Source organism: Ixodes scapularis, unplaced genomic scaffold (assembly GCF_016920785.2).
Source record: "Ixodes scapularis isolate PalLabHiFi unplaced genomic scaffold, ASM1692078v2 PGA_scaffold1__304_contigs__length_218370807, whole genome shotgun sequence".
NCBI lineage: Eukaryota > Metazoa > Arthropoda > Arachnida > Ixodida > Ixodidae > Ixodes > Ixodes scapularis.
Genome location: NW_024609846.1, coordinates 78,210,850 through 78,282,938, shown reverse-complemented (window position 1 = coordinate 78,282,938; position 72,089 = coordinate 78,210,850). Strand labels below are relative to the sequence as shown.

The following is a 72,089-nucleotide window of genomic DNA, read 5'->3' as shown; positions in this document are numbered from 1 at the left end:
AGTGATGTTTGATAATGCTTTTTTATTGTTACCGATGCATATGTCAGAGCGCAGTGCTGTTATGCACTAGGGTTCACTTATATACCAAAAGCTGTGTCTTGCTACGTCAAACCAGCGAATGCATTGCACTTAGAAAAAAAAGATAAAAAAAAAAAGATAATGGCTTGTCTTCAACGATAGCGAAGGGATCGCCTTGGTCTTGTACTTGCAGTAGACTTGCCTGAAGTAAAAAATTTTCATCGCTGAGATCATTGTGGTGAAAACCCAGAGCTCTTTTTTAGGATTCTCGGTGGTTTGTACGTGGTGTGGTTAATTACCTACAATGAAGTTTTATAGTTCTAGTACAAGTCTCAGTTCAGCCGGTGATGCCGTTTACAGACGCAGTGACACTGAAAGACAGATGATTTTTCAGTAACCTGAGGTATTAATAAAATACGTTTATACGACAGACTGCGTTCCCTTTCTCTTTTTGCTGCGCGAGTAAGCTGGCACACTAAGCTGGCATATACTATGCATGAAACAAAGTAGAGGGTGTCCACGAAAGATATTTGCAATGTTATTTTCACCACAAAAAAAAATATATTTATATATATATAAGCCCAGTCTCCGCTCCAATGTAGTGCTAGCAGTCCGGACCAGATGCCAAAGTTTCTTTAGAGCCTAGTGCCACAAGAGCGACCGACATCAACAACTAACAGCGACCAACGTGAACGAGCAACAAACAACACCGACAGACTCCCTGTTTGTCGGAGTCCCCCATCCCACCCGACAGACATGGCGCAAACGACACACAGACAGGGCAACTGCTTTGCCGGTGGGACCGAGGTTGGTGACAAAACACGACGAAATACGCCGACAATCCGAGTCCGGGGACGCGGACACGGCAAACCCCTGATTTCGTTTCTTATGTTCCGTTAAAGGGGCACGGAAACCAAATTCTGGAGCTCATCTCTTTGCTTAAACACGAAGCGGGTTGAACTAGGTCTTCACCAATACCAATATTTCGTAGGCTAGCGCGAGGAAACGTATTTTAAACTGAATAAAACGATAACCAAGAAACCACCTCGTGGATGTCTGTGAAGCTTCGATGGAATGCCGTGTCGACAACATGTTAGTAAGAGCAGCGCCAAGACGGGAAGTACGTTCCCTCATAGAGATTTCTTAGGTCTGAAAGTAGTTTTGAGACGCTTTGGGAAAGGAAGTGACTAGCAGAGTTGGCCACCAATAGTTTGAATATCGAATGTTTTTTCGGGCAACGCTTGAATGGGGCGGTTTGAGGATCGTGTACGAGCGATGTAATGTCGACGCTACAAAATGTCTATTTAAACGGGCCCGAGTGCCCACCTCTCCTGGTGGCGGGATAGCCGCCTTCGTCTACTGCAACGAACTCGATCGCTACGGCAATGAGTTCAAGGAGGAAACTGCGGTATTCGAACCACAGGCATTGCGGTGATTCGCGTTTGCAGAATGTCGTTTGTATGATGATTGAGCAGTGTGGACCCCGGCTTAAGATGCTAAGAAAAGGGACATATTGGCAAATTCGCGAATAATGAAGCCATCGAATTGTGCTTGACTACCGTTTCAATACTGTTCATGTAATTTTTATTATGAATATAAGGACAATCACTAAAAATAAAACAAGCTTGTTGCAAGTATTCCCAAACATTGTAATAATGTCACTAGAATTAATCGTACATGAACACACCTTTCGCGAGTTGCCTCCAAATGAGACGTTCTGTATACGTATAGAAATAAAAAAAAAGTAAGGGCAGGTACAATCTAGTGAATGCAAATCACAGTGATTAGCACCCCGAGACATAAGTCAACCCGAGACCGTTTTAATTCCGAACAATGAGGGACATGGCCCACTTACGCCATCTAGCTCTGGACGCCGGTACCCCGTAAAAACTACAATGCGAAAATTCGTATTCTCGTCATAAAATAAAAATTAGGGCACAGTTACCAAAGCGACTGCAGACGCTGGTTCTTGATAGGCGTTTCCATCGCTTCGACACAAAGAGAGAGGCTAAAGATGTTCAGCCTTTCCACTCTCGTGAAGAAGGAAGACCAGTGGAGCTTTACTAGATACACTGCCGCAACGCGCACGCGCCCGTTTCCCGCTTCTTCTCGTCCGACACACCGCCGATCGTGGATACGTCTTCGGCGACCCAGAGTCGGTCGCACACGGCGCACGTGACGACAAACGGGTTCTCCACGAACTCCCTCCGGAACCTCGCCGTCGCACCCGGGAACTGTTCAGCCGGCGTGGAGCGCAGTCGTCGCCGGGCCTCGCGCTTGCGCTTGGCCTCCGTGGCACGATCGTCGCCCATGGCGTTGGCCCACTGGCGCCCTTTACGTCGCTGGTTCTGTTCTCGGTTGCGGCTTTCCAGACGAGCGATGTGCTCTTCTTTGGCGAGGGAATCTGCAGCGCTCGACGCAGTGGAGGTCAAGGCGACGGCGGCTTTGCGGCGGTTACGGAGCCATTCGCGCTGCTGCGTACGCCGCCGCTCCTTCCGCAGCCAGTCTTCTTTCCCCGAAAGGGCGCGCGGACAACCCATCCTAAGTCCAAACCGAAACTGATAAGAGCATAGGAAACAGCGCGCAAAACAGACGAGGACGAAGAAACACACGTGACGAGCGCTGCGTCGTTACGTGTGCTTCTTTGTCGTCGTCTATTTTTCGCGCTGTTTCCTATGATGAAATCCCACCAACGCGCCACCCAACTATCCATTCTTCTATGATAGCTGCAGAGCTGTTTATACTGAAGTTTGGCCTATGGGTGGAGCTTGTTGCCCGCTAGAACCAGAAGATTTCGCGATAACACAAAATGGCGTTACTTCTTTGTCTTCTTTATTCCTGAGAAATCGCATAGAGATTCTATGAGTCAGAGCCCCGAAATGGCGGACGGAAGTAGTCATCTCCCGGTTGTCAGACTACGCTGCTGTGGTTGCCAGGCTGTCAAAATCTTCTTAAGAAGGCCAAACTCTCTCAGTATAGATGGCTCTGGATAGCTGCAGAGCCGTTTATACTGAGAGAGTTTGGCCGATGGGCGGAGCTTGTTGGCCGCTAGAACAAGCGGATTTCGCGATAACACAATATGGCGTTACTTCTTTGTCTTGTTCATTCCTGAGAAATCGCGTAGAGTTCCTATGAGTCAGATCCACAATATGGCGGACGGAAGTAGTCATCCCCCGGTTGTCAGACTACGCTGCTGTGGTTGTCAGACTGTCTAAATCTCCTTAAGAAGGCCAAACTCTCTCAGTATAAACGGCTCTGGATAGCTGGAAAGGTTGGCGCCATCTACGAGTGACAGCGGCAACCATACTGGTTGTGTGCTTGCCACCGTCGCTTATAGATGGCGGTAGCTGTCCAGAGGCAATTTTGTCGACAAGTGTTTTGTACTTGACACGATTCTCGGGAACCTAGCCCTTAAGGCTGCGGTCCCACGGCAGCCATCTTGAACAAGGCGTTAGTTCAACCAATAGATGGCGACACGCACCCGTGGGGTGGCCGAAACATTGGTTCACAGTGGGATGACTCGAGCACCATCACGTTCCTCTCGTGGCCTTGCTCGCGCCGCTGCCAGCTGTGCTCAGCTAGCTCAAGTAGCGTGGCCTAGAGCCACTAAATGAGCTGCGCTTAAAGTATCGGCACTCTGTTTCCCAACATTGTTGTGGGCGCCGCCATTTTGGCTCGTATGCAGAGCAGACGCAACTGCCGATCGCCGTGATTCAAAAGTGCGACTTCCTCAGCACTAGATTCGCTGTTAAGAAGCTCGTGTAATATTGATTTGCTCTGTCGCGAACTGTTTAAACATTTGTAGAGGACAGAAAAGCGTTTCCTGTTATTTCAGATATAGCGTCAGATAACTGGCAACCATGCTTTTAAGACACAATATGGCCAAGTGTCGTTACTCTGAAGCGTAGCTTATTTAGTGGCACTAGCGTGGCCCAGCAATCGGATGTATGCGGAGATGCGGTTGGGCGGTTGTAATGGGCTTTCGCAACAAATCTTACCAAGAAGGAATCAAATGTTGATTGACGTGTCAATATTCTATCAATGAAAATTTCATCTGCAGGAATGCACGCTCAGCAGACTCAATCTTCCAAGACACCAGTAAAAGCGGACGGGAAGTCGCGATTTACGGTGCTTACCTCACCATTTTAACGACGACTAAAATAACGTCACGAAATATTGTGTTTCACGGGGTCCGGAAGATGTCGTAAAGGTTGTTACATTATAGTTCCCAGAAAACAAACGCCGTTTCAATATTTTCGGAAGTACCGACACACATAATGTTGTAAGTATAACTTAGGAGGAATATGATAAAAACCATCAGAAGAAATAGGAAGACGTTTATTTGCAATGATGACGCTATGAATGAACGGCGTTTAGCGACGGCAAGTTATGAGCGTTCGGGAATTTATAAGTTCACGTGATTGCTAACTATGGACATGCGTTTTTGTCGGGAGATGGTTTCGCGGTGATGACCTGATATCGGACGACTCGTGGCAGACGAACAAGCAAGTTTTTTCTCAGCGAATGGTATGTGTCCAGTGTCAAGCACAACACGTGGCTACCGACGTTGTCGACGTTTCGAACACTTACCGCTTTCGACAAAAGTCCTGGCACCTGGGCTAACTTTCTGGAAAGACTCGAAGTCTTCCTTGAGTCCAACGCCATCATGAACAGTAACTGAAAACGATCCACTATTCAATCGGTGGGCGGCGAAACGTATCCGCATCTGCGGAGTCATGGACGATGCGTACTCTAAGTGGCTGGAAGTTTACACGATGCCTGCCACGACGTCCAAACACGTCATTGACGTTCTACGGTCTCTTGTACCTACTTTTGCTCTACCGAAAATACTTTTCTCTGATAACACGCCAAATTTTGCTTCAAACAAAATAAACAAGTTTTTGAAGAAAAAAAACCGGCATCAGGCATCACATTAGTGCACCATACCATCCTGCAACTAACGGGCATGCAGAACAGATGGTGTGCGAAACAAAACAAAAATCCCTTTTGAAGCTTACGAAAGAAGCAGTTCAGTGAAGTATCGCCAGGTTGTTGTTCCAGCAGCACGCGACGGTCTCATCTTACACGGTAAAAACACCCGCCGAAGCAATATTCAGCGGACGAAGAGCCACACCCCTCGATCTCATGATACCATGGCTTACGAACGAAGATCGAGAGATTCCCAGATCGGGAGTAATTGCAGTTTATTCGGTCGGACAACTCGTCTACTTAAGGAATTTAAGCGGAAGTCGGGCCTTCCATGTAAAACTTGAGTAGAAAAGGCTCTATGTTGGTTGACCAGAAGGTGTCATCTCTCTGAATACGTTGGATATCAGTACCCTTGAGTGTAAATATAACTGCATGGTGCATGGTCTAGCGCACACCAGCTCCGAGCATTTGGAGCGAAAGCTCGCGCTGCAGAAGCCACCCCGCCCCTGCCCGTTTCGATCTGGAAGAGCAGCGTACCGGCGTGCGGTCGTGTGTATCACTACTGCACGTTAAGGACCCCAGGTTTACGGTTGTACCGCACTGGCTAAATTGCTCATCTACAGCTGAGAGTCAGACGCCCACTAAGGCGGACTAACTTCCGGCTGTATAAACATACACACAACAATTTGCAATTAGACGCATAATAACAAAGAGCACAGCGTGCCGCCTCTTTTTTTTGGATGCCTCTTTTTAAACCAGCGCAAGCTCGCGCGTTCTCTCTTTTGAGACGGTTAGAACGGTCGCACATAAAACCCGCGTTTCTCCTACCCGGCCGCTTCCTCCTCTCATTATGTGTAGTTGGTTATAGCTAAATAAGTTATAATAATAGTGTATTATTCATATTTACTTTCAGTTTCAGTCAGGGAGAAGGAGTTTTGCGGGAACTAGAGCAAATAAATGAGCTGCGCTTGGAGTATCGGCACTCTCTTCCCCCTCAGTGTTGTGAACGCCGCCATTCTGGTGATTGTGGAGAGCAGGCGCAACTGCCGATCGTCATGATTTAAAAGTGAGACATCCTCAGCATTAGGAAGCTCATGTAATGTTGCTTTGCTTTGTCGCACACTGTATAAATTTGAGGACGGAAAAGCGTTTCTTGTGATTTCAGATAAAGCTTCAAATAACTGGCTACCACGATTTTAAGCCACAGTAAGGCCAAGTGTCGCTAGTCTGAAGCGTAGCTTATTTAATCACACTATTCATGCCCTTGTTCAAGACGCTTGTAATACCTGGAGGGGCCATGACGTAAGCCCCGTGGATTCCACAAGCCACTACCTTTTGACACCGGCCTCTTCCTCATTGTTCCCACTTGTGCCAGTAATACCCTTGTTACACGGGTGGATTTAACTGCAGTTACGCTAAACCAGAATTAGCTCACAATACTTGGCGACAACATTCTGCGGCGATGCAGTCAGAGCTATGGGCGAACGTGCGCTTGAGCATCTTGAGCACCCATCGAAGCAGTGCACGCGCTCTTTTCACTTCTTTTGAAATAGCTGTCCGAGGGTATAGTGCGGCATCTGTGCTGTCACGTAACCGCAGTTAAATCTGAGTTAACCGCGGTTAAGAGTGCCCGTGTAACAGGGGTATAACAGGGGTATAAATTAGCTACGGTTCAGAGTAACGACACTTGGCCATATTGTGGCTTAAAATCATGGTTGCCAGTTACCTGAAGCTTTATCTAAAATCACAGGAAACGCTTTTCCGTACCCCACAAATGTTTAAACAACCCGCGACACAGAATTGTAATATTGCATAAGCTTCCTAGCACTGCATCTAATGCTGAAGAAGTCGTACTTTTGGATCATGACGATCGGCAGTTGCGTTTGCTCTGAACAAGACCCAAAATGGCGGCGCCCAAAACAATTTTGGGGAACGAAATGCCTAGTGCCACTAAATAAGCTACGCTTCAGAGTAACGGCACTTGGCCATATTGTGTCTTAAAATCATGGTTGCCAGTTATCTGAAGATTTATCTGAAATCACAGGAAATGCTTTTCCGCCCTCCACAAATGTTTAAACCGTTCGCGACAGAGCAAAGCAATATTACATGACCTTCCTAACACCGAATCTAGTGCTGAGGAAGTCGCACTTTTGAATCATGACGATCGGCCGTTGCGTCTGTTCTGCATACGAGCCAAAAAGGCGGCGCCCACAACAATGTCGGGGAACGGAGTGCCGATACTCTAAGCGCAGCTTATTTAGTGGCTCTAGAAATGCCGATACTTTAAAGCTCATTTAGTGACTCTAGACATGAAGTGAACTCGGGTGTATTATTTTCCTCTTCGTCTTTATTGTTTATTGATTTCAATCATATCGAATAATGAACACATTATATTACGCTACACGTGTGTAATTATTTGTCTTAGATTTATTAATCGGACCCAGTACTTAAACCATTCATTTATCGATAGTAAATCTTCCAATATATTTTTTAAATGTGAAGGTAAAAAGACACGGAGATTGATGATGATACAGACGCCAACGCCGCCCTCGGAAATTTTTTGAAAACTAGATATCAGCAGTTTGTCTGCCATCCGCCAGGTAGCGCAACAAAACACCCAAACAGTTTTTAATTGTTTTTAAAATTATCTAAGCTCTACACCTATTAAGAAACCAACGCAAGATTATTGTGAAAATTTAATACATCGCAATGTATATCTACTCCTAACAACACTGCTATTGGATGCCAATAAATTTGTTTGATGTCCAAAAAAGATATGCATCAAAAACACGTAAGTTTGAAGGGCTCCTGGAGCGTTATGACTTCGAAAATGAAAAAAAGCCATCGTCCACCTCTTGGGCAACCATTGTAGCTCTAAATGTTATAAACGATTTTATCATAGCTTAATTATTTCCTCAGCGGCATTTGAAGTACCATGACTCGAAGCACAAAAAAGTGCTACGTTTGATATAAAATATCTAAACAAAAAAATTTTACACAGTATTAAATTGTTTTCTGCATATTACCAATTATAAGCACTATATCTGTAGCTAATTTAATTGCCCTAGCGCTTGTCGTTAAAAACATATTTGTGCTGAAAAATGTCAATTTTAGGGCAATATTTGGAGGGATGAAAAAAACAAAGTAGTGCAAATACCAAAAAAGTGTATCGTTACATTCTGCTCCGACATCATCTTAACAAAACTGCTATATTGGAAGCGTGCTATCTTTAATGGATCGTTCATAAAACATGAACTAGCGGAGCAAGTGAGGGTCCGCGCCGTCATATTCGCAACGCTACAAACGCGCAGGAACAGTAAAAACCAACACATGCATAATATCAAATGAAAGAGGATTGCATTGCCTTTCGAATGACATTAATCCCTCATAACAGTATTTAAAAGGGGTTGAGTAATGACCTGCCAAAAAGTACCTAAACTGCCACATTCAGTGGGACCGTGGCCTTAACAGCTCCGCTGTAAAAAAAAGTGGAAGTTGCTTCCCAAAGCTATTGCAATCCTGCTCAATTTGTATGGGAAATCTTGCAAGAGAGGCAAACTTTGCGGTATAAAACTCATCTAGGCAGACCCCTGAAAAAAAGTAAGCGTTGATTAAGAAGGCCGGGACTATGGCCGTTTCCTTTAGCGAGGTAGATTCACGGAAGCACCATTCAGAAAAATTCCTGTACCTATCTTGCGCGACATATTCTACAAGCCGCACCGAGCGACCGTACTCAGGGTCATAAGCAAGATTTATGCTATTCCCGTTGTCTGCGGTGTGGCGTAGCAGTTATCGCGTCGGGCTTGCATTCCGCTGTCATTATGAATGCGAAACCATCAACTGTCCCATGGAGCGAGCTGACGTCATCAGCTTTGAAGCCGCGCCAAACGGCATCCTAAATCCTTTCTCCAAATGAAGCCAGCTCCCAGCTATAATACCGCGCGAAAAGCCTAGCCAAACGGCACCCAGTTTCCCCGATCCCAAAGGAGCGGAGTAAAACTGATGAATTTCGGCTTCGGTCCCATTGGCTGGTGCACGTCGACAGAGCTCCCATTGGCCGCTGCGCGTCAGATTCAACGACCGCCACCCCATGGCGCTGCGTGTCCGCGAGCCAGCTGCTCCACCGCTCCGCGCCCCAGGTCAGCGCGCCGAGGACAGCGCGCTCGGTCGACCGTCGACGCAAGTACGCCGGAGACGAAAGAAGGGAGCGGAAGAGCGGCGTGTATGCTTTAGCATTCACAACTCATAAGAAGTGCTTAGGTGTACTTCGAGCCTTTTTTCTTATTTACACTACGAACATTATACAGTATTCAGATAATACGCAGAAACATAATGTTCCAGCTCACATGATATTTCTTGTTTTTCCCATTTTTGTTTTCACTTATACATGATATAGATATGAATGTCTAAAGGTCCGTCTCCGGCACCACTTTTAAGCGTTTCACCACCATGATACTCTATTTCATTATTTCCACACAAATGACATAAGCCCAAAGTGGCGGGAAAGCATTAAAATACATTAGAATATTTAAATTTTTTTTGAAGTAGCGCAGGTTTTTTAGTAGCATGAAACAAAACATTGTCGGCGTAATATTTATTAGCTAGGTTATCGCGCAATAGCGTCATGCCAACAGATTACTAGGTTAGTACCTAGCTTCCGTGGACTTGCTTCCAGTGCCCGGTACTATTTAAAGGGACCATGAAATGACCTTTTTACTTTTTCCAGATAACTTTTACAATTAAACCGTCAATGTTCACTGAATGCCGAACAGGCATCCGTTTTCGTCTCGGTTTATTAACTTCTACACAAGAAATTATTGAAATATCGACTTTTTCATTCTCTCCAACTGACCGCAAAACAAGCCGTGACGTAGGCCGTTTCCGGAACCGGAAGTTCTCTCGGCAGTAGGAGAATGGGAGTGTTAGCGGCAACGAGTTGGGGTGCGCCGGTAGGTTTTACTGCGCTGATGTCACCGACGTATTTCCTGAATCGGCGCCTCTCATCGCCGCATCGCAGCTGAGCGAAATTCAATGAGATATGTTGCGCTACAGCGACAGCATGGGACTAGTCCCATACGCCGGTATGCCTGTTGGGAAGTGCAGCGAGTCTTCCGGTGAAGACTCCAGAAGTCAACCACCCTGTCATTGTTGGCAGAAGGGCCGGCCCGTGTCAGTCGTTTGCAAAGCGACGTAGATGGCGTTTCTCGCGGCCTCGGAGATGCAGGAGCGAGCCGACGTTAAAAAAGATACGTTTGAACTACGAGTGTCAGCAAGAGCCACGTAAATACTTGTTTACACTCGAAGCGGACGCGCGCGCTTGATGGAAGTGCTGTATTCGCGCTGTTTTTAAGCGCTTCGGGACCGTTCTTTTACGATTGCAACTCGATACTGACGCGACACTCGGCAAAGAAAGGTTGGACCGGGGCTGTACGTATACCTCCCACGAACTGTTATAGCTCGACAGTGACGTGCAGTCTGTCAGAATAAAAATGGCATAGCAATAACAAAGTGTACATACCGTGTTACCAAGGTAATCCATACGGCGTTTATTTCAGCTCTATATCACACAAAACAAGAAGATATAATCGACGAGAGTCCCTTTTCGACGAGTGTTCGTCAACACTGCCTCGGAAAACAAGGGGAAGAGATTGACCTCACCATCTTAATCTAGAATTGAGGTCAGCGATCAAACTATAATACGGGAAGGGTCCACAAGGGTCGCGCGGGCATATTCCATTTAGCACGCCAGCCGGTCGTAGGCAGACGGTCTTGCGACGAAGCAACGCAGCGCCGAGTCGGAATGCCTGCTAGGCCTATATTCTGCTCGCTTCGTCGGAGTCGGTGGATCCAGCGTTCTTGTTCGTCGTGGTCTGTTTTAAGTACTGTTTTCTTGCTGCTTGAAGTCGGCACGCGCGGGAAGAACACGTAGAAAAGTAAACGTTCAGTCAGTCAGAGTTTTGAGAGGAAGGAAAACAAAGACAATAAACGTTCGTCGGTCGCCGCCACCGCCGCCACCCAAGTAACTGTCGGCCCTGCCCTACTGCGCACGCGCAGTAGTTGCTTCGTTTACCACACGATAGATGGCGCTTGGCTCTCAGCATTATCTCAGCTTCTCTTTAACCCACCTAGAGGACGGCGAGGAGGTGAACTGGGTGCTTCCAGGGCTCACGTTCGCCGACGACATCGTTTTAATGGCTGAGACAGCGGAAGATATGCAGCGGCTATTGGATATATGCACTGCGGAGGCTGCTGTGCGACACCTAGGCTTCAACGCAAAAAAATCTGCGCTTGTACAGTTCTCAGGGGTCGAAGACACGCTTTGCTGCACACTTAAGTTGGGTGACGAGGTTGTGCCACTTGAGGACTCGTACAAATACTTGGGTGTCGTCCTTGCCAATACGCCGGAATACCTTCGAGATCATTACGCTCATCTCCGCCAGTCAGCAGGGCGAGGGGCCAACGTCCTCCGAAAAAGAAGTCTTTGGAGCTGCAATAGGTTCCTAGTTACACGGGAAGTGTGGAAGGCAGTAATGGTTCCAGGCTTGACTTTCGCGAATGCTGTAGTGTGCGTCCCTGGTGAATTACGAGAATTTCTGGAGCGACGACAACGAGCAGTGGGACGACAGGCTCTGGCCTGCCACGGAAATGTGGCTAACGAAGCCGTCCAGGGAGACCTAGGATGGTCTAGCTTCGAAGCCAGGGAAGCCACCAGCAAGATAAGTTATGATACACGACTCCGCCACATGGATCGAAACCGATGGGCCAAAAAACTTTTTGTATACACTCACATGACTGGGACAAGAACAAGGTGGCAGAAGCGCCTTTATCAACTCCAAAAAAAGTATGGCTTCTTTGCAGAACCCTTAGAGGTAGTGACGGGCGAGAGGTTGGAGTCGAAAGTGAGAAGCAGAGTACGTGAGAGGGAAGTCTTCCAGTGGTTTGAAGCCGCTCAAGCGAAGCCAACGCTGCTGGTGTACAGTAAAAACAAGCAACTGATCGCGGCTGAAACCCTGCTCTATGACAACAGCTTGGGCAGCCGCCTTCTGTTCGAGGCGCGAGCGGGCGCTCTACGAACTCTGGTATACCGGGCGCGGTTTGACCCCAAGGTGGTTTCCACGATGTGCCGCGCGTGCAGAGAAGAACCTGAGACAGTTGAACACATAGTGCTCTACTGTGAGTGCCTGCTGCCAACCCCACTGGTAGATCGCCGGCTTCACTCAGAGGCGATGCTAGCATATGCACTGGGCTTTAAAACGACGGCTGACTCAAACAAACCCTACACGGGCGAAGCAGACGACCCTCCACAAGACAGGCATGAGATTTCTACCATGCAGTGCGTGCGAAGGACGAAAGCGCGTCTGGAACACTGGTGGAAGAAAATTTAGAACAGATAGCTTATAGTTTTTTTGGCTAGGGCACGAAGACTTTTCGAGCTCGCCCGGTATAGACGCTTTACACACGCGCCAGATTGAGCCGCCATAGCCGCCCTTCTCTTGTCTTACCGAGATGCCGAGCCACTGAAGCGGGCGTTGACGGGTCTTCACAAGGGCCTATGCTGGGTACAAGAACACAGTAGCATCTAAAATGGCAATAACCTGTCCTGCTGTGGTAATGATGAAGTGAAGCGAACGGAATAAGAGGGAACAAAAACTGAAGGTCAGTTATGGCAGCGCCCATGCACAGCTGCTGTAAAGCGTCCATAAAGGGAAAAGCCGCATCATCATCATCATCATCATTATCAAATTTGGCAATTTTCGCCACACATCTCTAATTATGCTACAAAATGTGGATCTGAATATTATTTAACAAAACTTTTAGGAAACATTCGCCGGCTATTTATTGTTTACGATTGCGGTGCTGGTGAGGTAGGCTCCTACCCAATAGGCGACGTGGATTTGGCTGACGTGCTCCATTTCCGCGGATGCATCGTAGTGAACAGGCGAAGGAAGGAAGGCGCAAAAGAGTCCAGTTTTCTTTTAAAAGTTCTACAGCAAATAATTTTTTTTTGGCTCCCTATTTTTGTGTTTTTGTGTTTCTTTTCACACCTTTTACGACGTGCGGTGGATGAAACTCGATTTTAAAATCATTTCATGGTCCCTTTAAGCTCGTTTGGACGTGAATATGCGTCAGCGGTCACGCAAATTCGAAAAGACGATTTTCGAATTAGCGAATTCGGGGACACATGTAAAAGTAATTCTAGAATGTCTCCTAATTTCCAGATTTTCATCTGGCTTTAACCTTCAAGGAAAGTTGGTTTTCGGAAAAAAATCCGTTTTAGCTAGTAGTGTCATCAAACTCTTTAACCGCTCATTCACACTGGAAGCGGATCCGCGTTCGCAAAGCGGTTGCGAACGCGGTTGTATAAACCTTTTTTTTAACGGTACCGCCATCTTGAGAATTGTAGGGAGGCTCAAGTGAGGGTGGGTGCAACTGCTAGATCGGCGATCACGGGACATGGACGCCATTTAATTGCTAAATTTTGCTGGGAGTCTATGGGGCAAAGGGTCGTTTTCTTTCCTAACTCGGGTTATAAAAGCCCATTAAGGTGCTTGAATAATTTACACAAGGTATAAATGATTACGTTTCCATAGCCACCAGTTTTGTTGCGATAGGTTAAGTATTTTTTTAACGCGAAAAATGGTAAATTCCGCCATTTTGGACGTTGCTGCTTGTCTGGCAACTTTGCTTTCTCCGCTCGACGTTTGCAATTCTCGGAGCGAGAAGGAAGCGAGAGAGGCTGCGCCAAGGCGCTCGTTGCTTGCAATGGGAGGCGAGAGGAGGAAAGGCGCATGGAGCAACAGAGTTGCAACAGAGCGGGCGCCTGCTCTCGTGCAGGCAACACTGGCGCATATCCTTTCTCGAATCCTCTCCCTCTGGCGCCGCCATTAAATTGCAAACGCTCTCCAGGTTTTGAGTTGCGCCCACCCTCACTACAGCCTCCCTAGAGAATTGCGGCGCCGACGACGCCGTCTAGCGGCTTAGAAAAAGAAATACCGACTAGTTCTGGCAGCACAGCTATCTGGGTAGGCAACGGTGTGGGTATGGGGGGAACTTGGCTAGACTTGGCTATGGTGGGCTGCAATAACTTGGTTGGAGCTTGTCCGGTTGAATCCAGCTGGCTACACCTAGAGCCACTCGATATGGCAGCGTAGCTGCCAGAGTAGCGCCACGCTTTTCCCTGTGCCGCCTCTCACCGTGATTGGTCACACGCGGTATCATAGCAACGAGCTGAGCTGGCTCGGTTTCCTTAGCAACCGAGTGACTACTCGTCACGTGACCTCGCAAGAACCGTGATGTCACCGGTAAGATGACAGCGCCCAGAGCTGGTGGATACGAGTTTGTTCGGTGCGCGGTAGTCGTAATGTGCCGCTGCTTGCCGACGATTTCGGACTTCTTCGTGCTCTCTGACGCAGGTATAACGTGAAGATCTGAAAGAATATGACTTTATACCTTTTCTGTGCAAGATCGCTCTGGATATTAGCACCTGTGCGACAGCATCAGTCATATCGCCGTAGCAGTGCTCGTATTCCTGGATGTGTTCGAGGATCGATAAGACATTTTGCATGCAATTTTCGTATACGCCTAGCCTTGCTTGAACGTTGGAATACCTGAGAATCAATGCGAATTGTATGTGTCGTATGTTGGACCTCGGGGAAGTTGTTTCAGCCCCAAGTAACTGCGTAATCACAAACTTTTAGCGAGGAAGCTCCTGCGATCTTTACGTTTTGTACTAATCAACGATCTTACAATATAGCTTTTAGGATAAATTTTTTGCATTTTCTAGCTCCCTTTGAATTTTGGAATTTCTGAGAATCGAAACGAAAGGTATACGTCGTGTGTAGGTCCTAGGCGAATTTGTTTCAGCCCTGGGTCACCGAATAATCACAGCAACTTTAAGCGAGGAAGCGCCTGCGACCTTTAACCTTTTGTAGTAATCGACGATTTTACGAATTGACAGATCTGAAGACTTTGATAAACGTCCTTTTGTTGCAATAGCTTGCATTTGATCGCAGTGTTTTTTTGTTTGTTTTTTTCAAGTGACAAGCTGGCGTTTGCTCAAATGCCGTATATGAAATGACCTGCTCTATAAGAATGAATCAACACACACTATTAAATTTATATGCTCAGAGGTGTGTTCGTCTTTGTAATTAACAAGTGCAGACAATTCGTTTTTACGAGAGTGATATTTATTTTCTGTAGCTCGGCCCCTTTTGTACTCATTAATGTCGTTGTGCTATGATGCTATCATCATGTGTGTATGGTTCTAAATATCCTTTTTTGCAATGCCTACAAAAGCTAAAATGACGTCAGCCGACCCCAGCTCACACATTTGAAACGAAAACTGCGTCACTCGGACGTATACGCTCGTCAACAATCAATTCGTCGATAAATATTTGAATTCGCGTTCGTGGCCAATGAGTGCACATGAGTGCACTTGCGAATGACAAGTTCTATGGTGTGCTTAAAAAGCACGGTGGAAGCTTGGGTTCATCGCACCGGTGCCCTAGCATGTCACGACCGCGTGATTCCACTGTTCTTTTTTGAGTTGAAGATTAAAGCTAAGGAAGAAGAAGTTAAAGAATCATTTCATGGCCCCTTTAACACGGATATGCGTGCTACTCCAGATAAAAATATTGACATTTTGCATGCCGGTAAACTTCCGGACGACCACTTGGCCTATCGGCAAGAACACCTCATATCCGGCGTCCGTCTCTTTTGATGGCGTTAACAATCTGTAGACCAGCGTGCTGTCCTTCTCGGTTTAACCCCGTCGACTGTTCATCGCCCAAAACGAGGTTGATACCGTCGTCGACATCGCTCAAGCCAGTCGGTGAAATAATCTAATCTTGAATGAATGGTTGGGTCTTGAAGAATTATGGTGCTAAGCATACATTTTCCTACTATGGGGCAGTCGAGCAGCAGTCATGTCCCAAGGCAATCGTCCTGTCGTGGCCGGCGTAATCGGATTTTGTTCCATAGGAGCGAAGTCCGAAAGTACAAGGACGGTACGTTCGTCCCACGAAGCCGCCGCCATCCCGGCGGCGCAGAAAACCACTCTCCTTGTCCGTGCACGCTGAAAATCGTCTCATTTCACAGAAGAAACAGGCACCGCTCCTCCAGAGGCCCGTGCTGTACCGCCATGCAAAGCGTCCTTTAGGTTTTTTTCCGCTTTTCAATTAACGAATGGAGATATCAACTACATAAAGGTTGCCGCCCGGCGTCGCTAGCAGTACGGTTACCATAGAAACCTCCCAGGCCCAAAATGGAGATCACTATAGGCGCTTCTGACGTCGTGTATCTAGATAATTTTGCGTCGTGTCGCTACTCTGGCAGCTAGGCTGCCATATAGAGTGGCTCTAGCTACACCCAGGCCATCACCTTGCCTTCTCGAGAGAACGAGGACGAAGACGTTGGGGTGTTTCCATTGAGTTTCCACAGCGAAGTATATATGAGCAGTTCAATGTAGTCTATGCAGGTAAGCTCTCAGCATTTGATAGCTCCATCTTGAGTGGTGGCATGTAAACTTTTTCATACCTTTCACATACCATGGGGCTTGTAGAGATAACCTAATTGGACCACCTGCACCGGGAATTAAAATCGGTCCTCATGTCGTAGACGAAGTGGTCGTGAGCTTAAACGTGACGTTGATTCTGATACGAATCTCTCGCGATTCAAGCTCGCAATTGACTGACTTCATAACTAAGGATTCTTGGGGAAAATGCGAAGCTCGATAACATTGCAGCCACACTCGCGCTGCAGCTTCTTGTGCTCATGGCACACTTGCTGCTATTGTTCTTATGCTTTTTTAAATTATTTTTCCATCGACCACGCAGTGGTAGCCAGACAACCGCAGATTTTCGGAAATTGCAGCACGGTAAAAAGGAGCACTCGGAGCTAACTCATGCACGACGTCCGTTTTTAAGCCTTTTCGCCCATACCCTTGGCGGTTGCATACCCTGTGTCAGCGGGTAATCCAAAAATGCACCCGGTCGAGGGTACGTCAGTTACTGGCTGGTTTGAGGTTATGTGAGAAAATGTCTATACATCGTTTCACTTTATCTGCGAGCGAAGCCAAAGCTAGAAGAGCAAGACCAGCGCTTTTTGCGTTTCTCCCCAGCTCGCGCGCTCGAGCGAAGCCTGGACGCACGGAGCTTTCGTGCTCGCGCTTCCAGCTTTGCCTTCGCTCGCACATAAGGTGAAACGAAGCATATAAAGATCCAGTACAATTGCACGCGCACTTGATGTCATCGAGTGTGCGTGCAATTGCATTGGATCTTTATACAACCGCGTTCGCAACCGCTTTGCGAACGCGGATCCGCTTCCAGTGTGAATGAGTGGTTAGTGTGCAAAAATCGTAAATATCGGGTTTTACTCAAAAACGAAAAATCCTGGACATGGCTCATGGTGCAAATTAATCTCAACGATGCACTTGCCGCATAGAGAAGTCCTGCTTTTGGACTTCCAAAGAAACTGTTCAGCTCGAAAGTGACCCAAAACGATGCGAGTTTGAAGATACTATGTTTTACGCTGTACACCCACATTATAATCTTAAATGAAAAAAATAAACGCAACTATTTTTTTGTGCACGATGTCCCCAAATAAATAGAGAAATAAATATGTATATTTATTATTTACCAATAAATTTAAAATTATGTGTACACTGTTAGGTTCGCGTTTTTAAATTTCAAATTTTTTTACGCAAGAGTTACAGATAAAAGACACCACGGACAGCACATCTTCCCGCTTTCAAAACACTATGAATCGGAGCGTTCGCGAACGGAAGGTTGCGGTGCTGGGCGAACGGTTTTTGAAAGGTGATGCGTAGGGTACGTACTCCGGGCGAAGGGAAAAGGATTCGTGACGACGAAATAGCGTCTCGCAACTTTAGTAAGCTAACGGTTCGTGTTTGCCCGCTCAATTTAGCTGGGAAACATGAACAAAATTAGTTTCACTGCTAGATTTAGCGTGAAAATTGACGTCGCGTGACATACATACCAATTCAATTTCTCGCTAAATTTAGCGGGGCGGTTACAGCGATGGCGACGCCGACACCGCTTAACTCGGAAACTGGTGCCTAAGAGATGTTATATGAAATCCATTATTTGATTAACTCGCTTTCCGATCTTATGCACTTCGTCATATTATCACACGTCAAACATACAACCAAATTTTATTTGTCTTTCAATCTTCAAAAAGCGCGATTGATTAATTGGTCCAAATACCTGGAATAACTTCACTTTAAGGATGTTAAGGATAGTTAACCAATTACATGAGGCTCATGCAATATAGATCAATCAACTAGTGTCTCGGCGAGTACATATGACTTATTGCTTGCGCGACCGAAACGGGCCTATATATCATTATCAGGGGCTATATTTGCACGCGTATATGAAAATATATGGCCGTATTTACGCACTTATATGGTCACATCTGGCATTATTTGAACACTTATATGGCAGAATATGGCCGTATTTGCTCCCATATATGGCAGAATGTGGCCATATTTGACTGCTTATATTATCATATATGGCCGTATATAAAATATATCAGGGCCATATCTGACATTTTCGTACGGGGTTACATTGCCTTTTTGCAGCGGAGCTTTAAGGGCTAGGTTCCCCAGGATCGTGTCCGTTTATGTCAGGGGTGGCCAAGCTGCGGCTTGCGAGCCGCATGCGGCTCTTTGCGTACTAAAGTGCGGCTTGCGGCTTCCTACTCTACCCCCTCCGCCCCCCCCCCCCCCCTTTACCCACCAAACAAAGAAATTGAACGCGTTTTAAATCGTAAGACAGGTTGCGTTTTGGTGGTCTTCTGCCACTGCTACCTTACGTACAGATGGACTGCTTTTGACTCGGATAAGATTGAAAGTACTTTAAAGGCAACTCCGGTTCATACTTTCGATTTTGAGATTATGAGTGTTCTTACTGCAGTCAGCGTCCCTGAATTGCAAGAATTAATTTTTTTTTTCTCGTTATTGTGCTTAGCTTTAAAGATATCGACGCCTCAAAGTTTTGTTTGGGGCGCGGCCAACAAAACCGAAACTAGCCGCTCGAGGCCCCAGCAACACTGGAAATCAGCCGCTATGTGAACGTGACGTCAGGATCGTTCTCGTTCAACGAGTACGCAGGCCGAGCGGCACCTGCCTCTGTTGCGCTACCTGCGTCTAAAGATAGCAGGTAAGCTGATTTTGTTTTAATTCTGTATACGTGATAGTTATCCAGCATATGGAGCAAGATTTAGTGCGTATACCCAAAAGCTAGCGACTGGAAAACCCGTGACCTCGTACGGTGCCTTACTCGGCGGCTGTCGCCGTGCGTGCGGTCTTCCGTATTCGTCGCTAGGCCTAAATTGTCATCGGCGTTGCTCTACGCAGCCCTGCCAGTGACGTACAGTACTGGGGGCCCTTTCGCCTTCGCGCTGCGGGTCAGTCTCAGACATAAAGCTTTGAGGCTCTCCGGCGTGGGCCGCGGCGCCTGAACACACGTGTACTGGGCGGTACACGTCTGTTTTTTCATTCTGTTTTCCTCGGGCACGTAAAGGCCGAAATCCAAAGTCCACTCGTTGAACAGCGTTCACCCACACCTTCTCCAATTTCCGGTCCGTTCGAAACTTGTAGAAAAAGCACCTCCAGGTTGTGCAGCGGGTTGTTTGAGCAGCCCACAGCGCTACAAGTTGTGCTCCGCATCTTTCGAGGAGCAGCTGGGCTGTCTTGGGCGCATCGAGTTGCTAGCTAAAACGAGTCCTAAATTTCGCTTATTGCTCCTAACAAAAGTCTGCCGTCCGCCGGCTCTTAAAAGTTTCGTGGTTTTGTTTGCGGCTCTTAGGCTGCGTTAGCCTGGCCCTGGTTTATGTCGAGACAAACCCACCTGGACAGCTACCGCCATCTGTAAGCGACGGCGGCAAGCACACAACCAGTATGGTTTCCGCCGTCGCTCGTAGATGGCGGCAACTTTACAGCTATCATAGAAGAATGGATAGTTGGGTGCGTTGGTGGGAATTCATCGTAGGAAACAGCGCAAAAAACAGACGACGACGAAGAAGAAGCACACAGTGTATCGAGTACAGCTCCGCTGGTCTTTCTTCTTCACGAGAGTGGAAAGGCTGAACGATTTTAATGGGTGTTCGCGTGTTCGCGTTCTTTTTTTCTTTCTTTTTGTCTACATCTGTGATTATGCGGCTCTTACTTATATGACAAAACAGACTATAGTTGTCGGACTTCTGAAAAAATATGATATAACCAAGAAAGTGGCACGTGAACGCAAAAGCCAAAATATAAAATAAGAACATACAAGCATAGGCGCACTTCATAAAGAGAAATTAAATAATAGAATTTATTATAATTGTGTTTTAAAAGATTTGAGCTCACGAAAAGCCATAAAAGCGAGCTCCGTGCTTTGAACGGTAAGCTTGTTCACTGGAAAAGTAGCTCAGGGCAGCATGCTCGCGCTTGTATGTTCCGCTTCACTCGCACGATAAAACCGAATACTTTACTTGTAATGTATTTAGTGAAACCAAGTTTACTTCTGCATATGTGCAATGCCCTCAGCTTTCACGTGAATGCTCACTTGTTTATCTATATTGTTTTCGTTTCCCACTGCTCGTTCTCTTTTGTGTGCTACATGCAATAGAGACCAAGGTAACCCATAAACATTCTATTTCGCAAGCAAAAAAAAAAAAAAAAACATGTAACTTGCCATGTGTGGCACAATCAAAACAAAATATTCTAAGTTTCACATGTGGCCACTCACGCGAGTAAACAATGTTGTTTTTCAAGAAGAATTGCGAGTGTATAAAATACCATGGGAAAAAACTCGTTCTAAGCACGCGACCGTTGGAAGGCAGTAAAAACTTGTAATCGGCGCCGAGATCAGCAGGTGGAGTTTTTGTATCAATCCAGAGTTAGAATGTAGCCTTCTTTTTGTTGTAAGCAATCAGGGGATAACTTACACGAAATCTGAGGGTAATAAAGTACTATGAGCATTCAAACGTTAGAGAGTTTTTGTAGATCGTTCCCATGACCCCGATAACGATACCCGATACTCCGCCACCGCCTCCCTTGTGCATGCATAGTATCGTTATCGGGGCTATCGGAGGTATCGGAACGATCTACTAAAACTCTCTATTACGGCCTGAGTGGTTTCTGTGTACAAGCATTAGCTTTCGATGCACCATTAACTTTCGATACGCTCAACGCTAGTGTAAATTGCAGCACTCTTTCAGTCTTCATCAGCGTACCATGTGCGTGCTTACACTATATCTTATACAACGCCAAACTCTCCCCTTTTGCAGTTGTTCAGTTGTTCAGGATGGCTCAGGCGGTGTTGGGCATGGTTAGAGTTCCTGTATAGGCTCCCTACGGAAGCCAGAGTTGCGCGTCTGTTTTCCACGTGCCGCCGCGCCGCTATTCGCCGAATACCGATCACGTGAGGAGCAAGATCAAGTGCCGTGCAGGAAAGTAGACGTTGCACGCGCCCCGGCGTATGTTCCCCTGCTTTTGTGCGGGCCGCGCGCCTCGAACGCGCGGCGCAGCTATTCGTCGAATTCAGTCACGTGACGAGCGGGATCAACATGCCGTGCAGGAAAGACGGCGCTACGGAGATTAACGCGCAACTCTGGCTCCCGTAGGGAGCCTATACAGGAACTCTAGTCAGCGCTAAAGTCACAGGATCTGGTAAAGTAGCGCCATTGCCTTCCCACCTGCCAGCCAGACACAAACAAATACCAACATACAGACGACAAAACCTTTGAAGGTGATTGGCTCAACGCTGTCGGTTGCCATGGTTCTCACTATTTTGGACCCTTTCCATGCTTTGAAACTTCGTAAGGTTCGTTAAAACCAGTCGCACCAAAATTTGCCATGGAGCATCATCGTACTGAAAGCGTTCCTCAGCCAATACGAGTGTCTTTGACACTGTGCATTCAATAATCTTATGACTCATGCTTATTTTCCCTGATCTCTTATAATTATATTGTTCTTCTTTCGTGTTTCAAGACAGTAAAATTATTTTTAAATGCGCCCAAGCACCGACGCCGCGTGTGATGACGTACATCTTTCTACCGCCATCACACGCAACGTCAGTGCTTGGAGGCTTTGAAAAATAATTTTACCGTCCTGAAACGCGCAAGAAGAGCAACATAATTATAAGAGATCTGGGAAAATAAGCATGAGTGGTGAGTTCATTTGCAAGCACAGTGCCAAAGACGCTCACATTGGTCAAAGAACACTTTAAGTACGATGACGCTCCATAGCGATCTTGGTGCGACTGGTTTTGACGACACTTTTGAAGCTTCAAAGCCTTAGAAGGGTCTAAAATGGCGATCACCGTGGCAACCGACAGCGTTGAGCCAATCAGCTTCAGAGGTTTTGTCGTCTGTATGTTGAAATCTGTTTGTGTCCGGCTAGCAGGCGGGATGGCAATGGCGCTACCGTCCCAGATTCAGTGACTTTAGTCAGCGCCAGTCAGCGCGCCAACAGCGAAAATCAAAAGCATATCTTGTCTGTTTGTCTTGAATGTCCCTCTTTCCTTATCGTAAATTACAAACCAACTCGCTCAACCATCTACAGCAAGATTGATGCACATGCTTTCGCATTCACGACTCATAACTGCTTAGGTGTACCTTGATCGTTATCTTTTACAACGTATGACGTTTCTGCTTATTAGTTCAACTTATGGCGTTCGTGTTTATTGCTTCGTTCTTTTGGCGCTCTTGTCGACTAATATCTTCTTGACTGCGGAGTGAGTGTAAGATGATCGCAACTTACCAGGCGTTTCTTAAGCTGTCAGTGAATTTGTTTTTATGCACATGTTTTCTTTTTCAAAGACGAAACTAGAAAGAGTGCCACTAAGCTATAGTCCGTTCCTAAATCCGTCCCTCGTCACCGTCCAGCGCCTCTCGGGCAGCTTCGGGCTCGCCGCCAAAAATATAGGCGCGGAGCAGCCTTGGAAAGCGAGAGATGCTGCTACCGTGTTTACTCGAGTGGTAGCCGCTTTGTGTACCCGCGAAGCCTTAAAGGTGCGCTGAGGAGGTTTCTGAGATCGCCTAAATATGGTGATAACTGCCTCTGCTGGCTCCAGCCCCCTTGAAATCCCTAAATCAAGACGATACGCCGCCAATTTCACTATTAGAAAAAAAAAAAAAAAAAAACTTTTAGCCTTTTTATTTTGGTGAAGAGGGAAGACTAGGAAAGCTGCACTATGGTGGGATTGAAGTATTTCTAAAAACTGTTCAGTCGGCCTGGCATCCTGTCGTCGCCGGGCCGCGCGCTTGTGCTTGGCTTCCGTGGCACGATCGTCGTCCGTAGCGTTGGCTCGCCGCGCCGGTCACATCTCCGCTTCTGTTTTCGACGGCGTTCCAGGCGAGCGATCTGCTCTTCTTTCGCAAGGGATTCGAAACCACTCGGCGCAGTGGAACCCGAGGCGATAGCGGCTTCGTGGCGTTTGCGCGGCCATTCGCGCTGCTACGCACGTCGCCGCTTCTTGCGCTCCCGCTCTTCTTCCTCCGAACGAACGGCACCCGGCCGACCCATCGTGAGTCCAAAGGGCATCTGATGAGAGCGCTAGCGCGATCTCGACGTCACGGGACACAGGACACACGTGATTGGTAGGTGAGACGATGACGTTATATTCTAGTAGGGCCGCGCCAATCACGGGGTGTGCTCGATGGCACGAACACAAGTGGCCGGTGATGAAGACGAGCCAGTGACCAAGGAGCCCTGTGCGTGTACACAATTGGCCCTATCCTCCCCCCTTCTTCTACCCTTACAACGCTTACACACACACTGACGCAGACGCCGGAGAAGAAGGTGAAGCTGCGTGACAGCACAATGGACCGGATAGCCTCCGCGGCCAACATCGTTGGGGGAGAGACGGCACGGAACGCAATGGGCGACTCTCCTCCTCGTGTGCAAGTGAGGGTGACGGTGAACTGGCTGTAGTTTTTGTGTCGACACGCCGCTTGTCCGCGGACACGATAGTGGGGGATCTAGTCCTTAATAGCTTCGCAGTAAAAAATAATAAAAGATCGCAACACACTAATTTAATCTCCGGCGATGGGAGGAGCATGTTCCCAAACCAGGGCCACTGTCACCCACTAGCAAGCGAAGGGTCGATCCTCACGCCTCCGACCGGCTCGTGGCCCATACATCCCGGACTACGATTCAAACACACCGAGCGCGCTCGCGAGCTGACGACCAAACACATCACTCCCGCGAAAACAACAATAACAACAACAAACAACAACAAACAACAACAACAAACAACAACAACAACAACAACAAAAACAACAACTACAACAAACGACATAAAAACAACAACAAAAACAACAAACACAACAATAACAACAAACAAACAAAACAAACAGAGAAGATTGTGCGCTGCTTTGGAGACAATTATTGCAGTATTATGTTCCCTCTCCGCGATAAATAACATTTTTCGACTCCTCTTTATTTATTTTATCATCTTCAAAAGCATAGATATTTTGTAATAACAGCGTTTGAAATCTCAACGAAATGTCGCGTTTTTGTTTGTCGCATGTCGTACAGGCTGCCTGAACAATGCTTCTCCCATCGCCTGAGATGGCCTCGGTGTGTTAGATCTCTGATTGCTTTTTTAATAGAGAAATCGGCCGCGCATCGTATGATTTATGCATTTCTAGGATGCTCAGAGCCCGCAGAGTTTAGGCTGTCTCAGAAACCTCATCGGGGCACCTTTGAGTAGAGAGCATTTCAGCTGTCTGCGTAAAAGGAGAGCGTGTTTCCGTACGTCACTTTTGTACAAATAGTCACAAGTGTTAACGAAAAGCGCGCAATAAACAAGGACAAGGAAGTATAGACGAGGAAGTGCATTCTCAAATGAAGGTTTACTGGAACAAACACACACTATTAATACCATTTTTCTGGCTATTCGGTTCGAAAATAAAACGCTCTATCTGTCAGATGCATTGATGGGGAACTAACGCATTTCCTTTCACGTAGCTTTCTGATGCAAAATGTATCGTAAAATGTTGAGGCAGTCTTCTACGCTCTTGTCCCGATAATTGTTTGTGCTAATTCTGGGTCACATGGGCGCCTACCCCAGTGCACTGTAAGATTGCCCGGCGGGGTCTGTTTTACCGAGTACGCATGTTACCTTGCTACCATGCATGACCATCAGAGCTGGCCAAATTACTGATATTTTGTAATTAAATTACATTACTAATTACTTTGCTGAAAATTGCTGAAATGTAATTAAATTACATTACAAATTACCACATCCAGAAAGTAATTAATTACCATTACAAATTACTTTTAAAAGTAATGACATTACTTTCGCATTGCTTTTGTATACTTTTAAATGTAATTGATAATTTCCTTTTACTGATAACTTTATTTACATTATTTACACAGTTCATGGCACACAGCTAGAACTCTCTGTTGTATCTTTACCGATGGACAGAGGAACGCACGCGACTGATCCGTTTCCCACCCCAACCCGGACAACTATTTTTGGAGATGACTGAGGACCCTACGCAGATTATCTCTGGGAGGGGGGAGAACAATTGTCATTTTTCGCAAAATCGCGTCGAGGGCCGTTCCACCAGGGGCCTTAGTTCGACCTACTTCCCCTCCTTCGTTTCCCGAGAATGTCGAGCAGAAAAGCTCTAATGGCAGGCACTTACCAGCCCTATTTCTCACAGTGGAAGATCTCACAGAGAGGGTACGCAGCATGCATCAGAAAAAGTAAGCGGAAACTTTCAAGAGGGGCCAGAAAACGTCGAATGCAAAACCGCAAAACATAGGTAGAGAATCGCGCTGAGCGGGTTTTCACAGTTCAAGAGAGTAGCAGAAAATGTCTAGCTGATAGCGGGCGCGAGAGTCGCACCAGCCGCATTAGCATCAGCAACATAGCGGCGGCCAAAGAGCGTTTTTTGGAAAGGTGTAGAGGAAAAAGAAAAAGTAAAATAAAAAGAAAAGCGCTCTTGTGTATTGCGGACACAAAAAATATGCGTGGTGCGAAAAAGTAATTAGGTAATTTAATTACAATTACCGTCGCTGGAGTAATTCATTACATTACTAAATTATCTGCTACAAAAAGTAATGAATTACATTACTAATTACTGGAACAAGTAATTAAATTACTGTAATTTCATTACAGTAATTACATTACTGCCAGCTCTGATGACCATGCATGTTATCTTGCTTGGTGGTTATCCTGGTATCTGCTGCCCGTGGAACGTTCTGGCGGAGTGCCAAAAATGGCCCGCGACCATATGGATGACCAGAATGATCCCTGGAGAAAGGAATCAAGCACAGATCTTTAAGGCACAAAACTCCAAAAACAGCTAGGTGGCTGGTGCGGGACCGAAAAAATCCACCTGGTATTGGTGTCAAACCAGGGACCAGGACCAGGCGGAATTTTCGGTAGCGCACCAGTCAGTTAGCTGTGTCAGGACATTTGCGTCTTGTTCCCCTTCTCCGGGGATTATTTTCGTCATTCTAGTCAAGCTCGCTTGCGCATTTGCATTAATTGCATTACGGTCCATATGAAGCGCGGTCGACTGCGTAAAACTGCGAAGTGCACCAATAATACCTATCGCTGTAAAAAAAAAAATCAGTTTTAGAAAGGACAGACACGTGCTGGTTACATAATGAAACCTGGTTGACTGTGAAGTCGGTGACTAAAATCTAAAAATAAACATAAATCAAGGTTTATTGAATTATTCCGAAACACTTTATTTTTTATTACAAGGACATGGCTCTGGGTTTCAATCTCAATTTCAATAACTAAACAATGCAGGAAAAGTCAGAAGAAAAATAAAATTCGTTCCGTCAATTTTGTTGTAACTCTGCGGCTAGGTCGCTGTAAAAGCAGCTGGTTTCTAACAGGATGTGTGTCATTCTGCTGTACGGTTAGCCCGGGAACATCCTCTCATGCTTCTACTTATGTTTTATTTGAGGACCCCTCTTACACTTGTGCCCGCTCTAATAAAACCAAGACAACAATTCATGATCAACCTTCGTGTTGCCTGTTCAAACTTGATTACGCCTTTACATTGGAGCTGGTTTTTGCATGTGGGCGATTTCATTCATTTATTTATTTATTATTTATTTACAATATCTTGCGGGCAATTCGCAGGAACAAGCAGGCTGGGACAACATACATAGAATGACACCGCAGACACTTTTACAACCAGTAACGTTCATATCGCGAGGCAATAAACAAAATTATAAAGTAGCACAGTAACAGAAGCAATCAACAAATAGCCGGCGCTATGACCACTGCGGAACCAGAATAATGAGAAAATAAAGCACCACGGGGTGACTCATGACAATTTTGAAAGCACTAACAAAAATCAAAGACGCTATAAACAAAGAGTTGTAAGTATTTGTGCGAGCGAATCACACTTATAAATGTAAAGAACAGGAATCGGCGAATTGTTCAACTGTAGTGCATTCAACTACCTCGCTTGGCAAAATGTTCCAATCACCTACTTTTCTAAGAAAAAAAATATTATTTAAACGCATTGGAGGACGATCGAAAGGATTGTATGTGGTGAGAATTGTTTGCTCGTGTGAGGTGTTTGAACGGAAGCAACAAGTACGTGAAAGGGTCGATAGCGTCCTGCCGGTTCGCAAAACAAGACGAAAGCTTCAGTCTAGATAGCTCACGTCGGGAACACTGCAGCTCAATATTCAGTAATGACAACATTTGAGAAATAGTATCGGTTCCTTCGTATCTGCCATATATTAAACGTAAATTCTGGTTTTGAATGCGTTCAAGTTTAAAACAGTCGAGTTTGGTGTACACGGATCCCATACCGCAGTGGCGTATTCTAACATTGTAGTCGAGTCAGAGTTTTGTAGGCAGTCAACCCTGTTGATGCGCGTGCCAGTTTAAGTTTCACCATAATCATCATGACCACTATTTATTATCCTTGAAGGCCCTTACGGGCATTGCACAGGGGTGTGGTACATTGTTGTTTTCAACCGAACAGATCAGCCGGCCGTCCTGTAGTTTTCAAGCCCAAGTCGACGAACACATCCTTCTGGCGCGTTAACCCGAACGTACTCGCCAGCAAAATCGTAAAAATCATACAAGAAAATATTATCTTGCACAGAATCAACAAGGACGGCAACCTTTCCCTAAACGAGGCTTCCTTGGACTCGGCCAACAAGGTCCTCGCCGTCCCCTCCCTAGGAGAGATCGGCGTGACAGCCTGTGTCCCAGAAGCATATTTTAAGAACCAGCTTCGGAATTAAAAACAGCGCGGAAAGACGAGGACGAGACAAAGAAGTGACACGGACGTAGCGCTGACTTACAACTTTTTTTTTTCTGTTCTTTTGTTCGTGACACCGCAAATATATATAGCGATTTTGCGTTCAATAAACTCAGTTGTAATGTTTTTAATTCTGAAGTATGTACCAACTCGCCCAAGCCTCAACTTTAGCTAAGAACCAGGCACGTACCCAGGGGGGGGGGGGGGGGGGGGGAGGGGGGCAAGGTGCCCGCCCCCCGCCCCCCCCCCCCCAACCCGAAATTTTCCATTTTGCTGGGACCTCCTCTCCCCCTCCTCCTCACACAGCATTTTGTCATAAGTGCCCCCCCCCCCCCCCCCCCCCCCGGAACCAAAATCCTGGCTACGTGCCTGCTAGGAACTACAGTAAAGTTAAAGATGTCCCGCTTGAGTATACAAACAACAAACTCCTGGAATACAAAAAAAAAAAAAAAAAAAAAAAGTTGGAGTAGAGTATGTTAAGCGCGAAGTCTCATACCGGTGACAGGATGACGGGACCGTCAAGAAACGCCCCTCAAAAGAGTTGTCCTTACATTCCGGACCGACCGAGCCATGCCTCAGCGCGTCTACTTTGGTTTCACCAGGTATTCCACGAGGAATGCCTTGGACCAGAGCCTTGCCTTGGACACGCCGTGCAGTGTTTCAACTGCCAAAGACATGGCCATATCGCCAGGAATCGCAGAGGTGAGCGTCGATGCAAGCTATGTGCGGGACAACATAGCCATAAAGACTGCAACTCCAGAAAAGAACACAAATGGGCCAACTGCATTGTAGTCAATCATATACGTATTTCGTACGACCGCGGAAAAAGGCCGACAATGCTGCGAAAAGAAATGTAGTTATCAAGGGAAGAAGTCCAAGACAACGAGCCGTGTCTCCAAATCCAACCGTTGTTCGCTGTCCACCGCAACTAGATTGGTCACATGGATCATCCGCCCAGTCAACGAACGAGACGATCCCAAAATAACCTCGCAGGACTCGTAAAGAAAAAAAAAAACACGTTAGAGCAAGATCTTTCTCGATTGGAGCAGCGCCCTGAACAAGCCGACATCCCGACACCTACGCCAGCTCCACGCAAGAGGCCAGCACCACGCTACCAGTAGAATAACCAAACGCTTCCCATCGGCACACCAGCAACATTCCCAACGGCGCCTTCATGAGGGCACCCGCTTCAACAAAAAAATATGTTACAGGTACTCTTTTTTGTTGCAATGACAGCTCCCGGTGCAAACAGCCTTCCGGAAGTACAGGCTCTCCTTGCTATGGAACACCTAGTGAGTGCTTCCAGTGATCAACGCTATCACACAGCATTCATCGGCACGATCGAACAACTATAAGAAGGCCTTCATATTACAGCGGAATGCAAGATTTGAGATCCAGACTTTCTGATTTTAAGCAACAGGCTTTTATATATAGTTTTCCTATTATCGTTATTTGTGAATCAAACTTACCCAAAGATATTCGGTTATCGAGGTACGAAAAATTTGACTCTGGAAGTCGTAATAATACAAATCGTGAGACAGTGTTCATTCGTAGGGACCTTACACAAGTTCCACACAGTGTGTCTGCACATGCAACCAACTAATATGTTTGTGTCACAATTACAAAAGAAAGAAATGCTTGAAGTACACCTAAGCATTTCTCTTCGCTCCTTTCGTCTGTTGCGTACGGCGCGCTGACCTTGGGCGGCGTGGAGCGGTGGAGCCGTTGCCCCGCGGACACGCAGCGCCATTGGGTGAGCGATTGTTGAAACTGACGTGTAGCGGCCAATGGGAGCCTCGTCGACGCGCGTCAGCCAATGGGACCGAAGCCGAAATCCATCAGCTTGACTCCGCTCCTATGGGGGTTGGTGAGGACACCACTCGGAACCAACCAGCTCTTTCTCTTCCTATAACTATCCTCGTCGTACCCCCACTATTGTCCCCCACCCTAACCCCCCGAGAGTCAATGACAAAAGCGCCGTGTGCGCATACACGATTGACTACAACGCGTACACACACGCGGCGAAACCTAACGCCCACGTAAAATATCGTGGACGATGGGACGTTATAACACAAGAAATATTTATTTTTCAATATTAGAGACTCTGGTCTATTAAAGGCTGAATAATTAACTAAAAACTAAAAATAATCGTAATATCGAAAGATTAAAGTATCGTTGAAAAACAGCTCTTTAATTTGACATTAACTTTATAATGCACAGAAAGAAAGTTATAAACCGCCAAAAAAGCCCCAAAACGTCATTCACGGTGGGGTTGCACCTTAATGCTTTCGCATTAAAAATGAAGTTCACGGTGATCGGATTATATAATCCACCGAAGTCCAAACTCAACAGGCTGTATTTAGACTTCATCCAAAATGCGCTACCACTGCCACATATTCTTGCGGTGATTCTAATGGCCATAATCTGATATGGGGAAGTGTTCTTACTAACCCTCGAGGAAGACACATCGGTGAGCTTGCTGACCAACATAACTTATCTACGCTCAACGATGGAACACCGACATACGTGCACGGAACGGAGGGTAGCAGTTGTCTTAACAATCGTTTCGGCAGAGCTAATACCGAAAGCGAGTTTTGCAGAATATAGAAACGCGTGGGAGTGATCACGTGCTCACATCCACCGTCATTAGGGGTTTCACCAACGTTAAAAATACCCATCGGTTAAACCGAACCAAGTGGCATACGTTCGAAGAAGAAATGACGAACAAATACAAAGAAGCTGCAAACCTCCATGTACTCAAAAACGCCACTGTATCTTCTGAAGAAGAATCGACACATCAACAGAAACATAATTCGATGCAGCATATGAGCGCCTTCGTGCTCAACGTAGAGAAGCAGAAAGACGATCCAGGCGAACCAAGAACATGGAGGACCTCCACTAAACATGGAGAGTATAAAAGAAAATACGTCGCCATTTTCAGAAGCTCGCCCGTCATGGTTGGACGTTTTCTCTGTGAAAACATAGATCCCACTCTCATTCACCGTTTCTTTCACCACAACAAGACACTTCGTGAATCGCTGCTTTTAACCCTTGGCAGATTTTCCCCCGCTTTGACCACGTACGTTGCGGCCTATATTTTCGTCATCTACATCATGAAGTAATTCAACTTTACCCTTTGCCATCAACGATTGGAACATACAGCCAAACATCGTTGTTAGCATAACTGACACATATAAATTTGCTGCCTCTGTAACCACATTAGTTTCCGCTTTACCCGACTAATTCCTTCTACTATGTTAAAATTGCGCACAAAAATGTTCGGTTGTACATTTTTCTGTGATGCGCATAAAGCCGAGGTCACACCGCTCATACATTGTACAAAAGATAGTCTGCAAACACGAGTCACCATATATCCGTCGTACGAATACCGCGTACGTAGTATTCTCCTTGACCTCATTAGCATGCGGCATTCGGAGCACGGATCTCGCGGTGACTCGCCTTCGAATAGGTATGCAAACGGTCTTTTGTATGATGTTAAGGTGATTAAATATCCTGAAGGATATTAAATGATGATGATGATGATGCTGCTGGTGCTGATGATGTTGATGAAATTCAACTGGCACCAACATCAACAAGGTTGACTGCATTTAAAACTCTGATTAGATCAGTGTGAGAATACGCCATTGCGATCGGTGTACCAACATCGATTCTTCTAAAATTGAACGTATTGAAATCCAGAATTGACGTTTTATATATGGCAGATACGAAAGAACCGTTTATATTTCTCAAGTGTCGTCATTGTCGAATATTGAGCCGTTGTGTTCCCGACGTAAGCCATCTAGACTAAAGCTTTCGTCTTGTTTTGCGAACCAGCATGCTGCTATCGACCCTTCCACGTACTTGCTCCTTCCGTTCAAACACCCCACAGGAACAAACGATTCTCGCCACATCCGCCGTTTCGATCGTCATCCAATATGCTTAAATATTTATAAGTGAATGGAACACCTTACCAAGTGAGGTAGTTGAGTGCACTACAGTTCAACAATTCGCCTATTCCTCTTCTTTACATTTATACATGTGATGCGCTCGCACAAATCCTTACAACTGATTGTTTATAGAATCTTTGACTTTTGTTAGTGCTTTTAAAATTGTCATGAGACATTCCGTGGTGTTTTATTTTCTCATTATTCTGGTTCCGCAGTGATCATAGTGCCGGCCATTTGTTGATCGCTTCTGTCACTGTGCTACTTTATAATTTTGTTTATTGCCTCGCGATATGAATGTTACTGGTTGCAAAATTGTCTGCGGTGTCATTCTATATTGTGCCAGCCTGCATGGGCCTGCGAATTGCCTGCTGCATATTGTAAATAAATAATAAATAAATAAATGTATGAAATCGCCCACATGCAAAAACCAACTCTAACGTTAAGGCGTAATCGGATTTGACCAGGCAGCACAAAGGTTGATCATGAATCGTTGTCTTGATTTTAAGAGCGGGCACACGTGTAAGAGACGCGCTCAAGTAAGACATCAGTAGAAGTATGAGAGGATGTTCCCGGGCTAACCGTACTGCAGGCGGACACACATCCTGTCATAAACCAGCTGCGTTTACAGCAACCTAGCCGCAGAGTTACAATAAATCGACGGAACGAATTTGATTTGGCTTCTGACTTTTCATGCATCGTTTAGTTATTGAAAATTGAGATTGAAGCCCAGAGCGATGTCCTTGTAATAAAAAATGTTTCGGAATAATTCAATGAACCTTGATTTATGTTTCTTTTTAGATTTGAATAACAGACTTCGCTGTCAACCAGGTTTTAACAACACCTGTCTGTCCTCTCTGAAACTGATGATTTTTTTACAACGATGGGTGAAACATTTTTTTGCTAAATTTAGCGGGGAAATTGACGTCAGGTGTCCTCAACACCAAATCAGTTTCCCCACTAAATTTAACGCGAAAACGTTTTCCTAATCTTCCTCGCTAAATATAGGTGGAAAATTTCCCCGCTAGATTTAGTGGAAAAGGTTTCGTTCGGTTTCCCGCTAAATTTAGCGAAAATTTCCCACTCAATCGGAGAGTAGGAGGAGAGGAAAAGGGGAGAATACAGAGGGGGAGCAGGGGTTTACCCTCTCCTCCGTTCCCTCACCTCCTCCTCCTCAAGAGCTGCGTTCTAATTCGGCGTTACAGAGAATTGTAAACGTCTTTAATACTTTTTTTATAAACCTCATTAGTTTTCTTAGGTGTGCCACATTCCAGATATTACAAAATAAAATGGTATTATTGTGCCAACGATTCAAACTGTTATGTTCTCTGCAGTCATTCCTTGCGCGTTCGTCACGCGTTCGTCGTCTGCAACAGGCATCTCGAGACGTCTCGAGGACCGGAAGTTGCGGTCGCAATTGTTTCAGAAACGGCCGATTCTCGGCAAACTTCTCGTGCAAGTGTGAGATCTAGGCTTCTTTTATCTAATATTTTTAGACGTTTAAGTCCACGTCCGAATTTTGACCGATTGTTCTTTTGGAGCGTTATCTATAGTGCCATGTGTTCGTCCATTACAACGCCCCTTGCGTCGGTTGGCTTGGAGCGTTGACGTCACACTTACAGGGTCAATTTCTGTAAAACTTTCTGGTTATCGTTTAAAAAAAGTATATTATATTTTTTATAAAATTGCGTATATAATTCATTTACTTTACTTTTTAAGAAGATAATGTGACGACCGTTTTGGTTTCGTTTCGTTTTTAGGTGGGATCGAAAGTTGGGGTTGTTAGGCCTATCGCCTATGTACCCTGCAACACTGGACAACTTAGTTGAGCTCAATGACAATTGGGATATGTCAAGGATAGTTGTTACACGGGCCGTTGAGACGTCCCGTGTAACAGGGGAGTTATTTGACCGTGTTTTATGGAGTGGTTCACACTACTTGACACCTCGTTGAACGGAATCTGTTTACATGGTATATCTTACAATTACTATATTCGTCCTTGCCGCACGTAAAGGAACTTCAAAACTGACGACGTTTTAAAGCTTTTTGTATTACGAATTCTGAGATAGGTTAACGTTTTAATACAAGAACCCACTTCGACGAAATAAAACACCAATTTAAAATGTACTGAGGGTAAAAGAGTTCTCCATAGCCAAGGTCACACTGCTGATACATCATATGGCAGTCTGCTTATCGACTCGAAAGCTAGTCACTGCGAGATCTGTGCTTCGAATGCCGCATGGCAGTGAGTTCAAGGAGAAAACTTGGCACACGGCATTCGAACCAGGGATATTGCGGTGACTCTAGCTGTTTGCAGACTGTCTTTTGTAGGAGTTACGAGCAGTGTAACCCCAGTTTTAAAGTCCCAAGCGAAATCATAGTACGCATGTATGCAAGCCCATAGGCAGATGTAACAATGAGTGCCCAAACCAGAACGCCAAATCGTGCGTTCATTTATGGTTATCAAAAGTATACAGTAGTAAAGTGTGGAAAATGTGCTTGGATTTCGCTTCCTATTTCGATATTTTGTTGGATTTTTCAGATGTGGTAGCCACTATTCTTTTAAAATAACCTACCAGGATATCAAAAATCTTTGCCGCGAAGCTTTTGGTAATTTTATTGAACGCACCTGTGTGCAATTTCCATCCGGAGACTGAGAGTATTTGTCTTCAATTTTTTTATGTATTTGGGCGCTTCCTAGACAAGCCTGATGGTTCCACAATTGGGACTGTTCGCATAGTGTGTGTGTGTGAGGTGGATAAATGCAGGATGCCATCGTATCAGCCTCAATAAATACCAACCCTGTTTCGCAGGATAGCGGCAAAGTACAAAGACATTCATGAGTTATTGCAGTATTTCTCAACTGTCACGAGCCCTTTCCCGTCAGGTATTCCACCAAACCAGCTGCTAAATGCGTTTCCGACACGTCGTTAAGCCTTTATATTTCCCAAGGCAACGTTTATAATTGTACAAGATGTTAAAAAATAGTTTTTTTTACTGCAAAAATAACCTGTGCGTAGCACCGAACGCTCTTCTTTCCACGAGAAAATGAGCCTCATTTTTCCATTGAAATATTGAGAAAATCACTTATAACTTTATATAAAATATCGGTTCGCGCCGAAACTTTGGCATCTGGTTCGGACCACTAGCGCTAACTTCAGGCGGAGAATGAGCGTTTGGCGATGCATGGTTTAATTTTTGCATTGTAAACCACGGTGCCTAGGAAGGAAAAATTACCTAGGTACTGTAATAAACGGCTGGATATAGAACAACAATAATTATTTTTGATTGGGCAGGAAGATGCGCCATCTATCAGTGAAACAAGCCAGTCATTTTGTTTATCCTCTTTTTCCGCTGGTTGTTATCGTTTTAGCATGGTATTTTAATTAAAAAAATATAGTAATGTTGTACTTGAAGACAAATTTATTTGCTTCAGATGGAACGAAGAAATTTTAGATACTATGCTAGAGTGTCGACGAATATTCGAAAATGCAAGAAACATTTCCTTCAATATGTTTCGCCATAAACAACGCATAACTTTCCCGTGTGGCTTCCAGTCTGGCAACGCCGGTGCTGTAGTCTCGTTTTTGTTCCTTGCGACGTACGTTTCTGCCATTCCTGCTGATGTCAACTGTTTGCCCTCTCTTCCGTTTGCCCAACCGATTCACCGGTGACGAGAAGCTAAGCTTCTCGTCGCCGTTGAATTGCTGGCCACCGGGGATATGTAGAAACCTCGATGGTGTCGGCATACTGTCGGCGCACTGCGAACAAAAAAAAAAACAGTACAATGTCCCAGCTGTTCACCCGGAACGAAGACTTTATAGAGGATAACCCCCTTTCTCCGCAAAGTAATCGCTGCTCACGAGTTGGCGTGCATAGTGTAACAAATTAAACGAGTTAGCATAAATATATACCAACACTCATTCGCAAAACATTCTTTTACTTAGCATAAAAACACTTGCAAGGCTTATGTACCGTCATATGTCTTGAATCCCGGACTGCTGAAGAGTGATGCTTTCGCAGAATGCTGCCGTCGGTTAGTTTAGTAGTCCCTCTGAACTATCGCTTTGCTTGACGTGCTAATAGGTTGATGGTGCGTCATTAATATAACAGCCGGATCGAAATGAATGTTCAGCAGAACCAAGCAGAACTATTAGCCCTCATTAAGCGATGTCGCGGCCATTTTGCTTCCAGGTATTGCTCCTCCCTCGGCGCCCCTGCTCTCCCAGTCACGTGACCTAGAATTCCCCCTTCTAGGTACAATAGTTAACTTTAACCCACGGTTCGCGTTCGAGGAAACGGGCCCTGGTGTGCGCTAGCCCACTCGGCCACCGATCCCCCCAGTTCCTTTGGAATATAAGACAAAATATAAGGGGGAAAAATAGAACTGCGTGGTTCACCTGAATCAGTCTGCGTTCAATGTTCTCACCTGCCATGTAAGGCACAAGCGCCGCTGCATTTCTTTGCTGAGGCTAGAGTTGGCATTTTATGTCGTTGTTTCGATACTCATCTTATTGAAGGCACTGCAGTTGTAAGAATTCTTTCACGAGTAAAATTAAAAAGAACGCTGTTTCGTCGCTGGGGCCCTTCATCATTCGTCTACCTTCACTGACAGATAGGCCATACACTGACTGTACTCAGTCTCACACTAATACCCCTGTTACACGGGCACCCTTAACCGCGGTTAACTCAGCTTTAACTGCGGTTACGTGGCAGCACAGATGCCGCACTATGCCCTCGGACAGCTATTTCAAAAGAAGTGAAGAGAGCGCGTGCACTGCATTCATGGGTGCTCAAGATGCTCAAGCGCACGTTCGCCCATAGCTCTGACTGCATCGCCGCAGAATGTTGTCGGCAAGTATTGTGCGCTAATTGTGGTTTAGCGTAACTGCAGTTAAGTGTGCCCGTGTAAAGGGCCGCCCACACTAGCGAGAAAACGCGCCCGGCGCGCCGATAAATCGGTTAAGCGGGAAGATAAAGGGCGTGTCTCTGCACGCGCTCGTGGCGCTGACTGTGCTTCGGCGACATTTTGTTACTTGCCGCGATCGGCGTGCCACGCGCGTTTTCTCGCTAGTGTGGGCGGCCCTTAACAGCGGTATTAGCGTACAACGCTGTCAAACCTGCTGGCGCGAGCATGGGGCTTGATCTCGTTGATCATTTGCACGCCTGCTCGAGCGAAGGAAACCATATAGACAAAGCCACGCGCTCGCGCTAGTAGCTTTGACAGAGTTTCATATTAAGTATGAAACAGAGTATAAATGCAAAACGAGTGTCACGTGCGCTGCGTGGTGGTTCTTTTTTAGCTTTAACTGCAGCGGAAGCTAGGGGCGCAAGGTCACAACTTTGAGAGGCGCTAACCTTGTTTGGTATAGCACGAGCGGCGAAAGCAGCAACCGAAGCTACGTGCATGGACTTCGCAGCTTCGGTGTCTAACTACTTTTGACCAGCAATGAGCATGCAAGTATTTTTTAATCAGCCTCCTTACTTTCAGAGACGCAACTGAATTTTACTACTAAATTAATTAGTGTCACGTGTAGGCACCATTTGTGTCAATTACAGCTTGCACACGTCTTGGAAGTGACTCGTACAAATTGCGTACGACTGTGTCCTGGCTGTGCGGCAGCCGATCCCATTCTTTTCTGATGGCTGACTCGAGGGTCCCCATAGAGGAGTCGGCGAGATTCCACCGAGACAAACGCTTCTTGAGGATTCCCCAGACATTTTCGATTATGTTCAAGTCAGCGCCTCTGGGTGGCCACGGGAGTACGGTGATCGCACTCTGCTCCAGGAGTCTCTTCACAGTGCCAGCCTGGTGCACAGGACTACGGTAATGTTGCAGCAAAAATAAGCCGTCTGGGTAAGGTCCGTCCAGCAGGAAAGGCAGCAACACATGATCAATAATGTCCGTGTACTGCAGTGCGTCGAAACTGCCCACCAGTCTGTGGAGGGGACTCAGTCCTGCGCTTGTCACAACACCCCACATGCTTACGGTGCATCTACCGCTTGCCGCTACTTGCTGCACATACTTGGCATCATATCTGCAAATATTTATAACTATGGTTAGTACACACAAAAAAGGTAATAATAAAATGACTTTTTAATGTATTGAGGTAGTAAATAGAATTCATTTAAAACCGCTACCTGCAATAGGCCGCCCGCCAGACGCGCAGTTGTTGATCCCATCGGCTGAAAAAGCTCACTTCATGGGTGAACACCACCTGGATCCATTCTTCATTTCCCCAAGACGAGTGGGCCTGAGCGAATGCACGGCAGGCTTGGCGGTGTCGCTCGTATAAACGTGGCTTTTTGGCTGCGATTCTGCAGTGGAGTCCTGCCTCGTGTAGGCGCCGTTCGATGGTGGGCCTCGAAGCCATTAAGTCTAGGATACTTTTGAGCTCCAGAACTGTGAGGAACGAGTCGTCACAAATGGCTGCTACGATGAGTAGATCCTCCTTAGTTGACGTCACCGGCGCTCCTGTTCCTCGAGGAGCATCGTCTACACGCTGTTCATCACGATACGCCTCGACTATTTTTCCCACTGTTTTCCGGCCAACGCCTATCGCAGAGGAAATTTGGCGTTGGGAATGTCCGGCCTCCCAGAGACCTATTACCTTCCATCTTACCGGCTTCGATATGCGAGGCGGCATAGCAGGTAAAAGAAGGAACTGTAGAGGAGTGATTCGCAACTCAAGTGATAATGATTTCTTAAAGCAACTAGCCTTCCTGAACGGAAGGACTAGCGCTAAAATGCATAAACGGTTCAAAGATACGAGCACGTTGGCGTCCGTAAATTTTATTGATAACAAAGCAATCTTAAAAATACATCGTGGAGGAGGAAGCTTGAAGGCGCTGCTATACTTCGTTTCACCTCAAGTCCAAACGCGGCCGACGTGATGAGCTCATGAACCAATCAGACAGCGTCAAAAGCGCACCATCATGGTGTTAGCCATGTTTCTGAACGTGTTCTATCATCGCTGAACCAATCATAAGCGCAAAGGGCCCAGTGACTTCCGCTTTTGACGTTGCTTGATTTGTCCCACTACCTCGTAGTGTCGGCTGCGTCTATACTTAAGCTAAAATGAAATACAGCATGCAGACAAAGCGCACAAAAAACAACAACGCGATTCTGACGATATGAGTCTGTGATTCGCAGAGTCACGCGCCCTTAGTGGCGGCCCTACTACCTCCCCTTCCCCCGGTTCGGAGATTGGGATTGGCCTTCACGTGACCGACTAGTTGAAACCTCTGCCGGCAGGATAGCGCCGCTCCGCGAAAGTCTGGCGTTCGAGTGGCGGCGTTAAGTTTGAGGCGCACTGTACTTGGATGTCTCGTCATCGTGCGATCTCTATGCTGTCCTCTGATTGGAATGCGGCTCTTTGCGTTTCGACGCGCGAAAGACGCATTTTAGAGCGATTGCTCGCCGGAAAAGGGGGGGGGGGGGGGGGGGGTTGGGGAAGCTGAATTTGAGGTCACCGATATTGGAGACTGGCATGACAGATTGCACTAAACCCACCTTTCTTATCTCTGTTACAAGCAGTGTTGGCCGTAACGCGTTTTTATGACTAGGCCTCTAAACCCGTCAAACACAAGGTTGGGGCCGAAGTTGACGGAGCGCGTCGATTGGCCTATCACGACGATGACTTCGGGCTTTTTTGGCCGACGTCCAATCGGCTCGCTGGGCAAACTTTCCCCTCCAAACTTGAGTTTGACGACTTTACACCCTAAAAAAAGGGGGTGCAGACGCTACACCCCTTGGTCACATATAATAGGGTTGTTCGTTTTCGGGTTAAACCCGATTTTACCCGATTTTTGCACCCCGAACATGTTCCAGGATAATCGGGTTAAACCCGATTTCTTCCCGAATTCCAAAACCACATAACCAACCTCTTTATTTTTACGCTGCACGGAGTTTGCCGTGCACACACGCTATCTACCCAACTTCGGGGCAACAGTGACCTGTAGTTCATTTCGCAAGCTGCGAGCAGCACTGTGGACGCTACACGGCTCTCAACCACACGCCCAACGAGCGCGCCTAACTCACCGTGGCATTTTACGGAGGCCGGCTGAGGAAAAGCGACAGTAGGCGTTGGGGCCTCGGAGGTACATTTCCGTCCCCCCGCTGTGCAGGTGGAAGCGCCTCGGCACGCCACGTAGCTTCGGCCCTGCTGCACGCAGCTTGTGAAATACACTATCAATCCCCCTTTGGCCACTGTTAGGTGTCGACGCCCAGCAGAGTCTCTGGGGTAGCATGCCATCGCGCTGGCGTCCAACCTTTCTCACGAACAACGTTCGAGCCAGTCACTCGCGTAAACAGATCGGGAAAACTTAACAAGTTTATTTCATAGCAAAATATCTGATCGAAGACGACCGTCCCTCGAACGGTCGGGATTTTCGTTGGCACCTGAAAGAGAGGAGGATTCCTCGGGCGGTACTTCCCTTGAAGCGACCGACAGCAGTCGAAGCAAGAAAACCCTGATGCCCCCCCCCCCCCCCCCCCCCAGTTACCAGCTTGAAACACCCCTAATTTTAACGCGTTAGCAATAAACAGCTCGTAATACCGTCCAATAGCAAAAAAAACAACCAATGTATTATTGAGTTTTGAGTACATTCGTGTATTTAACCCGAAAAAAAAACAAAAAACAAAAAAAAAAAACGAATTTTCGAATGTTTCCTCAAAAACCCGATTTCTCCCCGATTATCAGCCTGAAAAATAGCACCCAATTTTTACCCCCCGAATTTAGAAAAATAGAAAACCCGAAAACGAACAACCATATACGACACCCCAAAACTTCAGTTCAACGTACAACGCGCTGACGTCGAACTGACGGCCTCAAATATTGCGAGAGGGTGGATGACGGTGCGATAGGACATATTAAACAGCTAAAGTACGTATCAAAGTTTACAGGAAAAAAACACAGGTTTTGCAGTTCAACCTAGAAACCCCGATAACTTTTTTTTTTTTTTTGCATTCAGTTACACATTAACTATTTTAATGAGTTGTAGAACTCGGCTATCAAGCCGCTCGTGAAATTGCTTAGCGTCGGTACATTGTCAGTGCGCTGTACATCCAACTGAAGTTTTTGGATGTCGTATATGGGACAAGGGGTGTAAAAATACACCCCCCCCCTTTTTTTTTTTAGAGTATAGGGCCCCTATGCTACGTTTCAGCTTCGGTTCGAGCGCGGCCGATGCTATGAGCCGAAGGGCCAATCAAACAACACAAAAAGCGCAGCGTCATGGCGTGCTCTCTGCCCTTGATAGGACTAGCCGGCTGAGGAGCACGCACAGAGAGACGGCGAATACCGACGGGTCCTATCAACTGATGAGAGCACGCCATGACGTTCTGCCTCTTTCGCTGTTTGATTGTTCCTTCGGCTCATCGCATCGGCCGCGCTCGGACCTAAGCTGAAACAAAGTATAGCGTTTTCACTAGTTTGCGTAGAATGTATTTATTCCCTATTGATAATTTATTTTATGTTAGCTTGTATGCAACATGTGTTTGATTTCATTTCTTGTTTGAAAAAGAAGCATACCTACTGTGTTGTTGACTATGACTGCGTGAGTGTTTAAGTGCATGAATTGTGTTACAAGTGCTTAATTTCTGAATTGTGTGTTCTTCAGCAACTACTGTGCTAACAACATTTCTGTATACTGTTAGGTTTTCCTTCTGTAAAGTTTGTTATTATATCTTGTAAATAATGTTGTTCTACATTAAAGGGCGGAGAGGGCTCGTCAGGCGGAAATGCCCTTTTCCATTCCGCCCTGCTGGCTATGGCCAGCAAAATCAGTGAAGAAAGTAACGGCGTTGACTGTAAAGCGTTGCCTTTTCCGGTGACGTTGTAACGTACTAGTTACATTTTTAAAAGCCGTAACGGGTAACGTACTTACGTTACTTATTTCGTGTAATATGTAACGTAGTTGCGTTACTCGTCACATATTCTTCCCAAAACTTGCAAAAAACTATTTTAATTTTTTTTTCGTGTTTCTTGGCGGCAAGCTATATACATTTTTGTTGTTGTTGTGATTTTGGCGTTTTTTTTTTTGTGAGTATATAAATGAAACCGTTAAAAATATAAGGTAATTATGTTAAGTTTTTGAACAGACGTAATGTATTTTGAAGTATGGCTCGTTTGCATACCAGTAACGTCTAAGAGTAAAACGTGTTAATTCATAAGTTAAAAATAAAGCTACAAAAAAGTAACGTGCGTTACTTTTTAACAGTAACGGTAACACGTTACTTTTATTTTCAACTAACGAGTAAATTATTTCGTTACTTTCTTTCGGTAACGCCTGCGACACTGTTTGCAAGACTAGTAGCTATCAGACCGTTGGTGGCGATCATATTACAAAATTTAAGCATAAAAAAATTCAGCCCACCAGGATAGCTCGCTAAACTTGTGATCCCACTGTACATGCGGCGTATTGAAAGCGCCAACGAGAAAACGTTTTTCTTAAAATGTTAATTTTGCAAGGTACAAAAATCAAAAGGCACAGACAAAATTTTGTTTTGTTTTGTTCTGAATGTATAAATTATAACCTGAATGAAAAACAAACCATGACTGACATGCGGCGAGCAGATGTTTTCCACGTGTCCCTCAGACAAGTCCCGCTATAAAATCAAATGCGGTTGACGCTCCAACTCAGACGACGTGAACGAAAGCTGAAATTTGCCAGAAGAATACGAACGATTCGGAACAATGGCTCCTGCTCTGTTCACCCTGACGGCTCTGCTGATTCTCCATTCTTCCTGGGCATCGCAGCAATACCCAGAACGAAATCCAGCGCTTCAAGAGTATCAGAATCAATCCCCGGTAAGCCAAGAAAGCATTAAAGAAATGAGAATAGCTTACTCCTTCTCTCATGAGTACACAGCGCGAAACTGTTAGCGCGAAAATGCCATCGCCGGTTTTTTCTGTTTCCCTCTCAGTGCTGAATGAACTGTCATCAAAACTACTACAGTGGTGGAAACTGCTCATTTGCGGCACTAACCGAAGTGGTAAATTTTGCTGCCCGCCGGTACCCTTTTCAAGTAAAATGCTAAACAACAAGTCGTTCTCGCGTTAATGGTGTCACGAAGTTTACGTACTATACAGACCTCACGGGGCATGAATAAAACTGTCGCAACAATGAACATAAAGCTCTTGCTGTCTGATCGTAAGGTTTTTTGTTTTCTTTTTTTAAATTTCAGGTTTTTCCTTTGAAAGAGGACTGGTACTTGCTGTACAGGAACTTCAGGATAGATCCATTGTTCGGGGGCGCAGAGAAATGCCTGAGATTCGCCGAGGCGGAACCTGGAGTAAACGGCACTTACCCTGTGTTTGTTCGCTACACTCCAAGCCATTCTATGTGAGTTACATTACCTCATATCTTAACCCGCCTTATCTGTAATTTCTTTCCGCTCTGGTGGTTTGTTATCTGTATGCCCTCAAAATGTCAGGTGTATTCTTCCGTTTAATCCGAGTCGCTGTGCGCGCGTGTACTACCTTGGTAATCCTTTTTGTTATATCGTACTTTGCGCAATACATTCAAGCACCTCGACAACCACCAAGAGCTTGAGTGGGATTCACTCGCTCGTCACTCAATGGGCGAATTTCGCTACACAAACCTGAGTTTCATGAATGCACCAGAGTATTCATTCTTTTTTCGATTCATTATGAAGATGTAGTGACGGTCGTGTAACTCTTGAATTTTCCCCTGGGCGCGCTGGAGAGTTTTAATAAAATCCAGAAAAATTAACATTTTCACTGTTTTGAGGCGTTTTGAGGTTATTTGTAATTAAATTTACTTATATAATAAAAGTGACAGAACGAATAGTTCTACGTATTAGAGGTGTTTCCTATCCTAATTTTAAGACCATGACGGGAAGCCTAAATGTCCTGGTAGTTGCGTATTTGTGTAAATAAATTTGACGTAAAAGGTTTCACTAGATTGGATTTCAAAGAGATGGCGACACCGGCACCAAATGCCCCAAGCTGGAGCAGAGGACTTCTTCCTCCGCGGAGCGTAGACGTGTCTGTGCAGCGTTTCACAAACCTACCCTGCTAACCCTAAGGGCACTATCCGGCCCGGAACCGGATCCTTCCCGGACTCTAGCAGTCTGGAAGGTCAAATCGGCAGAACGCCCACAACCATATCAAATTAAGACAATGATTTTCCGCCCTTGTTGGGAACCATCCTGAAGGCACACACCGGCAAGCTACGCGCCGACTCAGAAACCCACGCCATGAGTCAGGACATCACGAACCCCTGCCCGCCCCCGGGGAGCCGCACAGGAAACGCTAACCATCCACCGTTACCAGGTCAGACTAATTTTGCCCTGGTTCTACAACAAGATAACGTATTTCTTTCGAGATGCGCAAGAAAGTGCCAGACAATACAGAAGTTCATGAAGAACAAAGAAATGATAGAGGCTTTCCTCGCAATCAAAGGCGCTGCCCAAGAATACTAGAAGAACAGACAAGAGGCCGATGAAATCCTAACGCAACGGAAATCGTCACCAACGACTCAAAATGACGACAGGGAATGACATGGAAACTACCCATGTCACCACGCAGGCACGTAGCCAGGATTTTGTTTCGGGGGGGGGGGGGGGGGGGGCGCCCATTACAAAATGCTGTATGAGGGGAAGGGGGGAGAGGAGGTCCCAGCAAAATCTGAGATTTCGGGGAGGGGGGCCGGGCCCCATGGCCCCCCCCTGGCTACGTGCCTGCCACCACGCCAGTTAGACCTAGCGAAACCGCACCACCCAACTCCGAGAAAACGGAGGAAACCGGACGGGAGGTGAATTACGAAAAGAAGCGTCGCATTTCCACTTCGTATCAATCCCGAGAAAGTACGCCAGCTGAGCGGAAATCCCTGGCACAAGCGGTAGTCCTGAAGCCAACAGGCAACGAGAGCGTGAACGCATTCACCGGCAGAGACATTTGTCAAACCGTAGAGAAGCATGGATTCTTTGTCCACCTCAAGGATAAATCTAGCACAATTGCGATAACCATGAACAATCCGCTTCTCACAAGCAAACTTCTTTCCATTAACCAAATTGACAAAAACAAATCTACGAGGTAATGCCACATATCGCACTCTCAAGCAACCAAGTACGTGGTGTAATATACTTACATGGAAGTAATGCCCAAGAAACCTCGGTTTCCTTCATGGAAAAGCTCGACGGTTTAAAGCACAAGATCGCCGCAGCCCGATCCTTTAAACAATCAGGCAGGACAATTCTAATTAGATTCGAAGGGAAAGCAAATCCCAAGCACGCAACTTCCTGTGCGAAGTTCTTAGCGTGACCGAGTACAGACCCAAACCCTCGTATTCCTTACGTGCCATGAAATCGGACACAAATCGGACGTTTGCCCAAGCACCGCCAAGCGCTGCGACAAAAGTGTCCACATACACGGAAACATGATGGATTGCGAGCTGCAACCAAAATGCAACAACTGCGGCGGCCTTCATGTTGCGACAAGCAACGACTGCCCCAAGAGGCGAATTCACCCGAGAAAATCTCAAACTAAAAAGTTGCAGACACCAAGAACCTATCCAAAATTGGTACTGAAAGGATCAGAGAACAAAGAAACAAAGACAGACAAATCAGGAACTCCATCCGCACAGGGAGTGTGGTCTTCGCCTCTTAAATTCTTTATAAGCACCCCTCCCCCCTCCCCCCCCCATGACGTTCGAATGGAACCAAAAGTGGACTCCGCCACCCGAGAGTCCTACGTCAATAAGCAAGCAAAGAAACCCAACAATGGCAAATATCATTTTCATCCCGTTACCACAACGAGGTAACGCAAGCTACGAGAGATCTGCATCACCAGAGGGGAGCATAGACAAAATAGAGCAAACCTTAGAGTCCATCATGCAAGCACTACACGATATTACAACAAAAAGAAAGAAATGGATAGATAAAGAGGAAAAACCTGCCACAAGAAAGCAACAAAAAATAAAAGGCGTTTACAATTCCCTGTAACGCCGGTTAGAGCGCAGCTCTTGAGGAGGAGGATGGAAGTGTACTGAGGTTTAGGTGACTCCTTGAGGTCACGTGACCTCATGGAGAGGGTTGTGTGACGTCAGGGGGTCACGTGACCCCCTCCCTCGTAACCTCGGGGTAGCGCGTGACCTCGGGGGAGGGTCACGTGTTTCGGGGTCACGTGGCCTCAGGGGGTCATGTGACCTCAGGGTGTCACGTCACCTCGGGGGGGGGGGGGGGGGGGGGTCACGTGACTTCGCGGTTACGCCGACGGCGACGCCGCTCAAGCCGGAAACGGGCCCCTAAGAGCTGCGCTCTAAAAAGGAGCAAAACGCCTTTTAAATTACAATGAAATTGCAGGGGTTTCCACAACAAAGCAGCGGAATTCAAAGAGAGGTTAGACAAGGTAGGAGAAAACAAGCCGCACGTTATATTGCTATAAGAAGCCAACATTGAGGATCTTAACGTGAGAGGTTGCACCACCTACACGCAACCCATAATAACTTGACGCTCCCGCAAAAGAGCAGATGGCAAGACCGAGAGCACAATGTACGGACTCAGCCACACAAGGTGTCACCAAAATACCCCAGACACAGCTGGACACAAGCGAATTATGCAAAGCAACAAGTGAAATTGTTGGAGTCGAATTCCGCATCGGAACCGACCAGCTTCATGTTTACAATGCTTACATCCGAGAAAACAACAAAGAGAGGGATGACACCGACTGGATGGACGCGCTCATGCAAGACACCACGCCAACACTGGTCGCGTGGGACCTGAACGCACGACATGTCAAGTGGGGATATAAGAAAAAAAAAACATCAAAGGCAAAAAACGTGTTGAGAAAGTGCGAGTAGCTCGGACTGCTCCTACTTAACGAACCAGACACTCCAACCAGGATCAGCTTGAATCTAAGACAAGGCGATACCACTGCGGACCTGACATGGGCCACCAAGAATTTGAAAGCACCATGGCAAACAAAACCAGACCCAATGAACAGTGATCACATTTCCAATATCATAACGCTACGTTTGAACACTTCAGTAAAGAAAAAACGCATTTTATCAAATGGGATGATTTCCATGTAGCCCTAGTAGACCAGAATCCGGAATCCAAAATGCAGTAAAATCTGCAGAAACACCTGCCAGGCAAAAGGAGACTCCCCCACGCCTGACCGGCGCCTTCTAAACTTATGGGCCAGCTGGTTACAGGTACTCCAACGATACTGCAAAAACAAGCGTAATAGGCTTGAAGTGAGGCGCCAAAACAACGAGGACACAAGGAGAGAAGCAGACAGGACGAGGCGCACTTTCAACTGAACTTTATTTTAGAAAAAACACAGAAACGCAAGCTATGCCCAATGTACACGTGCGCATGGGTAAGAAATGAAGATAGAACGAAGCCTAGCGCGTTTTCCTACGTGACACGTTCATTTTGAAGGAACGTATACTCCCTATCAGATAGAGATAAAGATGGGGCGCTGACACAGTTGGTTGTACACAGCATGTACAACCAACTAGCCCAACTCGCCGTTCTAATTAAGCGTAATAAGGATCTCAAGGTTAAAATAAACCTAGCCATGGTCGGGGCAAGGAGATACACCTTGTAATTGAATCCACGGAAATGGTGCGCACATTGCAGTTCCTTCGGAGAAAAGGCAGGAATTAAAAGGGTTTGTCATACATACCAAGGCACGAGCTTCAAGAAAAGGACCAAAGGTCCGGGCTCGAACTTAGCCTTGAGGCTGGGAGTAACAGAAGAACTAGCTGAGGCGGCTTGGAACAATTTATTCCCGCAACCCTCAACGCGACCTTCGGAGCAATGCTATCAAATTGAACACACCTCGAACACAATGTCATCGGACTCCCCGTTCACCATGGGATAACTAGAAGCCGCTCTCAGCGAGGTGAAATGCAACACCGCGCCAGGTCTGGACCAAATCCGCATTACAGCGCTCAGGAACTTCCCCGACAAATAAATGCTGAAGTTTTTAGACTGGTACAACGAGATATAAAAAAATGGTCAAATACGCGACGCATAAAATTCTCAACAGTCGTACCAATTCCTAAACCAGGAAAGCCCAACAATAATATTAGAAACTGAAGACCGATTTCCCTCACCTCTTACCTATGTAAGGTGTTGGAACGAATGGTCTTAGCCAGAATAAACTGGATTCTGAAGACCCACAACGATACAGCCGATACAGATTGGATTCCGCCCAAATCTTTTTCCTCAGGACAGTTTGGCGATGATACACAGGGATATCACAGCCTCCCCCCACCCCTCCCCCTCCCCAAAACCAACAGCCCCGAGCGTAGCAATCGACATCAAGAAGGCTTTTGATTCAATTCCACACAAAAGTCATTTCTGGGGCCAGAAACAGGAGGCTTCAAGGAAGACTTCGGAACTTTATAAAGACCTTCCTTCGCAAGAGAAACTCCACATAGGCAATACCAAAGGACCGCTCATTCGAAACAACGTACGCGTGCCACAAGGGGCGGTGGTCTCGCCTATCCTCTTTACCATGTCCTTCGCAGGTCTCGCATACAACCTTCAAGACGTAGAATGAGTGAAATTCACTGCATATGCAGACGATATAACCCTTTGGGTCGCGGAAGGGAATCGCCAATGGACAAGAAAAGCACCTGCAAGAGGTCCTTGACATTGCATTGAAGTCCATGTAAGAGTTGAGAATGAGCATATCCGCTCCACACGTGGTGGTAGCAAATAGGAACGCAAGGAAGCTCGGGATAGGAGATACCATCTACTTGTACGAAGTTGGCGCACGAATACAAAATCAACCGAGTGTCAAAATACGTCTCACTATCACGAAGATGGAGGGGCCTCAAACTGGCTAAACGAAGTAAAGTCCCAATAGACACAAGGCCTCAAACTTAATCAAGCGGGTCACCAACAAAGCGTGGGGAACAGATGAAGGAACCCTCAAGCTCATAGAACAAGCGCCACTTGTATAAAAAAACGTGGTATGTTCGCAACTATCTCCGCCTTACCCAAGAATAGAAAGAGAAATTAGAAACCCTCAACAAAGCGGCAAAGCGGGTGGCCACCGGCCTTCCAAAATTTACACGTATATCCGTCTTTCAGAAAGCAGCCCAGACCAACTCTATAAAAGACCTTGCAGAGAAGCTCTTGTAAGTCAACGACTCCGGCTTCAAAAGAAACATATAGGAAGTGTAATTCTCAAAATCCTGGATGAAAGAAGCTTCTTAATACCGAGCAAGGCACCGCCCCCTCTCCTGTGGGAGGACAAAATGGTGGTGGACGTCAAACCGACGCCACAAAGCCAGGGCAAGGAAATCCCCAAAAGGAGAGAGAGCGCGACGAAAAGGCACAAGCGTGAATCTGACATGATCCTCAGGCGGGAGAATACTGAGGTCATTCACACGGACGCCGCACGAAATGAAGACGGGACTACTGCACTCGCGTGGCACTCAGCCAGAATCGGTACCGCTGTTAGTACGTCCCCAACAGCAGGAGCGTGAAAGCAGCAGAACGTCATGCCATCCTCTAGTCTAGGCACTCAAAGACCTCAGTTTTCAGGACTGACCTCAATACATATACATTTTCACTGATTCCCAGAAAGCAGTTAGAGAATGCAAAAGGATAGATAGCAAAAACAATGTTCCAAAGAAAATCAAGAAGGTGGTTAAGATCCCCAGATGCCACAGAAGGGACGTCAAAATTGCGTGAATACCGGGACATCAAGGCATCACGGGTAACGAGGAAGCCCACGAGACCGCGCAGAACGAGTTGCAAGCATACAGCTCCGCACAAGGCCTTAAGAACTCCTCGAGTCAAATCTCACCAATAGGACTAGATCCTGATGCAATCAAAGAAGCCGAAAAAAGCGAAAGAAAAGCACGGTTGGCGGCCCTTCTACCTGTGGAGGACAACCCACTCCTACCGCAGTATTCCAGATGGGAAAAGGCATGCCTTCGTTGTATAGCAACGAACACAGCAATTACACCGGTGCTACTTCAAATATTCCGATTCTTTCATTCATTCATTTGTTTATTTTCTGTGCTCATGAACAGCTTGACGCCTTGATAATGACGCAGAACAAAATGTTCACAGGTTAGTTACAAAAATCTTAAAAGCTACGAAATTTGGGTTAAAAGCATCAATATCGGCTCCACTGAGGGTATTCTAGAAGTGTTGAATACGGGTTCTGGGACTGGCTTGGATGATGTGATTAACATGGAAAGTTGGAGAAACCCGCATAAGTCGACTTGGAACGTGAACATTAATAGCAGATGTGAGGTCAGGGCAATCAATTAATCCATGAATATATTTATACAGGAAAACAAGATCTTGCTCACGCCGTCTAGAACTCAAAGTAGGGCATTTGCATTGTTCCAACAGTCTCGGATAAGAATAATAAACAGTACGGCCAATGTAACGATCATAAACATTTCGAAAAAAAAAAAACGCTTTTGAACATTTTCAATTATCTCTTGGCTCGTAGAACTCGTAAAACTCCAGGCTACAGAGGAAAACTTCAGCTTGGTTCGGATTAACGAGAATTATGACCGTAGAATACAGGTTGATGTGAAGAATTCACGCGTGATTCTAGAAAGTACTCCCCCCAGCTTACGCAACGAGCCATTTATAAGGTTGTTAACACGTACAGTAAAGTATAACGAAGAGTCTATGTATACACTAAGATCACGCGTGCACTCGACTCTTCGTAGCGGGTCATTGCCAATCTGGTAACAAAAGTTTATTTTTTCTACCTTTCTTGACAAACATATAATAATGGTTTCAGAAGGATTGAGCTTTAGCATGTTCTGACGACACCAATTGCACACACACGTAACATCCTCCATTAGTTTTTCACAGTCTTCCAATGATATGATCTACCTAAACAACTTGATATCATCTGCATATCGCAAGATGACCGAATTGCGAGCAATTAAGTTCAAATCAATAATAAAACATTAAAAAGGTCGGCCTAAGTGTGGAGCCTTGCGGCACACTCAAAGAAGAAACATAAGGCCTGGAGGGATGTCCAAGAACACGAACAAAATTGTGTCTATTAGACAAATAATCTAGAAACTGGGAACAAAGGGAAGTACTCACGCCGCAGGATTCTAGTTTGTGCGTAAGGAGGGAATGGTCTACCAGATAAAAAGCCGTAGAGAGGTCAAAATATACGTCTACCTGTTCACGTTGACACACAGTAGGCGAAAAAAAAAATTAAAAAATACAACAGATTTGTTTCAACAGACCTTCCACGCATAAAGCCAGGTTGTGAAGGGCTGCTCTTATGCTTTAGAATGTTTGAAATGCGCTAAAGTGACACAATTTTATAGACCTTAGCAATGGGAGATAGCAAGGACACAGGTCTGTAATTTTTTACATGATCCGTTCTGCCATTCTTATGTACTGGCACAGTAATAAAGTTCTTCCACAGGGAAGGAAATGTAGGGCTGTGGGCAACAAGTAAAAAATATGGGTTAAGACGGGCGCAAAAATAGAGGAACATCTTTTCACAATAGACCCCTTTCATAATTCCCGTGCCGATTATTAGAAGGTCGGAATCCCTGCACAATGGCGGAACAACGCACATCGTGACGCGTGCAAGTCATTCCATAAGATAGCAAACGTCAGAGCGCAGTCAATGCTAGGAGTCGACGAGCCAGTCAAACAGCGTCGAAAGTGCAATGTCACTGCGCTCATCGCCTTTTTTCTGGGGGTCTGTTTTTCTTCTGCTTCAACCAAACGCATAGAGTGTGCCGTGACGTTGTGGCTTTAGTCCGCCATTGTGCAGGGATTCGACAGCTGCCAACAGAGGGCAGTATCTTGAAAGGGGTCTATAAAGCTTGGAATGCCGACATATGTAACTGATAACTCTGGCTTCAGTTTCCTGATAGCGAGTTCAATATCAATAATTTCAGAAGATAAAATTGGCACGTGATCACTAGCATTATCACTGACGCCATGCAGAGGCAGCCCAGTTTGGTTGCAGGAATAAACCGAAGAAAAATAACTGGCGAATGCATTTGATACATCTTCGGGCTCAGACAGCATATCACCAAACGAGTCATGTTTATTGATGACGAAGCTATAGTTGTGCGATCCTTTACATATCGCTAGAAAAGCATTGGGTCACGATTTAAGCTATACGCTCTACTGATTTACGATGTAATATTTTATCGCGCTCCAACAATGTCTTAGCTAGCGCACTCGACTCAGAAAATTTTAGGTAACAAAAAGCGGAATGTGCGACCTTATATTTTCTATGACAAAGCAATTTTTTCCTTAGATCTGATCTAAGCTCCTTTGAATACCAGTGCGAATAATGACTTGTGTAATTACACTTTTTGGGAACGAACCTTTCAAATGCATCTACGATATAGTTTGTAAGCGCTTCAACGGCACGATTTACATCGGGATGCATAGTCACAAGCCAAGAACGACAAGAAGCGATCTCCAAACTCGCACAAGATTTATGACCTCTACGACACCCAGAAAAGCGCCGGTATAACCGATGTGAGAAGACCGACACAGTGACTGGAGACTGTTCTTGTATAAAATATTAGCAAAGTGAACGCGGCTTTAGGTGTTTTTGAGTAAGCTCTAGCTTTTAAAGCTAGAGCTTTAAAAAGACTTTAAAAAGTAAAAGTAAATTGAAAGCTCAATGTGTGTTGAAGTTCTGCGTACAAAACTTGCGTCAGCTTAGCCTGCGCTGGCTTCACAAGTCTGATACCGTTGGGTGTTTTTTTCCTTTCAGCGCTATAACGGCGACCCCCAGCTCAACCATAGGATACAACCTCCATAACGCTGCGGATTTTGGTCCTCGAGGTTGTGAGTATCACCAATTCAAAGTGTATTTACACAGTGATTACACATTGAAGTTTTAGTAGATTGTACGGATACTTCCAAAACCCCCGATAAGGATACCAGATCAAAACACGATGCATGCATGCCTAAAGGCGGCGGCGAAGTATCGGGACGATCTACTGAAACTCTCTACAAAAGGTCTTGGTGCTTATTCATAGCTCTCGATGATAGTAAAACTCGATACTATCTGCGCGTTGGAAAATAGCGTAATATGACCGGATCTCGAGTTTCGCCAGTTGTAGGAAAGCTAAAATCAAGTCTGAGCGCCTTCTCCAGACAACGATTTCACAAAATGGTTTTTCACTTCCGACAAGTCATATTCCTTCATGTTGGTCATGAACGGAGCCCCTATACTTTCCTCATTAGTTCGCATGCAGGTGATTTGGTATTGGTGTCGCTGTTCCTGTTTGTTAAACACACGTGTATTGGGAGTCTCCCCTTCGTCGTCAGAACTCAGTAAGTACAATATTCTGGTGGTATAAACCTGTGCCTACTCCGCTCTTTTCCTTTTTAAAGTCGCCCCCGTGGAATCTATGAGGGAGATTTCGGCCACGAACAGGTCGACCTCATGATCGCCGGTGATGTACAAAAATCGAGTATCAATCCGGTGCTCCTGTATGTTCCCGACTGTTCTGGTCGACTCAGTCAATCGCGGCTTGAAGGAAGTTGAGGGATCTGTCAAACGCCGCTTCCGCACAAAGAAAGACACAAGGCGAAAGTTCATCAACATGGTGCCCGGCGAGCTTTTGACCGGAAGTACACCACGTAATTGCCGTATTGACTGGCCGACATGGCTGAGTCCATAAGTGCTGAGCGTGAGCTGACGCTGAGCTTCCACGGTGCTTTTACAACGTGCATCCACAACACTAAGATTGAACAAAAGCCTTGTCGTGCCACCACGGTATGACACGACGCGATCTTGGCTAACTGACTGGTAAAAATCTTTTTTATTTCATTAAACGAAACGATTGAAAACGATGCCTGGACATTAGCCTCAAAATTTGAAGCTTCAGAACTCAGGATTTGTGAAGTAAAAAAACAATTTCCAAAAGCCATATTTGAAATTCTCGTGCCAGTGCAGTGACGTTAAAGATTGAGTCGTCCTGCAACTCGAGTTTGTCTTCCGTCTCCGAACCGTCCCGACCGGAAGTGTCGTGTCCTTCCGGGTCCTGCGATCAACCACACCTCTCCGTGTGTGCCGCCTTTCGTTGTGAGAAAACGACGCTTCATCTTCGAGTTTGAAGTTCTTTTAGAGCCCTTTCAGCGATCTCAAATACTTTAAAACGGTGTGAGGTCGAGAAGGAAGGGTAGTAGAATTTTGTGAGCGAGGTGAGGGACCATGTCGCGCCGGTTCTGCGTGAAAGGCTGCCCCGGTGGAGTCACAACCGAGTGCACAGGCACCAAATCCAATTGTTTCGACCGTTTGACTATTACATTTTCCAAGTCTGAGAGGCCGTCGGGCACCGAAAAAAGAACTTCGTCTGATTGCCCGACTCCCCGATCATTCTCAGCGCTACGTGTACCGATCGCCGCCGTGCTTTCCGAGGAAGAATAAAAAGCCAGCGACATCATTTCATGACTCCGATTTTCGATGTTCCGAAAGAAGGAACGTAGTGCGTTCGCAATCGCATAAAACGCAAAACCGCTATTAAATATTATAGAAATGTCGCTTACAAAGCTTCTAAATTTTATAATTAGATTACGTCAGAAATAAAAGAGGCGAGGAGGTGAGAAGAGGCAGAAAAAAGCGCCAAGAACAAGAAGGTGCGCGCGCCCTTGTGGAATTTTTTTTTTTTTTTTTAGCGTTGTGCTATTTTTTGCGTGTCTATGACTACAACTTGCATTGTTTTAGACAAAAAAAGAAAAGAAAAAAACGCCCTTTAGGGTGTCAGTGCTCTTTTAATGGGTAACTGCGGTCGAAAACGAAACCAAAATAAATAATAGGTATCGTGGCACAATAGCTTTAGTGGCCAGATAGGTTTAGTGGCACGAAATATGATCACTGCCGATATATTACGTCAAAGTGAAGCCGCGTACTCCAGTACAAGAAGCTTCGACCAGCTGCTCTTTAGCGGGTAGCAAGAGGGTTAGCTTTTAGTCAAGCAACACTGGGCGAAGCATACCGCAACACCACCGTGACGTCACGTCACGGTGGTGCTGCGAAGGATTCCGCACGTTGTACCGAATACCGCAGCACCACCGTAACGTCACGTCGCAGCCGTACAGCAGATATCAGTGTTGCCATCCATCTCTAGCAGATAGTTTCGGTTTTGAGGTTGACACCCGAAACCAAACATTGAGCAATGATATTAATAAAATTGCACGCAATATCGGTAAAAGTATATCTACACCTTGTAATTCAGGGACACTGACTGAGGTGAAAACAGTCATAATCCCAAATTCGACAATATTGACCGGAGTTTCCCTTTAAGTATGCGCTCGCGCAGAGCATGCTCTGCGGACAGAGCACTCACGTTTGGCTTTCGCTGATCGATCTTTTGCCAGGCGTTTTAGATGAGAACAGCTACGACCTCAGCTACCACGGAAACAAAATAAACTTAGCCAAAGAAAGAATATATTATTACCCAAAACTCCGTGTTTTCGTTTCTTTTTGTTTTTTGTTCTAAATTTTGGGCATGTTTTTTCGAAGTTTATTTTTCCCCCACAGACTTGGAGTTTTTCGGTGTTAGTTTTCTGACGAAAAATCGGGGTATATCGGGTCTTAAACTGAAGAAAGTCGGGCATGCAGTTCCCCGACCTCCAGTGACTCGAATACTTGGAAAAGGCCTCCGATAAGACAAGGAAACTAGATTTAATACATGGTTCTGAAGCAAAAATAATCATCGCTGACGGTTTATATTGGCGGTTGCGTTCTCGGCCAATACAAAATATAACTGTAGATAAATTGTTTTCTTCTTACGAAGCTTGAGTATTTTTCTCTTCAAGGACAGCTCCGATTCGAGATGTATCAGTTGTTCTGAAGTTTCTTTTTATATCTATAACCGCCTCGGGGGTTAACTTTCGGGACTTTTCGGTATTTATTGAAAGAACGAAACCCTGCTTTTACACGTGAAACGTTTCATAGGTTTACGTTCAAGGACTGTAGCTTTTCCACATCCTACTTAACTTCTAATCTATACCTAAAATGTTTCAAGCAAACTTTTCTCTTTACGGCTGTTCCGAAATGGCACTGAATAAAATGATGCAATAAAAGGCAACCGGTAACAAGCATTCTCTCTTTCCAGTTGACATGTTATCTGCCACGGCGTACTCGGCATACACCGACGCCGAGAAGTGTGAAGTACTCCGATTGCCATACGCAGGCGGTAAAACTCATCTTTGATTTTCGAACCTCATATTGTTGCAGACCCAAGTTGTCAATGTACAGGGAGTTTCCGAGAAAAGAGAACCGTGCTTTTCGCTCCGGATAAGTAAACTGCGCATCGCAGAAAGCTCAAACTCAGTGAGAATATGACGCTAGAGGTTGGGGTATAACGCGAAAGTTTGAGAGCAAGAAGTTACCTCGATCAAAATAATTGCAAAAGACGAAATGTCTCTATGAGCTGGCCAACGTCCACCTAAGCTCAATATCGTCAATAAAATAACTTGCGTTGTGGAAGCTTGTGGGATTTATATCGGTAAAGAAAAAAAAAAAACTGCCACCAAAAGAGAGAATATTGTTCTCTTTCCTGCTGACAAGTCGTTTTTGTTTGTTTCACCGAAAGAGATGAATTACAGGCGCTTACAGTGTCGTTTCTCGTTTTGACGACATAAAGCTTCGGTGGACGTCGGATCATAGATAATTTTTTTTATTATCAATTACCTTTTGATTCAGGTAACGTCATATGTCCTCAAACATTCTCGTTCTATCCCAACCATCAGCGTCACATTCTCACGGAGTATGAGCTTTTTTGCGATGCATATAGTTTAGTCACACGGGCCGCAAAATACTGTTCTCTTTTCTTGGGAACTCCGTGTATTTCTTAATGTACGGCATCACTGCTCAAATAAAGAAAAAAAAAAAGAAAAAAGAAGAAAGACGTCTACAAATTTTTGTAATGCGAAATTCGAGCGCAAGTCTTGAGGAGGAGGAGGGGAGGGTACGGAGGGGAGGGTAGGCCCCTCCGTACCCTCCCCTCCTCTTTCTTAACCCGCTAAACGTAGCGGGGAAAATTTCCCCGCTATATTTAGCGAGAAACTTTCCCGGCTAAATTTTGCCGGGTTAAGTTTCCCCTTTAAATTTAGCGGGGAAATATTTGTCACGTGACCTCAGCACCAATTCAGTTTCTCCGCTAAATTTAAAGGAGAAAATGACGTCACATGACTTCGTGTCACATCACCCATAAACAAATTCAATTTCTTCGCTAGATATAGCTGGAAAATCGACGTCACGTGACCTCAACAGAAATTCAATTTCCCGCTAAATTTAGCAGAGCAGTTACGCCAACGGTGACACCGCGAACCGCGAAAACGGGCGCCTTAGAGTTTCCCCCTTAAAAAACTAATTTTCATTTGAATGGTCGACTACGGGGATGTTCATCATTACAGTCGAAATGTTTGTGTAATAGACCCTTTCCGAAACCCCGCCAAATAACGCTGGCGGTCGCCATTTCTTAGGGACGAAGCGTGTGATTAAATTCGAGTCCTCGCCGTTCGAACTCAGACGCTGGCGTCGTGTTTAAGTGGTCGTTTTCGCAATACCAGCGCGCAACTGACGCCTCAACTCGGTTCATTTTTGGATTGCCCGCTGACACAGGGTATGCAACCGCGCCAAGGGATGGGTGAAAAGGTTTAGAGGGGGACGTCGTGCGCGAGTTAGTTTTTTGTGTTTCTTTCCATTCTGTTACAATTTCCGAAAATCGATATATGGTGATCTGGCTATCAGTGCATCGTCGTCGGGTGCACATATATAACTTTACTAAGCATAAGAACAATCGCGGGAAGTGTGCGTTGAGCACAAAAAGCTGCAGCGCGTGTGTGGCTGCGATCTTATTGAGCTTCACAGGTCCGCCGAGGATTCTTACTTATGAAATCAGTCGATTGCGAGCGTCAATCGCCAGGGCTTTGTATCAAACTGATCGTCATGCTCATGACTACTGCGTCTGAGGCAAGTGGACCAATCGCAACTCGGTGCCGGTACTCCGATTGGGTTATTAGGTATGCTATTACTCCATGACAAGTGAAGGATGTGAAGGCGTCTTGCCACCACTCAAGAGGCAGCTATAAAATGCGGGGTGCTCACTTGCATAGACTATACATTAAACTCCTCATAAATTCTTTCGGTGTTGAAACTCAATCAAAACGCTCCACCGTCTTTGTCCTTGTTCTTTCGGAAGTCAAGGTGATGGCCTGTCATTAGCCAGCTGGGTTCGACTGGCGAAGGCCCAGCTAAATTACTGTAGCGCGCCATAGCAAAGTCTAGCCAAGTTCCGCCTATTCCCGCACCGTTGCCTACCCATACAGCTGTGCTGCGACAACCAGCCGGTATTTCAAGTTTTAAGCCGTAAGATGGCCTCGTCGGCGTTGCAATTCTCAAGATGGTGGCGCCCTTCAAAAAAACTTATATGCATGCTTAGTGTACATGCCCACGCAATGGCGGACTTAGAAAATTGGCGCAGCAACAAGTCGCAACGTACTTCACACGGTGTTTCGCTCGGGAAGACTACAGGTCTAATGTAATGGCACCTTCTTGTTAATTTTAAACTTCACGTAGTCATGCATTGCTCAATTTCACTTCTGGAAATGGAATGCCTTTGGTCATTCCACGCCAAACGATCCAGGACAGAATTCCACACTCACGAATTGGGTATAATGCAATTATGTGTTATTGGTGATGCAAAAGTGCCTTTCCAAAATATTTTTGCTATCTCTTTTACGATAACCTGCACTTTTTGGAAAACAGACCGAAAGGTGCAAAATTTTTCTTCGAAACGGTTATAAAAGGAGAAGGCAAAATAAACGCTGCTCGTAACAGGTCAATGTATTCTAAATTATCCAATATGTTTTGTGACGCATTTCCGAGTGTTCTTAAGAATTCAGATGCGTCAGTGTCCGAAAAAGTTTGATATTCACCTTTTATTTTCAAGAGCACGCTACCATATGAAGATCTAAAACTTTTTATATTAGTATTAATGCAAAAGTATATGTTTAAAAATTTATAAAACAATGTGTGGCTGTGTTTCCTAAAATTAATGTACAATATTAAACGTATAGCAAAATATTTCGTTTTCATAGAATAAAACTTATAAAGGTGGTCTCTCTTAAAATATATACTCAACGGCAGGGCTATAGGCAGGGATACTTCAAGAAGTATTCGGGAATACAAGTACTGATATACATGTATATAAAGGCCCGAAATACAGATACTGAGATACATTTGTCTTTTATGCAACGGGATATTCCTGACATCATTCTGCGAAAATGGTGAAAAAGTATTCCAGAATACAGATACAGACACTTATAGAAATACATTTAACCCAAACGGTGCTAGGTGAGAGGGTGCAGTTCGTGGCAAAAACGAATGGTAATTTAGGCCTGTGCTCCTTTTTTGTGCCATTTATGCTGTTCCCGGCACTTACCTCTAACTCTTCATTTATCATTAGTGCCGCTAAATGAAACATGTCACCCCGTTGAACCACAGATACAGATCGGTGAAGACTGCGTGATTAACAAAAGGCTTCTGCCCGAAATGGACCCTGTTTTGCCTTGAGGGCGCATCTCAAACTGTGACATTATAAGCGTCTGAGTCACCCATAGCGGCTGGAGATTGGACAATAAGACAATTAACTTTCTTCCCTCAGCTCCTTTACAGCGTTCTCTTTGCTAAATTGGAAAAAAGTGGAAGGCTTTGTGAGAGGAGCTGATTTTATTATTCTCGCCCGTAACCTCTTTTAAACCACAGGATTTTTGTTTTGTTCTTTAATGACGGTGACCGAGATGGACCATGTTATAGGGTGGGTTTATATTAAAACTTATGAAGCAACTTGCACCAAACAGATGTTTTTATCTTTTAAATTTATCCTAAAGAGGACCACAAATATAACAAGATATCTAGATCTGGCAAAGTATCGCGATAGAAGCGATACATCTTAAATGCATTTCACTACTGAGATACAAATATATTTTTGAAATCTATCTCGATAGAGAAATACAGATACTCAAAATATCACTTATAACTTTTGATTAAAACGTTGGTTCGTGCTAAAGCTTAGGCATCTTGTTTGGACCACTAGCGCTACCTTTCGGCGGAGAATGAGCGCTCGGCCATGCGGTGAAAAAAAACCTTGTAAATGTTTTTTTTAACAGCCTGTACATACGTTACGCCTATATTTAGCTTTTTGTAACTAAGATCAACAATATAAAAAAGTTTAAATAAAGTATTATTTTCTAAAAGGGAGAAAATTATATATTTAAAATTGACTCAATGCAACCCCATTGCATCTAGTCTCTGGTTAGATAGGTGCCTTTTAGTCCGTGAGCACGACTCAAGATGATCATCTGGAGAAAAAAAATGATGTTTTGTAAGAACTTCCTGAAAGCAAAATTCATAATTAATTTTATAGGTTTTTTATGCGTGCACCTTTTACTCAATCAATCTTTTTTTTTTTTAAATAAAACACTTTTATTTTCTTAATAATCTAGGAGGATAAGGTAAAGGCGACTAGAGAAGGGGCTCCAACCCCTTCAATGTTGACTGTCTCATTTCGGTTCTTAAAGGCACACAAATAATATGAACATAGCCTAAACATAACACGAGACTCTTGGGCAAGATCAGTAAGTCTCCCATTCCACAGATGAATGAAGGTTCCTTGAAAACCCCATTAAGACGAAATAACGGCGCAGGTGTGAGATTGTTTTTAGGAAGATGCAGGCGGCAGGCCTCGCATCCAAAGCATGACGCAAGGCATGGAGCGCGTTCTGGACGTCAGGTCTTCGAAGAACCCGCCCTACACCTACCGCTGGCGTCGTTTGTTTCGTTTGCTAAAGTATTCAATAATTTGAGTCTCTGCCTCAGGGCAAGGACGCAAGATGATGAACCGAAGATTATATATATATATATATATATATATATATATATATATATATATATATATATATATATATATATATATATATATATATATATATTCATTCTAAATTTTACAGAATACTACTTTTTTTCTCAATTTTTTTTTTCTTTTTCTACGAACGATGTACTACCGTTAAGTGCGTATTTCTAAACCGAATTCATTACTGTTTTTGTTTTCCAAGTGAGTGCTTTTGTGAATTTGTTTAATGCTTGCAATACAAAGAACTATATATATTTTTATGTTTTTCAGAAATAATGCTTTTTTTCAAACTTTGTTCGTATGTTTTCTTAGTTATATAAACTACATATAACCGTGAAGTATGCATTTTACACAGAAAACCTTTGGTTTCTGCTTTGAAAACTGAATATTTTGCAGTAGTTTCAATACCGGCATTGGGGCCAAATTCAAAATTTATTGTTTCGTTTGTTATTTTTTTTTTAACTTTGCTTGTTTGCTATGTTTGCCCTTGGCTATCTATTACCGTTAGTACATATTTTTAGACGAACCACCCTTATGATTGTTATGGTTTTGAAAACTGAGTATTTTGGTAATATTCAGTATTGTCCATTTATTTTAGGAAACGGTAAGACATTATGTATCAAAATATTCTTAAGGTATACTTTGTTTCCTTTACTACTAACACAGTTTAAATCTTCGCATGGTAGCGTGTTTTCTTTTTTTTAAATGAAAGGTAAATATCAGCCTTTCAGGACATTTTTATGCCGTCTGTGCCATTAAAAACGCTCGGAAATGCGTGGCAAAACATATTGTATGATTTAGAAGAATATATTGGCATTCTAAAAACGCCGCTTATATTACAATCTCGTTTCCCACCTTTTAAAACAAATTTCCACTTTCACATCACCAATAACATAAAATGTTTCAGACCAAATCCTTGAGGGTCGAATTTAGTTCCAGGTCATTTGGCGTAGAAAGACCCTGCTATTATATATACACTAAATAGAGATTTATGCTGAACAGTCAGGCTTCTCACCGTTCACTAACTGACATCGTATTTGAACCCCACAGCCAATGCATGTGGACTCTTCGTTCCCAAGAGTCAACTGGGAAGTACCGCCACCTGCTGCCATTTCATCTTCGATCTCCTCTGCGGTACCCAGGACAAGTACATGGTCTACGACCCCAGCTGCCCGTAGTAGTGGCTTTGAGCAACACCACCTATAGAGTAATCAAAGCGAGCGTACTAAATTTTTGACGTCCACAGTGAGACTGAGGGAAGACACAGATGGAACACAAGTGCTGCGCAAGCGTTCGGCTTTGACTCTTGTCCAATCAACGCGTCCAAGGACGTTGCAACGGGTTCGGGTCCAATCGCTGAGTTGGTACCATTCGACAGTGATCAAGTTCCATGGAAAAAGAGAAGGATGTTCGCAGGCTTTGATTATTCAATGGTGTTAGGTGTTGTCTTTAGGCTGCCTGTAGCAGCGTCTTTGTTGCGATTACATTGAGCGCTGGCTAAACACAGGGGTGGTGGTTGGTGAAGGGTATAGTTGCATCCCGCGCAAGTTGTAAACGTTGGTAATAAAAAACTTTAGTGGACTCTGCAGCATCTTGTTGCTTTGCTACCGCAGCATGCCTGACGACGTAGCGAAACCGCAATTAGATTTGTCGGCAGTGTTTGAAATAGAGGAGAAGGGACGCCCGGGCCGCTGGATTCTGATCCCAGCGCTTCACTGAGAACGAACTGCCGAGTCGACACCTTTGGTTGGGGAAAAGTTCTCAAAGCTGCAGCAGTGAACGCAATTGAGCCTGGGGGCGCTGATCAGCGGTGAGTTCTTAAAGCCCCTTCATAAAGACAAACGCAGGCACATCGAGGGGCTTTAGAGAGTTTTGAATGAGGACATCTGATTCGTCTGCTACCACCAAACCGCCATCTTGCCTCCCACTGATACGCAGTCGTTTATGAGCTGTTTACGCAGTTATTAAACATTACCACTTACAGAAATGTCGCGGAAACATTAAGAATTAAAAAGTAAACAGCGCGAGCAAAGCGAGGTCTATAGAGACATAATGACGACAGGACAGGCGCTAAGAGAGTTAACGCCTGTCCTGTCGTTTTTGTTTGTTTCTTGTCCTCGAAGTTGTTCGCGCCTTTAACATTTAAATTCAATATGGTCAAACTTATCCAAACCCAACGGTTGTAATGAACTTTAAGAGCATTTAAGGTCGCGTGTTCCGTCAACTACGCGTTGGTTTTCGGTGCTGCATTTAATGATAATGCGAAAACAATCTACAAATTATCGTATTTGCGACGTTTCGTTGCATGACCGAGTTGAGGAAGCCTACATGGAATAATTTATCCCGATCTCAACGAGAACTTCTTAATTTGACATTCTCGTAGGCACAATTCGATCCACCGGTCTCACGTATACGAGGTCAGCACATCACGGAAGGCAAAATGGTCGCCGCCCCCGAAAAGGCGGCACTTGCTTTCCCAACGGATGTCGTCACTCTAGCAAGGCGCAGCCAGCAAGCAACATTAGACAATAGACAGTTTTAGTGGACCGTACGCTATAGCTTTGCGTACGCAAGGAAATTGCGGGTCGTGAGTGCGCATGCGCAGAACGCAATAAAAGGGCTAGCGTATTGCGTACGCACGCAACGCTGGGGATTTTGCTTTGCTGGCTAGCAGGCCTTGCGGGACGCTCTCGAGAGATCTCGGACCCAACGAGAGCGCCAGTTTCAAGATGGCGGTTGCCTCGACTGGCGCAGCAAGGGCGACGTGGTGTTTTCGAAGTTCTGTGTTACGTGAAATCGGGGTGGTGTTCAGCTCGGTGATTCTTTCTGGGACCTACCGCGGTCAAATCAGATCGCCCTGCAGCTGAAGGAGTGCACAGTGGAAATGTTCGCCTCTCGCTGTGTTCGTCGACGCTGCGACCTGCTCAACGCTAAGCCTATTCCCACAGTTCATCGCCGAAGGACGAACGACTCTAAAAGAAATCGCCGAAGTTCTCGCTATGTGCTGGACATCAGGGTAATGAATTCCCTTCCGCGAAAGCATTGATAAAAGGTACCGTTTCCACGGGACGACTGACGGAGGCTCCGTGATCGAATTTGGCTATACGCACTCGTACTCGTAACCTCTGTACCCCGCAGAAAAGCGCGCTTGACGAGGCAGCTGTGGCTTGGCTTAATCTGAAATAAAATGGTTAGACACGTTTTCATTTTCAATATTTCTTTCCAGGAGTATGGTTGCGCTATAAGCACGCGGAATTCTACGGCTCTAGCAAATTTAATCAAGATCACGCGCGGTGTTCACTCGAAAACATAACGCACAACTAAATTCGGTCCGAGCAGGCCATCTTTAGCGTACGCTATACTATTGCGTATTGCGTACGTAAGATCCTTCTCCCCAGCATAGGCCCTTGTGGAGACTCCTCAACGCCCGCTTCACTTGCTCGGCATCTCGGTAAGACAAGAGAAGGTCGGCTATGGCGGCTCGATTTGGCACGCGCTGAAAGCAAGAGCTGAAAGCAAGACGCTTTCAGCGCGCGCCAAATCGAGCCGCCATAGCCGACCTTCTCTTGTCTTACCGAGATGCCGAGCAAGTGAAGCGGGCGTTGAGGAGTCTCCACAGGGGCCTATGCTGGGGAGGACACGATAGCATCTAAAATGGAAATTACCTGTCCTGCTGCGGCAATGATGAAGTGGAGCAAACGGAATAAGAGGAAACAAAAACTGAAGGTCGGTTATGGCGGCGCCCATGCACAGCTGCCTAAAAGCGTCTATACTAAAACTGTCTATAGAGACACTTAAGTGAGTTCTAAAGCCCCTTACCGACAAACATCGTTGCGTAAACGCGCGAAGCACGTGCCTCCTCACGCGAGCGCTCCGTCGCCATTCGCTTCCAAGAGCCGTTCACTTCAGTGCTGCGCCGCAAATCGCGTCCATGGACACAACTTGTCACTATTATCCCCGAGCACCCGACTGGAGCGCTGCGATCGCTCGATGGTGACGTTGTGATCAGTATCACGTGACGAGGCCGGGTATTTTCTCAGTTTTGCTTTGCTTTAATTGTACGCTTTAGCGCGTAACAACAAAAACTGTTCGCTAAGTTTTTTTTTTTTTTTTTTGCTGTTGCGCAAAACTTGCGTAGGACGCAACCTGAAAACGAATCCAAATACGTCGAACGAAACGATTGGAAGTTGTGTGTAAGATAGGATGAAATCTTACGATAGCCTCATGGCCGCCAACATCGCTCCGATACTACGCTCTGATGACTAACGAACCTCCTTCGATCCGAAAAGCGCCAGAAAACAAGGACAACAGAAGGAATAGACGAAACGATGCGCTACGTTTAACTGAATTTTTATTCGGAAAAACAAATATTATATATATAAACACCCAAGCAACCAGTTGCTTGCAATCAAACTTCTCGTGAGATGAATTCAAATTCCTTATCTGATAAAAGGACTGAGGAAGTGCTGATACATGCATCGCCCTTCACCCTGATTTTAAAAGCCTCGAAGATTTCTCTTTCCTGTTCTTGTTTTATATCTTCCCAAAATCTCCGTTTCATCGAGTGCAGGAGAACATGGGCAACGATGACAATGAACGGCGAAGTTTCCCGAGGGTGACCGCCTAACAGAAATGTCATGCTCCCTGGCCCTCTCGTTGACGCACCTCCCCGTCTGCCTTATATACGTTCTCCCGCATGACGTTAGTATCTCGTAAACCACCGCTGTTTCGCATTCTACATATTTGTTGGCATGCTTTTTTGTGCATGCTTCCGCCCTGCGTGAGTTGTTATTCACCCTTGGATATAATCTGGATAATTTCGACGGTGCTGTAAACACTACAGGAACGCCGAAACGTCCGGCTATTCTTTTGAGATTGTGGGACAATCTGTGCATGTACGGCAAAACCGCCGCTTTCTGTTTATTCTGCGTGTTTCCTTCCGATTCACTTTCTCTTTTTTTCAACTTTGACACGAGGCTTTCGACGATTTCCACAAGATGTCCTTCTGGACACCCCGCGTTTAGGGTGCCTCAATGTGCATCTGTCATAGGGTGAAGACACCCATTGTTGTATTGAAAACTGCCTGCGCATGCCTAATGGGCCTTAAAATAGCGCCAAAGCGCCGGGCAGGGCTAAGCGCTCGCTCCAAACGAGATCGAAGCGCGTGCATTCTGAATATAGAAATGGCCGAAAAAAAAAAAAAATTGGGTTGTGTGTGTGTTTATACAGCCTAGAACTTGGTCTGCCTCACAGGGACGACGAGTCTCCCAGCTGTAGATGAGAAATTTAGCCAGTGCGGTACAGCCGCTAGCCTGGGGTCTTTAACGTGCATCACGCAGTAGTTATACACGACCGCACGCCGGTACGATGCCCATCCAGATCGAAACGGGCAGGGGTGGGGCTCGAACCCAGGATCCCTGGGTTCTGCAGCGCGAGCTTTCGCTCCACGTGCTCCGAGCTGGTGTGCGCTAGACCACTCGGCCACCGATCCCCCTTTTTTTTTTTTTTTTCAAGCAGTTGTTTATTTACATGTTAAAAACATAAGTAGCAAGAATGAAGGAAATGAGGTATATACATATGTTAGAGCAGAAAAAGAACGTTACATATGTTAGACATTGCATTAAATGACCCAGGTGCAAAGTAAATCAGTTAAAGGTTACAACATTGTTAAAGAGTATAGTAAACTCGCCTCTGGATGTATATTACACTCAAAGATGTTAGAAGTGTACTAGAGTGAGGCACATGCGAAGGCGACGGATAGTCTTCCTGAGGCATGAAAATTTAGTGCTACCTTCTGACCTTTCACCAGAGTGTCTCTCAGATCTTTTTCTATTTCTACTGGTTCTAAAATTCTAATAGTCCACTCCAATTTGCTAGCAAAGTGTCGCCACGCAGGTTTAGGGTTCAGTGTGCACTCTGTCATGTCTACTCTTGACCGCCATAGCGAATGTAGGCCTAAAACCATGATTATCTCAGTCAGGTCAGTCAGCGTCCTTTGGTCGTGCCGCCGTAGGAATTTCAAGGTACACCAACTAATCTGCAAGTCCAGATCAAAGAAAGACTGTAGTTCGGCCCAAAATATTTCTGCATTGGAACAAAAAATAAACACATGCTCGAGTGTTTCTTCTTTACCACATAAATCACAATTGTGTGACCATGGCACGAAGAAACCCTTGGCCTGCTGCCACACTTTGACGGGAAGCACTTCCGTGTGGAACTTGAAAAAGAAGTCTTTCGATGATGTGGCGACGGGCAAACGTTTTAGACGATTAAATACGTCATTGTCGGTTGGCTGGTTTTTCAAGGGTCTGTAAAGCGGAGGAGGAATCAGCGCGGAGACTGTAGCCCAATACAGTTGCTTACGGTTGCTTTTCAGAAGAAAGTCCCACGAAAAAGTGTTTTGCAGCAGGCGGATTGACTGGGCGATTTCTTTTTAAAAGAAAAGCACTCGAGAAAAGGGTGTAGGGGTAGCAGTGGTGACTTGCCATGCCATAAGTTGCGACGCACCGAGGTGGTGAAATGCAGACAGTATGAAGGGGTCTTGCTGATCTCGGAAGAGGAGGAAACGATGAATGACGAGCTTTAGGCCGACATTGATGAGACCTAAGCCTCCTTTTGCAAGACTTAGAAAGAGGTTTTGACGTCGCATTCGTTCCATGGACGATTTCCATATAAAAACAGCCCAGGAACGCTGAACTTTGTCTGCCGTGGCAGTAGAGAAGGGCATCACTTGCGCAGAATAGAGGATGGCTGGATATGATATGGCGTTGCACAGGTAGCTTCTTGTAAAAAAAGAAATGTGCCGGGATTTCCATGGAAATAGCTTCGCTCCTTGTGCTCCGATGCGTTTCTTCCAGAAGGACGCCGCACCTCCACGAAGGTCTAAGTTGGTCCCCAAGTAGGTCGTCACTGATTCTGACCACTGAATACCCATAAACTTAGAAGGTTTGGTTCCCCAGTCTCCGAGCCAGGCACCGCAAGACTTTTTTCGATTCAAAGAAGAACCGGAGTATTTGCTATAGCTCTCTACAAGCTCAAGAGCAATCTGCACTTCTTTCTTAGATGAGCATACAAAGGTAATGTCATCGGCATATGCCACAAACTTCAGGACGTGTTCGGAAAATTGGAATCCAGCGATCGAAGTATTGTGAAGTACAGTGCGGCAGAGTGGTTCTAAATATAACGAAAACAGAAGGGGCGAAAGCGGGCAGCCCTGCCGTACTGATCTGCGCACAAAAATAGAGGTTCCTACATTCCCATTGATGACGAGTTTCATTGTGATGTCCGTGTAAATTATCGAAATCCATTTCTCAATGTAATCTCCCAGTTCACAGTGTCGTATAAGGGAAAATAGAAACTTCCGGTCGTCTCTGTCGAATGCTTTACTTAGGTCTAGCTGAAGCGCAGCTAGGTGTGCATAACCTTGTTCAGCAGCTTCGCACATGATGCGCATCCGGTGAAGGTTGTGTGTGATGGAACGACCTTTGAAGCCGTAGCTCTGGTGGTCTCCAACGATATGACGAAGTCCTATCTCGAGTCGTCGTGCCAGTATTCTTGTAAGAATTTTATAATCCGTACAAAGTAAGCTGATGGGACAAAAATCGGATACTTCTGGTGCTCCCTCATTAGGGGCTTTTTTGGGTATTAATACTACGTGACTTTTCCTCATTGACGGTGGCAGGAGCTCTATTTTCCTGATGTCTTCAAATACGTGCACGAGAGAAGCGCCAACAATATCCGCAAATGTTTTATAAAATTCAGCACCAATGCCATCAGGACCAGGACTCTTGTTTGTAGGGAGCTCTTTTATCACTCGCTGTATCTCTCTCGGTGTTATGGGAGAGTTTATTATTTCTCTCGCTTCTTCTGGAACCTTAGGGAGTAAGGAGAGCACCTTCTCTGGAATATCCGACAAGGTTTCCGTCCTTGCAAATAGGTCTCCATAAAAGCTTTCAAACGCAGCGCATATATCTGATTGTGTAGATGCTATTGAGTCTTTATGATGAACCGCGGTGATAGCATTACGCTTGCGTCGTAGTCTTTCGAATGTGTGAAAAACTTTAGATGGCTGTTCCTCGTGTTCTAGTGTCAGCTCTCGACTTCGAATGAGCGCTCCCCAGTGTCGCTGTTCAATAAGCTGTTGCAATTGTTTTTTTATGTTCTTAATACCTTCAATAAATACGCCTGGGCGTCGTTCTTCTTCAGTGACGAGGGATCGTAATGCATTTACGAGAGCTAGTTCTTTGGCCTTTTTTCGTGCACTCTCTACAGAGCTTCGGATGACCGCTTGCACTTTCACATAAGATTTGAACTCTTCCCATTTGCAAGTGTCGATTGGCTCACTTTCGGCTAGAACGGTTAGCTCCTTACGAATTTGTTCGCGAAATACTTCATCTTCCAAAATTGTGTTGTTCATCTTCCAAGATTCAATTCCTGAACTACGTGTGGAGCGATCTGTCTGTCTTTTAAACGAGATGGACACTAGCGCATGGTCTGAGAGGTGAGTGGGATTCGCAGTATATTGAATCTTGTCACTGGGGATTTCACCTGAGATGTAAATTCTATCAAGCCGCGCATGAGAAGCACCTTGCCAATGGGTGAATTTGGGATCAAAACATTTTATGTCTTCTGTCGCGTCCTTGAGGTCGAAGTCATGAAGAATGTTTTTCAACTCCACTATGCTTCCATCACTTTTCCATCCAGAAGTTGTGCAATCGTTCCGCGACAGTACGCAATTAAAATCACCCGCTAAGATAACTTTACTTGGGGTGTCTAAAGTTAAACGCAAGCTTTTGAAAAACGTTAAACGATCCGAAGAGTTGTTTGGTGCGTAGATGGAAACTATTCTGACTAATTCTTCGCCAACCAAAACGTCTATGGCAGCTGTGCGACCATCTGCTGCTAGCTCACAGTCAACGAAACTGCAGTGGCGTGAGGCTTTTCGCAGAAAGATAGCGGTCCCAGCACTTAGGCCAGAGGATGGAGCGTGATAACAATAATATGTATCCTGGAAGTAGGTGACAAGATCAATTTCTTGCTCTCTAGTTGAGATTTTGGTTTCCTGTAGACATATTATATCAATTTTGTGTTGATAAAGAATCTCTTTTAGCCATACCTTACGGCGTTGACTTATAAGGCTGGCTACGTTAAAAGTCCCGATTGTAAAAGCACCATAAGGATCGTCGTTCATTGAACGTATTAGGTGATGGAGCAAAGTGAAGCGTCTCTTACTGACTCTTCGGGTCCTCGTGGCCGGACAGGATGGAATCCTGATCGGTGATGGGAGATTTGGGAGATAGAGATTTTGTTCTCCTCTTCCTTCTCCTCTTTGACTCTGCCCGCTCCCATTGAGATGTTGAGGCAGGATCTGTGGTGCACAGAATTTCGTCTCCCTTTCTTTTCCCGAGCATTTCTTTGTCGCTGGTTTCGTCCATTTCGGATGCCTCTTCCTCTGGTTGCATTGACTCTTCAGCTTGGTCTTCAGGAACGAGAGCACTGAAAGAGTTGGTGACGACAATATTGCTCACTGTCTCCTTCGTTGCAGAGCATGACGACGCCGACTTGTCTACGCGCTTCTCAGTCCGTGAGGCTGCATCGACGTAGGCTGTCCTGTGAGCGGTGCTGACTTCTGCCGAAACCTCTGTTTGTGCTGTTTCTTCTGCGTCCATCAAGTAGTCTGCAGGAATCTGGAGAGATGCAGTCGTTCGGTTGGCGTACGTTGGGACACAGTCTTCGAGATCATGGCCGAATTTTCGACATGCGCTACACCAGGGAGCACGGCACTGGCCTCGGACGTGTCCGACTTGCCTGCATCGCAGACATTGCGGTGCTCTGCCAGGCACGGAGACAAGGACGGTTGTTCCTAAAATCCTGAGCTGATGCGGCAAGCTGTCCGCAGTCACACCTTCGTTCAATTCAATTGATAGTATTCTTGTGGTCGTCTCCACATCCTCGAAGCCGGAGTAGTGCCACTTGTCTCGAACGATGCTTTTTATTTTTCCAAACGTAGAGAACGCGCTGGCCACGTTTGCATCTGGGACGGTAGTTGGAACCCAGTGCACCTTCATGGACAGCGCAGTCTTGCTCCCGTCTATTATCAAACATGTTTTGTTCTTTAGATCGATCTCTCGGAGCTGCAGCAGTCTTTCTTTTTCCTTGGCAGAACGCACTGTGAGCAGCCACACATGATTGTACTGGTAGGCCCCAAGCGAAGCTAGCTCATTTGGGTGGATGATTTTCTTCAAGGCAGGACCGAAATCGTCGATGCGGTATGGCCGGGCTGATGGGTCCCCATGAATAATCAGTGAATTTTTGAACAGCTTACCGTTGGGAAGGGGTGGCAGTAAAATCTTGTATTCCGTTGTACTTGGTGCAGAGGGGGCAGAAGCAGAAATAGTTTCAGAATATTCCCGGCTAGGCTTAGCCGTTGAGATTTCCTTTGCGGAGCCCATTTCCAACGCGGCCATTCAGCTCGTCGTCTTCTTCGAACTCCCGGCCACCGATCCCCTTTAGAAATGGCCGAGATGCCGCCACCCTAAGACAGACGTGGCGAAATGTATGAAAGCACCCTACCCGCGTTTTGTAGGCGGCAGACTTGGGTGAGGAAGCTTGAACCAACAACGTGTTCACATGATTTTCCTAGCGCTGCGAGCATCAATAAAGTTGCCACTCCTCTCTTTAATAGCTTCGAGTGTGCAGAATCGGAGGGAAGCACACCTCTTTTTGATCTTGGCTCATATTTCCAGCAGATATGATTTTCCCCAAACCTCAAATTTAAATCCAAAAACTGGAGGTGCCAGTTTTTCATTTCTTCATACGTGAAAGTCAACCCATTGGCATTGTTCGAGAACACTTCTAACACGCGTTTTATGGACTCTTCATTTGCACTCATGGGCCCATTCACTAAAACCGAGAAATCGTTCACATACCTGAAGATTCTAAAGCCCCCCGTTTCCACTAGCTCCCCGCTGATCCCTCTGTCACATTCCGCCAAAAAAATGTCACACAAGACCGGGGCAACCCGGGACCCAATACATATCCCTCGTTTTTGTACATACAACT

At 45.6% G+C, this 72,089-nt stretch overlaps 2 protein-coding genes across 2 annotated transcripts in view; both read left to right on the top strand.

Moving 5' to 3' along the window:
• LOC8039442 (acetylcholine receptor subunit alpha-like 1) overlaps positions 1-446 on the top strand; it is a 15,263-nt gene extending 14,817 nt beyond the window's left edge. The window contains exon 6 of the mRNA XM_029983038.3: positions 1-446. This exon is cut by the window's left edge and continues 1,329 nt beyond it. The gene's annotated coding sequence lies outside the window, so the exon portion shown is untranslated.
• Positions 447-42,798: 42,352 nt separating this feature from the next.
• LOC8033887 lies at positions 42,799-62,616 on the top strand. The gene is made up of 5 exons (XM_029983043.3): positions 42,799-42,958; positions 43,336-43,493; positions 52,871-52,944; positions 56,226-56,306; positions 62,079-62,616. Exons 1-5 carry the CDS (start codon positions 42,845-42,847, stop codon positions 62,204-62,206), a joined length of 555 nt encoding a protein of 184 aa, XP_029838903.2. The 5' UTR covers positions 42,799-42,844; the 3' UTR covers positions 62,207-62,616.
• Positions 62,617-72,089: the final 9,473 nt, after the last annotated feature.

What these genes read in the sequence shown, in the direction of transcription:
- LOC8033887 (XM_029983043.3), top strand. Translation starts at nt 42,845, where the DNA reads ATGGCTCCTGCTCTGTTCACCCTGACGGCTCTGCTGATTCTCCATTCT. An exon ending in TACACTCCAAGCCATTCTAT is followed by an intron (nt 43,494 to 52,870) that starts GTGAGTTACATT and finishes TTTTCCTTTCAG; the next exon opens with CGCTATAACGGCGACCCCCA. An exon ending in CCGATTGCCATACGCAGGCG is followed by an intron (nt 56,307 to 62,078) that starts GTAAAACTCATC and finishes TGAACCCCACAG; the next exon opens with CCAATGCATGTGGACTCTTC.